Genomic DNA, 65,214 nt, shown 5'->3' with positions numbered 1-65,214 from the left:
GCTAAATCTACTCTGCCTGTGCTCTATAAATGGAACAAAGCGGATGAACGCACATCTGTTTCCAACACGATTTACTATTTTAAGCCTACTGTTGAGACTGCTCAGAAAAAAAGATTCCTTTCAAAATATTACTGTTCATTGACAATGCACCTGGTTACTCATCCAAGAGCTCTGATAGAGATGTACAATTGGATTAAAGTTGTTTTCATGCCTGCTAAAACAACATTCATTCTGCAGCCCATGGATCAAGGAATAATTTTGACTTTCAAGACCTACTATTTAAGAAATACATTTTTTAAGGCTATAGCTGCCATTGATAGTGATTCCTCTGATGGATCTGGGCAAAGTAAATAAAAAATCTTCTGGAAAAGATTCACCATTCTAGATGCCAATAAGAACATTTGTGATTCTTGGGAAGATGTCAAAATATCAACATTAACAGGAGTTTGGAACAAGTAGAATCCAACCCTCATGGATGACTTTGAGGTGTTCAAGAAGACTTCAGTGGAGGAAATAACTACAGATGTGGTGGAAACAGAATTAGGAGAGGAGCCTCAAGACATGAGTGAATTGCTGCAATCTCATGACAAAACTTTAACAGATGAGGATTTGCTTCTTAAGATCAAAGAACGTGATTTCTTGAGATAGAATCTACTACTGGTGAAGATGCTGTGAAGATTGTTGAAATGACAATAAAGGATGTAGAATATTACATAAACTTAGTTGATGAAGCAGCGGACTTCAATGTCGTCGTATCTTAAGAATTTTCCACAGCCACCCTGGCAGGTTTGGCTGAGCAGTTAGAATGTTGACCCACGGACCAGAGTTCCAGGTTCGATTCCAGCCAAGGGGACATACCTCGGTTGCGGTTAGTCCCCCTCCCTGGTTGGGGTTGTGCAGGTGGCAACCAATTGATGTGTCTCTTTCACATCGATGTTTCCCTCTCTCTCTCTTCCTCTCTTTCTCCCTCCCGCTCTACCTGGAGATAAATGTAAAAATATCCTGGGGTGCCCGTCTGGTGTGACACAGTGGTTGAGCGTCGACCCATGCACCAAGAGGTTGCCGGTTTGATTCCTGGTCAGGGCACATGCCCAGGTTGTGGGCCCAATCCCCAGTAGGGGCATGCAGGAGGCGGCCAACTGATGTTCTCTCTCATTGATGTTTCTCTCTCTCTCCCTCTCCCTTCCTCTCTCTCTAAAATCAATAAAGAAAAAAAAATTTTTTTTAATCAAAAAAAAAGAATTTTCCACAGCCACCCCAACCTTCAACTACTACCAACTCAATCAGTCAATAGTCAACAGTATTGAGGAAAGACCCTCCACCAGCAAAAAGATTACAACTCACTCAAAGTTCAGATGACAGGATTTTCAGCAATAAATTATCTTTTACTTACAGTATGTACATTTTTTAAGACATGCTATTACACGTTTAATAAACTACAGGTATAGTATAAGCATAACTTTTAATGGACTGTGAAACCAAAAAATTCACGAGTCACCTTATTGCAATGCTGACTTTTTACTGATGGTCTGGAACCAAACCAGGAATATCTCCAAGTTATGCCTGTAAGTAACAATATTCATATTTGAAAACTTTCAGGCAGAAATGTTTTTGTATTAATCTTCCAAGAGAAAGAGTATTACAAAGGAAAGTACTATAAATTAAAGTTGCTAGTAGCGAGACAAAGGGTAGATCACAGAATAATTTCAATTTAAGTTTTGACCTGAAATTTAGGGAAATGTGACATATCATTTATCTATTGTTGCATAACAAACTACCACCAAATAACAATTATTTTATTTGCTTATGATTTTGTAGGTCAGCAGTTTGGGCTGGGGGCAGTTGGGCAGTAGTGCTCTTTTTGCCTGTGGTCACTAATGAAATTCTGGTTTCCTGGAGCATAGGCTGAGGCTGCTTGGTCTGTGAGATGGCTTGTCTCTGAAATGTGTTCTTATCCTCCAAGAGGTTAACTAGGGCTCCTTTACGTGACAATCTTAGGAATGCAATATGCATCTTTTTTTTTTATCCTCACCCGAGGACATTTTTCCATTTTTTGTTCAGACAGAGAAAGAGGAAGAAAGAGAGAGAGAGAAACATCGAAGTGAAAAGGGACACATCAAGTGGCTGCCATCCGCACGGACAAACTGCAACCGAGGTACATGCCCTTAGCAGGAACTGAACCCGGGTTTCTCTGGACCGCAGGCCGACGTTCTAAACACTGAGCCAAACCAGCCAGGGCGCAATATGCATCTTTTTAAGCTTTTACCTGTTATATTTACTAATGTCTCATTGGCCAAAGCAAATGACATGACCCAAACAGCAGTTAAATAAGAGAAAGGGCCAACATATGAGTTTATTATTATTATTATTATTTTAATACTCACCCAAGGATATGTTTTTATTGATTTTAGAGAGAGAGTACGGGAGAGAAAGAGAGAAACATCAATGTGAGAGAGAAACATCACTCATTTGCCTTTTATATTGCCCTGACTAGGGAGTGAACTACAACCTAGGTATGTGCCCTAACTGGGAATCAAACCTGCAACCTTTTGGTGTATGTGATGATGCTCCATGGACTGACCCACCAGGGACAACGGTTTAAATATAGGATGTGTAATTCATTGGTTTCATTACCTTTACAATCTAGCACAATGTACTTTTTAGAAAAAATATGTTTTTTATTGATTTCAGAGAGGAAGGGAGAGAGAAAAACATCTATGAGAGAGAATCACTGATTGGCTGCCTCCTGCACGCCCCTACTGGGGATTGAGCCTGCAACCTGGGCATGCCCTGACCAGGAATCAAACCAGCAACCTTGGCACATGGGACAATGCTCAACCAACTGAGCCACACTGGCTGAGCTAACACAATGTACTTTGACAGAATACACTAGTTTCTGGTGAATCATCTGGCTGCTCACAAAAATCAACAGCATCTAGTGACTTAACACTCAAATGTTAAAGTTCACATTTCTTATTCCTGGAATGGACAGTTTGATAGTTCTTTATACTCTGCTCCCATCTACCTATGAGATAGAGAAAAGGTAAGGATGAGGCAAGGGAGGCAGTGAACAAGTATCGTGCCAGGTGGGAGTTTGGTAATATCGTTTAACTTTACTGTCTTCTAATATTTTCAAGCTATGAAACATAAAGCAAAAAACAAAATTCTAAACTCACCAAGATTTTGATATCCAGTATTATTGGGAAGCAGATTATAAAGAAAGAAAATACATTGTATTTGCTTATTATCTAATTTCTCCAAAATGCATATGGGCTGAGAAACTTTCTGAACTAATCTACATGCTGTTTCATGACATTTGTCATGAGCAGTAAATATAAGGTGGGCATTGCACAGTTATTAAATATACTTGCATAAATTAGAAAGGATTTTAAATATTCTAAGATTAACACTATGTATTTAATATTATATAAAGCTTTCATACACCACCTAAAAGAAGTCAATGTTTCTGATTTGTTATTTAATAGGAAGGAGAAAATACTTTTGGGGAGTAAAAATTAGTATTAGAAAATCTGAGTCCAGAAAAAGGGTTTGCACAGAGTAGGCCCTTAATATATTTTTTTAAATCCTCATCCGAGGACATTTTTCCATTTATTTTATTTATTTATTTTTATCCTCACCCGAGGACATTTTTCCGTCTTTTGTTCAGATAGAGTGGGAGGGAGAGAGAGAAAGAGAGAAACATCGACGTGAAAGGGACACATCGAGTGGCTGCCTTCCACAAGACCCAACCAGGGCCAGGGACAAACTGCAACCGAGGTACGTGCCCTTGGCGGGAACCGAACCCGGGTCTCTCTGGACCGCAGGCCGATGCTCTACCTCTGAGCCAAACTAGCCAGGGTGGCCCTTAATATTTTTGAATAAATAAATCTGATAATGTTCTATGATAACAAATCAGAATAATTGGGTAGACAAAAACAGTTATAAAAACAATATCCTGTAATTGAACAGGAACTTTAACTTCTGGAAATCATTTTTACAACATATGTTCTTCATTACAACTCTGTAAGAGAGATACGTATTATAATCCCATTTTGCAGATGAGGAAACTGAGATCCAGAGAGGTTAAATGACTTGTCCCAAATCATACAGCTTTGGTATTAGGACCTAAATTAAAAGATTCTCCTTCATTACCCTATCTTTCAAAATACAATAGTTAAAGTAATATAATGTCAAAAAACAACACAAATTCTTTTACACTATACAAATCATGTCCTTATAAAACCAATACAAATAATAATGGCATTCATCTGGCTTTTAAATAGACTGTAAACTTCTGGAAGGTAGTATGTAACTCTGTTCATTCTTTCATTCCGTCCAAAAATATTAGCCAGCTGCTTTGTTAGAAAATAGTATAAAACATGGCCTATGTCCTTGAAGAGCACACATTCTACTTGGGTAGAAGGAGGAAGAAGACAGAGGAGCAAAGCATAAAGCAAAGTAACACACATAATAAAGGCATTACAAAGTGCTATGGTGACAAGAAGAGAGCTATTAATTCTGCTTTGTGGGAGTTAAGGAAAATTCAGTGGTTACCTTGCCTGTGAATCTGTCATTCAGCTTTCTCAATTTCCTATATTTATTATAGCGTTCAGATATTTTGAACTACCCCTTCAGATACTCAAAAATACGAAATTTAACAATTAATTTCAAATTAGTTGATAAACGTTAACCCAGTAAAGCTTCATCCTTCAAAACATGCTTCCTAAATTTAAAAAAAAAACACACACAAGTTTCCATTGGTGTACATTTGCTCATAACATAAAGAAAGCTTAGTATAGATGAAAAAACTTCCAGATAATATGGAAAGGTCTTTTAATACCCCTCTATAGAAACAATCAAGCCTGTATTCTGTTTCAAGAGGTTTATAAAAAAGTGAGAAATAATTTTTAAAAGGGTTTAGGGGATATTATTTACATCTTTTCTGATGGAGGAATCTAGATTCAGTGAATTTGGGGAAGGGCCTCTTTACATCTATGAGTTGATGACCTTATATGACCAGAACTATGAAGAGTCACAAAGCAAATAAAATCTTTGTCCTGAAAGAGCTTATTTACAATCTAGTTCACACATTCATTGATTTGTTCATTCAATACAGACAACTGAGGAGGAGGTGCTCTCTGCAGGAAAAGAAAACCAGAGAAAAGGCAAAACATTACAAATTTATAACTCAGAAAAAGAGCCAAAGTTAAAGTTTGAGATATAATAATCTCGCTTGCTTTTTATTTTTTATCATGGTATTATATACACAGAATTTACTACTTTAACCACTTTTAAGCATATAGTTCAGTGGCATTAAGTATATTCACATTGTTGCACGACTGTCACCACTACACATTCCCAGAACATTTTCATCATCCCCTATGGAAAATGTACCTACTAAACACTAACTCCCTATTCCCTTCTCCCCTCAGCCCCTGTCAATCTCTCTTCTAATTTCTGTTCCCATGCCTTGCCTGTTTTAGGTACTTCATATAAGTGGAATCATTAATATTTGCCCTTTTGTGTATACCTTCTTTCACATAATGACATCAAGGTTCATCCATATTGTAACATATATCATAATTTCATTCCTTTCAAGGCCGAATAAAATTCCATTATTTGTATATACCACATTTTGTTTTCATTCATTTGCTAATGGACATTTGGTGGTTTTTTTCCATCTTTTGGCTACTGAGAATAATGCTGCTATGGCACATGGTTGTACAGGTATCTGTGAGAGACTCTGCTTTCGATTCTTTAGGATATATATCCAGAAGTAAAATTGCTGGGTCACATGGTAATTCTATGTTCAATTTTTTTGAGGAACTGCCAGTTCTTATACAGCAGCCATACTATTTTACATTCCCATCAACAATGAACACGGGTTGCAATCTCTTCACATCTTTGCTAACCCTTGCTAATTTGTTTTTTATTTTTATATTAGCTATCCTAATGTGGGTAAAGTGGTATCTCATGGTTTTAATTAGAATTTCCCTAATGATTAGTGATGTTGAGCATCTTTTTATGTGCTTATTGGCCATTTGTGTATCTTCTCTGGAGAAATGTCTATTCAACTCCTTTGTATAATTAACTTTGACCACAGTTAGACAACTATCCCTGGGAAACAGTGACAGCATTGTTTTATCAAGTTGAATTAAGTGAAATCCTTCCTTTTGGCCTACAAAAAAGAACAAAGAAATGATTCTCTGTATTTGTTGGTAGTAACAACCAAATAAAAAATGCATTGTGAAGAATGCAACTGGAGCCAATTCCTTAGTGAAAGAGTCCCTAGGATATGGCTAACCCTTAGTTCCTTCCTTTGCACTTTCATGTAAATCATACTTATTGAGAGTACCTGCTGTATTAGTTTCCTATTTCTGCTATAGCAAATTACTATAAACCTCGTGGTTTAAAACAACACAGATTTATTATCTTATTGTTCTGGAGGTCAAAAGTCTAAAATTAAGATCTTGGCATGGTCCTCCTTTTGGAGGCTTCAGGAGAGAACCCCTTTCTTCCCATTTGTCAGTTTCCACAGGTGCCTGCTTTCTTTGGTTAATGGTCCCTTACATCTCTGATCTCTTATTTTTAAATTAAAATTTAAATTTGTTCCAGTTTTATTGAGATGTAATCAACAAAACAACATTATATAAGCTTAGGGTGTACAACATAATGATATACGTGTATATTACGAAATGGTCACCATAATAAGTCTAGATAACATCCATCACATCACGTATACATTTTTTTTTCCCCTTGTGATGAGAACTTTTAAGATCTACTCTTAGCAACTTTCAAATGTACACTATGGTCACCATGCTGTACTTACTTACCTCTTGCTTCTATGGCCAGATCTCCTATTACTGTCTTTTGATTACTGAATTTCTTGCCTCTTCCCTTATAAGGACCCTACTGATTACAGTGTGACCACCTGGATAATCAAGTTCATTTCCCCGTCTCAACATCCTTAATCACATAAGAAAGTCCCTTTTGCCATGTACATTAGCATATTCACAGGTTCTGGGGATTAGGAGGTGGACATCTTTGGGGCCATTATTCTACCACACCTACTATGTGCCTGTGAATTCAAAATCGAAAAATTATAGCATCAATGTATCCTACAGAGATCATTTTTCTCTTAGATTGAACTACCCACCTCGTTTACCAATAGTAAGGAGGCTTTCTAACGTGTTACCAGCCCCTGCACCAGAGAAATAGTGAATTGCAATTTGCTAATATAAACAATCACAAAGACACAGCAGCCCCATTTTTATTACTACTGTTACTGTTTTGGTAAGGAAACACAAGAAAATTAAAGCAGTTTCTCCCATTAGATTAGCCACCACTACTAGGCTCACCAGCACTGCGTTCATAGCGCGGGTAGGGGCAATAAGACCAGGAGAGAGCACTGGGCAACTAAGGACCTGGACGACTCTGGTGAACGACGACCTCTTCCACGTGTTCCTTCCCATTGGAGAGCGGCGGGACCGGCCTCCCGCGCCCGACCCCAGCGGGCGGAGAAGGTGGAGCCTCTCTAGGCCGCAGGGGCCTCCTCGGTCGAAGACGCCCACCGCGCAGCGTGAGAGTTCGGCCCCGCCCCATTCCCGCCCCATTCCCGCCCCATTCCCGCGACACTGGTGGCTCCGCCCCTCCAAGCTCCTTTCCCTCCTTCCGCTCGCTCCGCCTCCGGAAGCCGAGCGTGCCGCTGGGAGCCGCTGGCTGCGGAGCGCGCCGGCGCGTGCGCACGAGCTCTGAACGCCGTGGGCGGCGGGGGAGGCCGCCTTCATCCACGGCCCCCAGGTGAGCCGCGCGTGAGCGACCCCTTCTTCCGGCGCCCGCCAGCTTCCTCTCCGTTCGGGATCCGTTTCCCCTCCGGAGCCGGGGCCGCGGCGAGCGCTCAGGGTCGGTATAAGGAAGAGCGCGGGAGGGAAGGAGGCGCCCTGCCAGCCCTCGGGCGGCGGGTGTAACCACAACGGAGGCGTCTGAGCCGCGGGGCCGCCCGCATCCCCAGCCTCGATGAGCACGGCCTGTCTGCATGGCGCGTTCGGGGTGGCGTGGGGGTTGGGACCAGGGCCGGACTCAGGTCACCAGCGCTCCCCTCCGCGGACTTGAACCTGAACCCTGAACTCTGAGGCGTGAGGGGCTGTCCGTTATCTTCCGCCACCTCGCGGGGTGGGGAGCGGGTGGTGGACGGACCCTCAGTTCCTGAAACACATGTTTACTTGCTTACTTTGGGCCTAGCTTTTCGTGTACACAATCGGTTACCTTTGGATCATATTATGTATCTGACTATAGAAACCTAATGTCACAGTAACAAAATGACAGTTCGAAAAATGCCAATTCTGAGTTGCGTGTTTTCCTGCTGAGCCTTGAAGGCGTTAGTGTTTCTACTGCTGACTCTGCAGGAGTTGCATGAGGGTGGGTGTCCCAGACGGCGTCGCGAATCCCTGTCTTCACCGAGCACCACACAAGGGTTTTTAAGGTCTAATGAACTATCCTCTCAGTTTTACCCTGTCCCAATATGTTGTTACTATTTTAAGTCCGTATTTTTATTATTCTCCAATATAAATGGAAAGAAACCTCACTAACTTTGAAGTAAATATTATCAAGAGGGTTGCTCAGTGGATGAGATTGTTGGATAACTTTTCCATAAATTAAATCATCTGAGCGTTTAAATCCTTAAAATAACGGTATCTGTTGGATATTATCAACCCACATTTAAACCTGAAAAGTTTCCCAGGCACTGGCTCTGCACCCCCACTCCTGAACTGAGGCCACTTAGGGAGGCAGATGCTTACAACTGTTGGGGTCTACATGAACCCTGTAAATGCAGATAAGGGGAGTGTGGTGGGGGAGGAGGGGAGGGTGAAAGAGGATTGTGGGAAACTATCAAGGAAACTAGCTCAGGGTAAAGAGGTGACTTTTTTGCTTACATAGCTATCAAAGAGCAGAACCACTGCTCAATCTTCAGTCTCCTAACTCCAAACTCCTTCATCCGATAACCATTCTTTGAATACTGTTTGTCAGATCCTACTTTAGGCACTAAGAATAGTATAAAGATGAGCTAGCTATCAGGAGTTTCCAGTCTGGTAAGGAGACAGCAAGTCAGGAACTGTTAGCTATGAAGATCAAGGATTTCAAAGAAGTAGCTAATCATGTGACTTTTGGATTTAGACCTAGTTCATATAGTTTTAGTGTTGGGAAAGAACTATCCTTCTAATGTATGACTTCCCTCTACAGCATCCTAGCAAGTGGACATTTAGTCTTTTCTCCACCATTATCTAGTGATCATGGCTCCTAATCTTAGACAGTAGTCCAGTCCATTTTTGAGCAATCCTGTCATTAAACTCCATCTGTTGATGCAAGTTCTACCTCTAGAACTACAAGTAACAGCTCTAAAATCTTAGCGGCACTGCTACTAAGACTAGTGAGATTGAAAAAATAATATAGTTTTTTTTTTAGGTAGAAGAAAAAAAAATTTTATTTCTTTTTGTTACAGATGTTTCTCTTTTCCCCCATTGACACCCTCCTCTCGATCCCACCCACCTCAAATAATATTTTTTAAAGGCTATGACATTATAATGATGTTTTCCATTTAATTCCATCTATGTAAAGTATTAAAATATTTTTAAATCAATAAGTCAACTGGTAATTTAAGGTCTATAACCAAACCAATGGTCCCTGCACCATGCTAGAGGCAACTACTTTGAATATTTTTATCCATTTCTTCCAATATATAATTCCACATATCTAAATAATATGCTTTCATTTTTCCATGTTAGATAGCCTGTCTACAATAAAATCTCTTATACTGGATTCCCTTTAACACAGTAAGACATATATGTATACGCTTCCTTTGTCACCTCCCATATGCGGTTATGTCAGTTTGTGGTTAAATTTTTAGAGGTTTGCCTTCGAGGTACCTGTACAGCCTATGTGTGTGCCGAGGCAGCTCTTACTTTCCATAGAGGCCATCACCTTTCTGCGGCTGCTTCAGTAACTGCAGTGGAGTAGAATAGGGCAAAGACAGGTACTGAAACAGAGAAGTTTGTCCATCTTCGTTGACTGCTTTCACGAAAATAATGTTTGGGCTGACTTAACTAATCTTACGAAGTTTTAACACCATCGTTTCTTATTCTGCACTCTAACTGTACTTAATTTATAGAAGACAGATTTTCCTTAGAATTCACTTAAGTGTCCATGTTTGTGATATGCCTGCCTTGATGATATATTTTGATTTATCTTGTGAAGTGAGCGATTAGACCTATTTTTTGAATTATTGACTTTGGAATTGCTCCTGTAGCCCCATTATCAATTCACTGGTCATTGTCTTTTGGTGGGTTTTTGGGGTCATGTTTCTCTTGATATGTTACCTAAAATTCTCAGTTTGGAAGAACTATGAATTACTGTATAAAAATTAAAAGTATTTTAAAATTACTCTTTTGTTTGATGGTTACATTTTCCTTTTCAGATATATTTGTGCCATTATGGATCGGTTTGATGATATATCAGAAGGTGAAGTGGACCATTCTTTCTTTGACAGTGACTTTGAAGAAGCAGATAAAAGTGAAAATAACTCATTTTTTGACAAGCAAAATGATAACCCTAAAGAGAAAATAGACAAAGATATGGTAAATGTAAACTCGAAATTTGGAATGCAAAGAAAAGAAAATGATCTTATTGAGAAAGAAAAAGATCTTACTGAGAAAGAAAATGATCTTACTGAAAAAGAAAATGAAAAAGAAGAGAAAATTCCTCCAGAAGAACACTGTATAGAAAATGGTAATACACAAACCACAAATTCTTTATCATTAACCACTTCTTCGAGATCAAAAAAACCGTGTGATGCTACAACAGGACATAAAATACACTTGACCATTCCAAATAGAATTCCCAAAATTGTAAAAGAAAGTGAAGATGACTACTATACAGATGGAGAGGAAAGCAGTGATGATGGGAAAAAACATGCCAGGTCCAAGTCAGCTAAACCATCTAGTAACAAAAAAGGCATAAGTAAAAAGTATTCCAAAAGTAGTTCCTTTTCCTCTTTGTCCTCATCTTCAAGTTCAGATGCAGATAGTTCAGATGCAGAATCTGATAATTGTACACCTGATTCATCCCCTTCATTAAAGAAACATCTCTCTGATATAAACCACTTGTCACCAAAACAGAAATATAAACTAGGAATAAAATCAGCAGGAACACAGCCTTCAAGTACTAAACCAAAAGTCAATGACTACACTGAAGAATCTGAAGATACTGTGACAGATGTCACTCCTTTATCAACCCCAGACATCAGCCCTGTCCAGTCTTTTGAACTGGGTGCATCAAACGATCAAAAAGTTAAAGTTAAAAGGCAAGAAAACGTGAGTCAAGAAGTGTATGGAAATGTTGAGGATTTAAAAAATAATTTGAAATCGGCCAAAAAAGGGAAAGAAAAACATGGGTTCGATCTAACCTCGAAATCTTCAGTGTTAGATTCCAATTTAGACCACAGATACAAACAAAAAGCCTTACATGACACAATGGATCTGAATAATCTCTTGAAAGGTAATTTTTCTTTTTATTGAGCTTAAATATTAAATGCTATGAATTGGCATTGATTTTTCTAGTTGATATGTTTTGTTTGGGATAATTGATATTATCATAACTTTACTAAATATTCCATTTTACCATAAAATATCAGATATATCATTATTTATATCATTGCAAAGCTAATCAACTAGGCCTAGAAAAGTGCTTCACACTAATTTTTTTTTTAGTGTCATACAAACTCAAAATGCCTAGAGGGATCAAATGGATAAGATAATTGAAGGAAGTGGAGCCAGATTTTCCCACTTTTGATAGAGACGCTGGCATTAGATCTATTTCACTTTCATCTTTAAGAAAGGTAACAGCACTGAGGTTAAAATAACCTGACCAGTTGTCTTCATACTAGGGAAAGTGGCAAGAATACTGGCAAATGAAAGAATTCAGAGTAAACCGTAGGGTACTATTCAGATTTTAAGTTAAAGGTGAAAGAGCATTGTTTGAAAGTAATTACCTAGTTGATGAAATAGCATAATTCAAGTTTTAGTGGCTTTTAAATATATTTTTAAATTAGAATAATCTTGATAGCTGTATCAATTTTTTTATTATCTACATTTCATTTGAAAGGAACAATACATTCCAGGTGAAATAAACATAGCTTCAGACTTCCTTTGGGCTTGTTAATGTAACTAAAAATATTAGGCTTGCAGGTTAGGTTTTAGGTCTGTTGAAGATAACATTTGTAAGTTATAAATAGGATTCTCTTTGTTTGAAATGTTAGTTGAAAGACCAAATCTTTAGCTTCATGTTTTACATAATGGTGGAAATGTAAGGGCATAAATAAATCACTTATTTAATCAAATATCTCAGTCAGATTGATAAAGTATATTTTGGAACAGTTTTCACTTGTGAATGTTCCCTCTTTTGTAGGTTTGCTTTTTTCCTTTGCTCTGATTGTCCCTATTTAGTGTGTCTGGAACATCAGACTCTCCACATTGGCATCAGCACCTAGTGGCTAAGCCTCCACTATGTATCTTTCCTGATAAAGGTTCATTCAATCTCTTAAAACTTTCAAGATTGAAACATTTTGTTCTTGCCCCTCTGCTTATTTCGCTAACAACCAGAGTGATCTTTTAAAAAAGTAAGCCAGTTCCCCCTGGTTAGTTTGCTCAGCGTTAGCGTGTTGGCCTGTGGACCAAAGAGTTGCGGGTTCTATTCTGGTCAAGAGCACTGGACTGCAGTCCACTCCCCAGCCCTGGTCAGGGTAGTGCGGGAGGCAGCCAGTCAATGTGTCTCTCACGTCAGTGTGTCGTCGTACCCCCGCCCCGGTATCTGAAGATAAAAGGAAAAAATATCCTCGAGTGAGGATTAAAAAAATAAATGAAAAATAAACCAATTCTATTTTCTTAACTCTTCAGTGGGCTTACTCTTGTTCTTGTTAATCCCAACCCAAGGATATTTTTTTCCCTTTTTTTTTTTTTTCCTTAACAGAATGGAAGGGAGGGGGTTTGGGAGGGAGAGAGAGAGAAACATCTACTGGTTGCCTGCCACACACACCCTGACCAGGGCCAGAAAGCGAACCCACGACCCAGGTATGTGCCCTTGAATGGGATTCGAACCCACAACACTTCAGTTCACGGGCTGACACTCTAACCACTTAGCAAAACCCTCCGGGGCTGGTGTTAACTCTTATATTAAAAATAAAATCCAGCCCTGGCCAGTGTGGTTTAGTTGGTTGGAATGTCATCCTGTGCACCTGAAGGTCACTGGTTCGATCCCAGTCAGGGCACGTACCTAGGCTGTGGGTTCGTTTCTCAGAACACTTTGTTCTTAAGGGTCATTTGCACTTACTGTTGCTCTTTTCTTTGCATAGGCTGCATTTTTTTTTTGTTTCAGGTCTCAGCTTATATATTACTTCCTCAGACTTTTTCTTAAAATTCTATCTAGAGTAGCTGCACACCCTTGACCCTTGCTTCTCGGTCCCAAAAGCCTGTTTCCTTCTATCAGAATACTTATTAGACCCTGAAAATAGTGTAGTTTGTTTGCTTTTCTCTCCCATTGGAGTGTAAACAGCAGGGGCAGGATCTTGTTCCTTACTAGAATCCCTAAATCTAGCAAGTATTGGCACATAATAGACAACATTTGCCAACTGAAGGAACTATAAGGAAGCTTCTGTTGTTGCACAGCTCTCATGGTTAGGAAATGTATTTTGTGTTTCACTGAAACTTGACTTTTTATCAATTATTCATTAGTCTAAGATTTGCCATCTCAAATACATAGAATAAGTCTGTGCCTCCTGCATTATAACCTTTAGTATATTTGATAAATAACCTTCTCTGGAAAAACTAATTCTTTAAAAAAAATTTTTTTTTTCCTTTATTGATTTTAGAGAGAGAAGAAATGAGAAGGAGAAAGAGACAGAAACATCGACGAGAGAGAATTGGCCGCCTCCTGCATGCCCCCCACTGGGGATTGGGCCCATAACCTGGGCATGTGTCCTGAATTGAACTGGCGACCTCTTGGTGCATGGGTCAATGCTCAACCACTGAGCCACACTGGCCAGACGGGAAACTAATTCTTTGTCAAGCCATCCAGTATAACAATATTCACTTTAAAATATTCTTATGGCCCTGGCCAGTTTGGCTCAGCGGTTAGAGCATCGGCCTGCGGTCCAGAGAGACCCGGGTTCGGTTCTCGCTAAGTGTAACTCGGTTGCAGTTTGTCCCCGGCCCTGGTTGGTCGTGTGGGTGGCAGCCACTCGATGTGTCCCTTTCACGTCAATTTTCTCTCTCTCTCACTCTCTCTCCCTCCCATTCTGTCTGAACAAAAAATGGAAAAATGTCCTCAAGTGAGGATATAAAAAATAAAATATTCTTAAGGCACTTTCCAGTCTGTAAGATTTTGTATGATTCATCAGGTTCATAACTCATCAAGTTGAGAACTGCATCCCATTTCTTTCAGATTTCCATTTACCATGTTAAAAGTTAAATCAGAAATTTAAATCATATTAATTAGATCATTAAAAATAGTAGTAATAGCCCCGACCGGTTTGGCTCGGCAGTTAGAACGTTGGCCTGCAGACCAAAGAGTCACAGGTTTGATTCCAGTCAAGGGAACGTACCTTGGTTGTGATTCATCCCTGGCCCTTATCGGGGTTGTGTGGGAGGCAACCAGTCGATGTTTCTCTCTCCCTCCCACTCTATTTGAAGATAAATGGAAAAATATCCTTGGGTGAGGATTAAAAAAAAAATAGTAGTGATAAACCCATTATGAATTAATATAAGTAACATGTTTTATGAAACACAACTGTATTTCCAAAATACTGTGATTTTTGCTAATTGCTAATGTGTGCAGAAGATCACTGGATTCTCATATCAGCTACTACATACGACCATTGTAATTTATTGTTTTGGTCAAAGTATATTAAGAAAATATGGTTGCGCCCTGGCCAGTTTGGCTCAGCGGTTAGAGCGTTGGCCTGCGGTCCGGAGAGACCCGGGTTCGGTTCCCGCTAAGGGCACGTACTTCGGTTGCAGTTTGTCCCCGGCCCTGGTTGGTCGTGCGGGTGGCAGCCACTTGATGTGTCCCTTCACGTCGATGTTTCTCTCTCTCTCTCCCTTCCTCTCTCTCCCTCCCACTCTATCTGTACAAAAAATGGAAAAATATCCTCGGGTGAGGATAAAAAAAAAAAGAAAATATGGTTGCACACAGATATATGATTGGAAAATAGAGGAGTACTTTAATAGCCTTTTCAGTTAAGATTAGATATTCTTTGCTACCACACCAATATTCCAAAAGTAGTAGTTTCTTAAATGTTAGCTGCAGTGTGAAATTTGAAATTAACATTAGTTTGTAGTTTATTACATTAAGAATTTATTAGTCTGTCTTACATTTTTAATGATTTTGTAACATGGTAGATGGGTTATTTAGAAAATACTTGTTCACTGAGCTACAAATGTTGACATATTTCATAATACACTACACAGAAATCATAAGTGTTAATATCACTACCAGTCTAATTAGAAAGCCCTTGGGAAGCTGTAAAACTCAAATTTACCAAAAATTAAATTTTTGCTAGAATGCTCAGATTTTTCTTTTTATTGCCAACAAATACTGCCAGTTCTTTTCCTTAAAGTGACAGGGCTGTTTTTTAAAGTTATTTTCAATGCAAAAACTGTGGGGTGGTCCAGATTAAGCCATAATAATTCATCTGATGAGGTAATGCAGACTGCTCACTAATACTTTTTTTTGTGTTAATAATCTGCATCTTAATATATTTGCCTTTTATTGTTGTTTGTTTTTTGTTAATCCTCAGCAGAGGATATTTTTTCCATTGATTTTTTTTAGAGAGTGGAAGGGAGGGGAGGGAGAGAGAGAGAGAGAGAGAGAAACATCAATGTGAGAGAGATACATTGATTGGTTGCCTCCCACACGCACTTCAAATGGGGGGCTGAGGGCTGAACTTGCAACCCAGGTATGTGCCCTTGACCAGGAATCCAACCTGAGACCCTTCAGTCCACAATCTGACACTCTATTACTTAGCAATGCCTGCCAGAGCTATTTGCCCTTTTTATATGTTGAATTTCTACTGCCACATTGTTCTTAATAATTTCTACTGTAATTTATATGTGTTTAATAGTAGCAGTCTAACATTTGGCATTCTAAAGTATCTTATAAAACTTTCTTATGACATTGAGTAAAAAAATTAAGAACATGAATATTGAAAAGAAAATGTTATAGCCCTGGCCGGTTTGGCTCAGCGGTTGGAGTGTCGGCCTGCGGTCCTGAGAGACCCGGGTTTGGTTCCCGCTATGGGCGCGTACCTCGGTTGCAGTTTGTCCCCGGCCCTGGTTGGTCGTGTGGGTGGCAGCCACTCGATGTGTCCCTTCACGTCGATGTTTCTCTCTCTCTCTTCCTCTCTCTCCCTCCCGCTCTATCTGAACAAAAAATGGAAAAATGTCCTCGGGTGAGGATAAAAAAAAAAAAAAAAGAAAATGTTATAGAAGATAAAAATGTATATGACTTAAATGTTTTGTTTCTTCTTTAAAAGATGATCTTGTCTAAATCATAATTTTCATTTTAAGGGTGTGCTGATCTATTTTTTATTTTTAAAAGTACTATTTGAGCCCTGGCCGGTTTGGCTCAGCGGTTAGAGCATTGGCCTGCGGTCCGGAGAGACCCGGGTTCGGTTCCCGCTAAGGGCACATACCTCGGTTGCAGTTTGTTCCCAGCCCTGGTCGGTCGTGCGGGTGGCAGCCACTCGATGTGTTCCTTTCGCGTCGATGTTTCTCTCTCTCTCTCTGTTCCTCTCTCTCCTTCCTACTCTACCTGAACAAAAAATGGAAAAATGTCCTCGGGTGAGGATTAAAAAAAAAAAAAGTACTATTTGATTCCACAAATTATAAGCACCACTTACTCTCCAAGTGAGAGTGAGAAGACACAGGTAACTTATTTTGGGATGAAAACACTTGACTGTGGAATTTTCAGGTTTAAAAAAAGCATCTAATGGAAAATGGTCTGTAATTTCTGAAGTTTTTGTTCAGGACAATCAATGATTATTTGTATTGATTAGGATGACTTCGGATGCAAGAAACAGAAATTCCTAATGAAACAATGTTTCTCACATATTATGAAGTCCATGATAGACAAGGCTTGAGGGTTGACTGAATCAGTGGCTCAAAAATGTCATCAGGGACTCAGATTTTACCACTTTGTTCCCCCAGCCCTGGTGTTGGCCTCTAGGAGATACCTGTATCACTTTTTAGTATTCATATCCAGACATGACAGTGTCCAGAGAAAGGGAAACTGTCTCTTCCTCTGGTTCTCTTAGTACATAGGGAACTTTTTTATTATTATTAATTTATTTTTGTTACAGATGTTTCTCCATTTTTTCCCATTGACACCTTCCTCCCCATCCTCCACCCCACCTCGTCCCCAGCTTTGTTGTCCATGTCCATCGCTTATGCGTACATGCATATAAGTTCTGTGGTTTATCTCCCCCCACCACTCCCGCTTCTGAGGATTGTCAGTTTGTACCCTACTTCCACGTCTCTGGGTCTGCCCTGTTACTCAGACTGTTATGTTCATTATACAGTGATACCTCGGTTCTCGAACGCCTCAGATTTCGACCAAATCGGTATTCGACCAGGAGATTCGAGAAACTTTTGTCTTGGAATCCGAACAAATATTTGGAACTCGAACTTCCGAGATGAGCCGAGTTGAGCCGAGTGGCGTTCATTCGGCCCAGCGCGCCTTGCTTGCGTCATCAGTGTGAGTGCAGAGAGAGAGTCACGCTTTGTGGAGAGAGTCACGCTTTACACTGAATTTAACCCTTAGACATACTGTACACTTTTATTTCTTGTTGAGACTTATGTTTTTCTACATATTATATACAAATTAGGCCAGTAAATAGGCATTTTCTGGGGCTTGGAACGAATTAATCCAGTTTCCATTATTTCCTATTGGGTTTCATTGCTTCGGTTCTCGAACAATTTGGTTCTCGACCGTCCTCCTGGAACGAATTATGTTCGAGAACTGAGGTATCACTGTATTCCACAAATAAGTGAGATCATGTGATATTTGTCTTTATCTGCTTGGCTTGATTCACTTAGGATATTACTCTCCAGATCCCTCCATGTCATCTCAAAGGATAACAGATTGTTCTTTCTTACAGCTGCATAGTACTCCATTGTGTATATATAACACAGCTTTTTTATCCATTTGTCTGCTGATGGACACTTGGGCTGTTTCCAGATCTTAGCTATTGTCAGTGGTGCTGCTATGAACGTGGAGGTACATATATTCTTCCTGATTGGTGTTTCAGGCTTCTTAGAGTATATTTCTAGAAGTGGGATCACTGGGTCAAATGGCAATTCAATTTTTAATGTTTTGAGGTAACACCATATTGTTTTCTGTAGTGGCTGCACCAATCTGCATTCCCACCAGCAGTGTACTAGAGTCCCCTTTTCTCCACACCCTCACCAACACTTGTTGTTTGATGATTTGTTGATGATGGCCATTCTGACAGGTGTGAGGTGATACCTTGTTGTTTTAATTTGCATCTCTCTGATTAGTGATGTTGAGCATTTCCTCATATGTCTCTTGGCCCTTTGTGTGTCCTGTTTGGAGAGGTCTCTATTTAGGTACTCCGCCCATTTTTTACTTGGGTTCTTTGTCTTCCTTTTGTTGAGTTGTATGAGTACTCTATATATTTTGGAAATTAACCCCTTATCTGATGTATCATTGGCAGTGATGCTCTCCCATATGTGGATTCCCTTTCCATTTTGATGGTTGTTTCTTTTGCTGTGCAGAAGCTTTTGTTGTTGTTTTTTAATCCTCACCCGAGGACATTTTCCCTTTTTTTTTTTTTTTTGTTCAGATAGAGTGGGAGGGGGAGAGAGAGAGAGAAACATCGACGTGAAAGGTACACATCGAGTGGCTGCCACCCGCATGTCCCAACCAGGGCCAGGGACAAACTGCAACCGAGGTACATGCCCTTAGCGGGAATCGAACCCGGGTCTCTGTGGACCGCAGGCTGATGCTCTAATCGCTGAACCAAATCGGCCAGGGCTGTGCAGAAGCTTTTTAGTTTGATGTAGTCCCATGTGTTCGTTTTTTCCTTTGTTTCTGTTGCCTTAGGTGATGTATCAGTGAAAATTCTGCTGCGTATGACGTCTGAAATTTTGCTGCCTACATTTTCTTCTAGGATTTTTATGTATTCACGAATCACATTTAAGTCTTTTATCCATTTTGAGTTTCTTGTGTATAGTGTAAGTTGTTGGTCTAGTTTCATTTTTTTGCATGTAGCTGTCCAATTTTCCCAACACCATTTACTAAAGAGGTTGTCTTTACTCCATTGTATGCTCTTGCCACCTTTGTCAAATATTAATTGAGCATAATGTCCTTGATCTATTTCTGGGTTCGCTGTTCTGTTTCACTGATCTATATGCCTGTTCTTGTGCCAGTACCACACTGTTTTGATTACAGTAGCTTTGAGTACAACCTGATATCTGGTATTGTGATCCCACCTATTCTGTCCTTCTTTTTCAAGATTGATGTGGCTATTCGAGGTCTTTTTTGGTTCTCTATGAACTTTTGCAGTGTTTGTTCTAGTTGTGTGAAATATGTCATTGGTATTTTGATGGGGATTTCTTCTAATCCATGAACAAGGTATGTGCTTCCACTTTTTTTTATATCTTTCTCTGTTTTCTTTCAATGTCCTATATTTTCTGCAAATAGGTCCTTTACTTTTTTGGTTAAGTTTATTCCGTATCTTAATTTTTTTGCCACAGTGGTAAATGAGATTTTTTTTTTTTATCCTCACCCAAGGACATTTTTCTATTTCTCGTTCAGACACAGTGGGAGGGAGAGAGAGAGAGAGAGAGAGAAGATATTGACGTGAAAGGGACACATCGAGTGGCTGCCTCCTGCACAACCCAACCCAGGCTGGGGACAAACTGCAACTGAGGTACGTGCCTTTAGCGGAAACTGAACCCAGGTCTCTCTGGACCACAGGCCGACGCTCTAACCACTGAGCCAAACCGGCCAGGGCCTTATTTCTGTTCTTAAGGGAAATGGTTTTAGTTTTTGCCCAATGAGTATGATGTTGCCTGTAGGTCTTTCATATAAGGCCTTTATTAAGTCGACATATGATCCCTCTGTTTCCACATTGCTGAGCATTTTTATCAGAAATGGGTGCTGAATTTTGTCGAATGCATTTTCAGCGTCTGTTGATATGATTATGTGATTTTTATCTTTCATGTTCTTTTTTTTGTTTTTAATCCTCACCCGAGGACATTTTTCCATCTTTTGTACAGATAGAGTGGGAGGGAGAGAGAGGAAGAGAGAGAGAGAGAGAAACATCGACGTGAAAGGGACACATCGAGTGGCTGCCACCCGCACGACCAACCAGGGCCGGGGACAAACTGCAACCGAAGTACGTGCCCTTAGCGGGAACTGAACCCAGGTCTCTCCGGACCGAAGGCCGATGCTCTAACCGTTGAGCCAAACTGTCCAGGGCTCTTTCATGTTCTTTATGTGATGTATCACATTGATTGATTTCTGGATATTGTACCAGCTTTGTGTCCCTGGGATGAATCCCACTTTGTCATGGTGAATAATTTTTTTGATGTATTGCTGGATCCAATTTGCTAGTATTTTGATAAAGATTTTGGCATCTACGTTCATTAGGGATATTGGCCTGTAGTTTTCTTTCTTTGAGTATCTTTTTCTGGTTTTGGAATTAGAATTATGCTGGCCTCATAAAACGAGTTTGGAAGTCTTCTTATTTTTCCTCACTCGAGGACATTTTTCCTTATTTTGTTCAGATGGAGTGGGAGGGAGAGAGAGAGAAACATCAATATAAAAGGAACACATCGAGTGGTTGCCACCCGCACGACCCAACCAGGGCTGGGGACAAACTGCAACCGAGGTACGTGCCCTTAGCAGGAACTGAACCCGCGTCTCTCTGGACCGCAGGCCAGTGCTATAACCACTGAGCAAAACTGGCCAGGGCAAGGAAGTCTTCCTTCTTGAATATTCTGGAATAGTTTGAGGAGAATGGGTGTTAGTTCTTCTTCAAATGTTTGGTAAAACTCCCAGTGAAGCCGTCTGGGCCTGGGTTTTTGTTTACTGGGAGAGTCTTGATTACATCATCAATTTATTTAGTTATTGGTCTGTTCAAGTTTTCTCTCTCTTCCTGGTTCAGTTTTGGGAGATAATGTGTTTCTAGAAATTTGTCCATTTCGCTTAGATTGTCAAATTTGTTGCCATATAATTGTTCATAGTATTTGTTAACGATCTTTTGTATTTCTGTGGTGTCAGTTGTTACTTCTCTTTCATTCCTGATTTTGTGTATTTGGCTTCTCTGTTTCTTGGTGAGTCTAGCTAAGTCCATTGGTGAGTCCATCAATCTTGTTTATCTTTTCGAAAAACCAGCTCTTTGTTTCATTGATCCTTTGAATTGTTTTTTTTTGTCTCTATGTCATTTATTTCTGCTCTGATATTTACTATTTTTTTCCTTCTACTTGCTCTGGGTTTTTTTTGTTTGTTTGTTTGTTTGCTTTCTAGTTCTTTAAGTCGTGAGATTAGATAGTCCATTAGAAATTTTTCTTGTTTCTTGAGGTAGTGTTATGAACTTCCCTCTCAGAACTGCTTTTGCTGCATCCCATAGATTTTTGTGTTGTTGTGTGTTCATTTTCATTGGTTTCCAGGAAGTTTTTAATTTCTTCCTTGACCTCCTCGGTAACCTATTCATTGTTTAATAACATGCTATTTAGCCTCCATGTGTTTAAATGTCTTTGCATTGATTTGTAGTTTCATGCCATTGTGATCTGAGAAGATGCTTGATATGATTTCAATCTTGAACTTGTAGAGATTTTGTTTGTGTCCTAACATGTGGTCTGTCTTTGAGAATGTCCAATGTGTACTTGAGAAGAATGTGAATTTTGCAGTTTTGAGGTGTAATTCTCTGTAGATATCTATTAAATCCATTTGATTTAGTGCTTCAATTACAGTCTCTGTTTTCTTGTTAATTTTTTGTCTGGAGGATCTATCCAGTGATGTCAGTGGGGTATTGAAGTCCCCTGCATAGATTGTATTACTGTTGCTTTCTCCTTTGAAGTCCTCCAGAAGATTTTTAATATATTTTGGTGCTCCCATATTGGGTGCATATATGTTTATCAAGGTTATATCTTCCTGTGGGATAGATCTTTTCAATATTATGTAGTGACCTTCTTTGTCTCTAGTTATGGCCTTCATGTTTTTAAAAATACATTTTATCAGATATGAGTATTGCTACCCCAGCTTTTTTTTCCCTTTTGGTTTGCTTGGAAGATTTTTTTCTCTCTTCATTTTCAACCTATGTGAGTTTTTTGTTGTGAGGTGGGTCTCTTGTAAACAACATATATTTGAGTCATGCTTTGTTATCCAGTCAGCTACTCTGTGTCTTTATCGGAGCATTTAATCCATTTACATTTAAGGTGATTATTGATGTGTACTTATTTATTGCCATTTTTGTTTAGTGTGGTTATATTTTTCTTCCTATTTCTTCTATTAATTACAGCAGTCCTTTTAATATTTCTTGCAGTGCTGGTTTGGTGCTAATATATCCCCTTAGCCTTTTTTTTTTTTTTTTTTTTTTTGTCTCGGAAGCTCTTTATTTGACTTTCTATTTTGAATGATAGCCTTGCTGGATAGAATAGTCTTGGATTCAGATCCTTGTTTTTCATGACCGTGATTATATCATGCCATTCCCTTCTGGCCTGTAGTGTTTCTGTCGAGAAGTCAGATGATAGCCTTATGGGGGTTTCTTTGTAGGCAACCTGTTGCTTATCTCTTGCTGCCTTTAGGGTTCTCTCTTTGTCTTTAATTTTTGGCATTTTAATTATTATGTGTCTTGGTGTAGGCCTATTTGGGTTCTTCTTACTTGGGGCTCACTGTGCTTCTTGAACTTGAATGCCTTCTTCCTTCACCAAATTAGGGAAGTTTTCTGTCACTATTTCTTTAAATATATTCTCTAACCCTTTTTCATTTTCTTCTTCGGGGACTTCTATGATGCAAATATTATAACGTTTCTAGTTGTTCCGCAGTTGTCTTAATCTGTCTTTCTGTTTTTTAATTGTTTTTTCCTTTTGCTTTTTGGATTGGTTTATTTTTTTCTGCCCTTCCTTCTAATTCACTGATCCAGTTCTCAGCTTCCTCTACTCTGCTGTTTAGTCTTTCCAATGTGTTCTTTATTTCTGCTATATCATTCTTCATTTCTTCTTGGTGGTTTTTCATTTCCAGTTGGTTGATTTTCAATGTTTCTATATCTTTACTCATAGTGGTGATGTCCTTACTCATGCTGTTGAGGTTCCTCAAGATCATGGCTCTGAACTCTATCTCTGATAACTTGCTTAACTGCATTTCATTTATCTCATCTTTGGTAGAGGTCTCTTGTTCTTTCCTTTGGGATTTGTTTGTTTATTTCACCATTTTGGCTATCTCAGTGGGTTTTGAAGCCTGCCAAATTTTCCCTGTGGTTGTTGGTGTTCTGCTGTTTGTGGCTCCCTCTACTGGGTTTGGATGAGCATGGGAGGACCCACGTTAAACTCGACTGCCAAGTCTTACTTTCCTGGGTAGATTTGCAAGCCCAGGAAAGGTTCTGTTATCCTCTGCCTTTTTGCCTGGAGACTATTAGTCTCGGTTACTTGAAGAGCCTTGGGTTCTCAGGTAAATGAAAAACTCCCTCAGGTGTTCAGCATAAGAGTATTTCCCGAGAGTGGGGCAGATGCTGGTTGTTACTCAGCTTCAATTTGCGTTTCTCTGGCCCAGCTGGGTGGAGTTGAATTTCCGAGGGGGGTGGGTGCTGCTTCTCCCCAGAGTTCCAGGAAGGAGCAAGATGGCCACCGTCCTACATGGCCACAACTCAGCAAAAACTCCAAATCCACAGTGTCCCCACACAGTTTCAGTCCAGTCTGCCCTCCCTCTGTCAGAGCCCCAGATGAGTAGCTGTGGGTAATTCAGTGCTGTCCCGGCTCTGCACTGTGGAGCCGCTTTTAACCCCAAAGGCGCTGCTCCCAGCTAAGACCACTGCAGTCCGTGGGCTCCCAGCCCCCCTCTCATGCCTCCACAGACCTACCAGGCTCGATTCAATGTCCCTGGTTATATGGGCCTCGCAGCCGCTTTTCTATTGCTTTTTCCTGACGATTTGTCTTTATTTTAGTTATAATTCCAGTTTAGTCCAGGGAGATCGTCTGTGAGGCTTCCATTCACTCTGCCACCATTTTTGGAATCCCATAGGGAAGTTTTTAAAGAAGCACTTTCAACTGACCCCCGCGAATGTTGTTTTGTCCAGCATTGGATTACACTCCATAGAGTTAGGGGTGGGAATCAGGAGAGGTCAGCTTCCCATGAAGGACATGGCTTCATGGGAAAGGGATAGATGTCTTCAAAAAAAAAAAAAAAATAGGGATCTGTTAAGAAGGAGGAAAGTAGAAATGTCTGCTAATTAGGCAGCCAACTTTATCCACTAGTCCAGAGCTTCTCAACTTAATATGTATACAGGTCACTTGAGGATCCTGTTAAAATACCCATTCTGGTTCAGTAAATCTAGAAGAACCCAAGGAGCAACATTTCTAGCCAGCACACTGGTTATACCAATACTGCTGTTCCAAGGACCACACTGAATACCAAGACACTAAAAAATTATTTGGTTCCATGGAAAATAAATACAGGTATCTCACTATTATTGTCTATTCCTGAAATTTAGTTGAATATGGATGGCCTTTTTTTTTTTTAAGAAAAGGAGGGAGGGGGATAGAGAAATATTGATGTGGGAAGGTCACATTGATCGGTTGCTTCCTGCATTTGCCATGAACGGGATCAAACCTGCAACCTACACATGTGCCTTGACTGGGAATCAAACCAGAGACTTTCTGGTGCACGGAACGACACCCAACCAACTGAGCGACACCAGCCACGCTGGTGCTTGGCTTTTATTTATGTATTTTTTTTCATATGTTTTTATTGATTATTTTTTTAGAGAGGAAGGGAGAGAAAGATAGAAACACCCATGTGATAGAAACATCGATCAGCTGCCTACTCCACACCCCCGACTGGGGATCGAGCCTACAACCTGAGCATGTGCCCAGACTGGGAATCGAACCCGGACCTTTCAGTCCATGGGACAACACTCAATGCACTGAGCCACACCTGCTGGGCTGGTGCTTGGCTTTTAAAGGCACAGGAATAAAGGTGGCATCCGCCCGTTGGTACCTCTGTTACTGGAATCCATAATATGACAATCCACCAACGATTCTATATAATAATGAAGTTATTTCAAACACTAATGATGGCTTTCAGCATACTGCATAATGTTTTTCTTTAGTTCTTCTAAATTATTTATTCTCAGTTTACCCAGTGAAACTTCAAATCTAAGAATATTTTTGTAAGTTTTCTTTATTTTCCTACATGTAACTAAACCATGGACATGTGAGATGGAGTTGTGTGCATGACTGTGCTTTTTCTGCACAAATTTCTCAGTATACTTTATCACTTTCAACTACTACTATATGGGCTTTTCTAGGCCTCTTTGTGTAACCTGATTTCTTCACAGCCTTTTCCACTTCCTTGGAAGATAAATTAACATAATGTAAGGAAGATGATAGTGATAATGCATAACGCATTTTAAAAATTATGAACATGAGATGTGTTCTTATCAGAACAGCTGAGGTAGGAATACAGCATATTCTACATCATCTCAATTTAAACATTTTCACTAGCTAAGTACAAGATACATTAAAGCAGTTTATTGATTCAGATAGTGAATTATGAGTAAAAAATTTTGCAAGCCATTGCAGCAAACATTGGGCCACAGTTTAGATAGTGAGGGATGCCTCTGGCTAACAATGTTAATGTTATTTATTGGTTTAAAATAAGTTTTGTTAACAATTTTGTTAAGTTTAAAATTTGATCTATGAAGTAATAAGCAAATGAAACAAAGGTTAGTTAATAAAAGAATGTAAAATCAGATATCCCAGTTGTAGGCTATGGAATATAAAATTTAGATATTGAATTTAGATATTTATGTGGTGAAGTGAAGAAAATTCTGGAAATGGAATAAAATTTTTAGGCTTCTGCCTGTTATCCACCTGACCCTAGACAAGCAATTTCTTCATTTGTAGGATGAGGTGATAATATAGGCTGCTAAGGCCCATTCTAAATTCAGATATGTGGGGTTCTTTGAAAATAGTAGAAGGGAAGGTCAGTATAGGTATTATTAGGTATCTAACATTAAAGTAGACCTTGAAAATTTATTAGAATTTCTAAATATTTAGCCTCTTAGCTCAGCTGGGTGGCTGATTTGGGAGACTTCCCACCCCTATACTAAGCCTGCCTTTGTTATGTAAATAGCAAAAATGGGTATAGTTGTAATTTGTTCTTTGACCTTGAGCTGTAAACCCCTGCATAAGCAGAGAGCATTAAATAGTAGAGTAGTAACAGAAGTTTAGGCATTGGGTTATGGCATGAATCTCTCATATTTGGAGAGTAGTGAAGAAGTTGACATGACTAGATTTGAAGATGTGTTTCAAATATTTTGACTAGGTAAAATTGGGTCAGTTTAGGAAGAATCTGTAAGGCAAAATAGAGACAATTTAGAGATGCTCCACCTCAAATTTTACTGTATAGATTCTGTATGAAATAATTAGATATATCATTAGACAGTGTGTCCTGAGAAGAAAAAATAATATAAGAGAAAGAAATGGGATTAAGAAAGCATTGATAAAGAAACTGGTTAAACTTACTGCTAAACTGATACCAACATAGGAAGGAATGAAGCAAAGTACCTTATTAAAGGGGAAGATATAGACCCTGTAATATCCCATAAAGAAAAGGATTGCCCATAGAGTAGTCCCACCTTATTCTCAGGGAATACATTCCAAGGTGTCCTGTGGATGCCTGAAACTGGGGATTGTAGCGAACCCTATCTGTATTATGTTTTTTCTATATATACATACTTCTGATAAAGTTTAATTTATAAGCTAGGCATAGTAAGAGATTAACAACAATAACTAATAATAAAATAGAACGTATAACAATATACTCTGACTAAAAGTAATATGAATGCCTTGAGGGATATTTTTAAGTAAAACAAGGGTTACTTGAACCCAAGCCCGCAATACTGCCACAGCTGATGTGATAACCCAGACAGCTAATAAGTGACTAAAGGGTGGGTAGTGGATAGCGTGGATATACTAGACAAAGGGATGATTTATATCCCAGGTGGGACAGCGCGAGATGTCATCATGTTACTCAGAATAGCATGCAATTGAAAATTTATGAATAGTTTTTTTCTGGAATTTTTAATTTAATATTTTTGAACCACAGTTGACTACAGGTAACTAAAACTGCAGAAGGCAAAACTGGGCGGAGGTTCTGTACTGAGATTAGCTACTAGCACGTGCTCCCTGGCAGCATGTTTTAGCCCTTTACTGGCAGGCTGCAGCGAACAGGATTTAGGTAGGTGAGCAGGAAATTTCAGAGGCACCGGACTCAAATGAAGAACATAATACTTGAAGCAGAGTTCAAAGTGCAGAGGCAAGGTCAAAACTATTTTCACTAATAAAACTGATGTGATTTGCTTTTTATGCTCTTCTGTCATAAGTGTATAGTGAAATTTAGCACTAAAAGGGACAAAAGTTTTATATTAATAAACTGACCAAATAAATCCAAAAGATTTAAGAGCCATTGATTTAAAATGTATGATAAAAGCAAAACAGCACTGGCTGGTGTGACTCAGTTGTAGCCTCATCCCGTACACCAAAAGGTGGCGGGTTGGATTCCTGGTCAGGGCATATACCCAGGTTGTCGGGTTTGACTCTGGATCTGGGCAACAGACCAATGTTTCTTTCTCCTTCTCCCTGTACCTCCCTCCCTCCCTCGCCCTCTTCCTACTTCTCTCTAAAATAAAATTTAAAAATAAACAGAACTGGATGATGAAATTGACAAAACCATAATCACTATGACAGATTGATAGAGCAATTAGACACTCCCCGCCCCCCACCCAAAGAAAACAAACAGCAAAAAACTTTAGCTGCCTGCTTGTACATTGCACTTGGTCCACAGGTATTTTGTTTGTCTATCATACATTTTGAAGTGATGGCATATCAGTGGCTATTCCTACATAATTAGTTACCCCAACGCTTAGAGTCACAAGAACTTAGAGTTCTTCACTCACATGTCAGGTGTGGGTGTGGGATGACATGAGCAGGACTGGGCAGAGAGCCCTCGTGTGCCCTCTGTGTGTGGCCTGGCTTTTTCACAGATGGCGGCATCAGGGTGGTTACACTTCTCACAGGGTGTCAGGTCTCCCAAGTTCAGTGTTCCATGAAACATGGCGGAAACCTCATTGCCTTTTATGACAGCCTCAGAAGTCACATATCTTCATTTGTTCCATATTCTATTGGTGTAAATGGTTATAAACCTTCCCAGGTTTGAGAGGAAGAGCTCAGACCCTCCCTTTTAATAAGAATGTCATATAGCCCTGGCCAGTTTGGCTTAACGGTTAGAGTGTTGTCAGCCCACAGACCGAAGGGTTTTGGGTTCAATTCCCAGTCTAGGGCACATACCTGGGTTGCAGGTTCGATCCCCAGCCCTGACAGGCTATGCAGGAGGCAACCAATTGATGTGTCTCCCTCACATCAATGTTTCTCTCCCTCCCTCCTCTTCCACTCAATCTAAAAATCAGTGGAAAAATAGGATAAAAATAATGTCATATAACTAATGGATGTGTTTTAAAACCTCTTCAGTCCATCCTCTGTCCACACAGTAATTTATACATATTCCTTCCAAACACAACAATACATTTCTCCTTTCCAAAGATTCCCCCAATCTCAAGATTCAGGGTCTAAAACAGGTCCAAGTGCAGCAGAGGCTGCTCAGAAATGGCTACCTGCAGCAGTAGGTACCTAGTCAAACAGCCAACGGTGTTCCTGAAATTCTGCCACTTCATCCACTTGATCAGCAATCCCTTCTAGGCTTTCCCAACTCTACTTGTCACCTGGTCTCAGACAGTGTCATCTAATTTAGGTTTTTGTTAACAGTAGTACCCCAATTCCTGGGGGTACCCAAATTTTGTATTAGTTGCTGTTCTGACAAACCACAAAACTTAGATATGTAAAGCAGCAACCTAGGATGACTCCAAGACTAGGATCATAGTGGCCTTCTGTGTGGTTTGATTTCCTCACAGCCTGGCAGCTGAGCTCAGGGCAGTCAAACATCTAGGGTAGCTCAGGGCCCCAAGGACTAGTATTCCAGGGAGTGGGGGTGGGGCTGCATCTCCTTTTTTGCCTAGCTTTGAAAGGCACACTTTGGCTGTATCATATCGGTCCACATAGTTATAAGCCTGCCAGATTCAGAGGAAGGAGACTGGAAGAATGTCACAGAATTTCGCATCTGACAAGTTCACAAAGAAGACGAAGAAATTTAGTAAATTTTATTATTCCTTGAAATGTGACCTGTCAGTTTATAAGTTTGGATTTAAAAAACAAACAGAACTTTTAAAAAGTTAATTTAAAAAACAAATATTGTTTGTTTTTTAATAGGGATGATGAATATGCCTGAGGATGAATTTTTTTTTTTAAGAGCTAATATTATATGAACGTCTTAATGTGGCTTGGATAAAATTTTAAGTGGTAGCATTACACATAAATTCTTTAAATCCTGTCTTTTTTAGCTTAGGTGAAAGTAAAGCTGATATTTCTAGTAAATGGTATTAGATGAATCAAAAAGTGGCTCTGGTGAAGATGGACACTGATATTGAAATACTGTAACAAGTTTGAACAAAACTTTTATTGAAGAAAATTAGGGAAAAGAAATATTTCATAAATACATGAATTTAAATATGTGTATATTTATATAAATGCTTGTATCCCTGGAAGTTTATTCAAGTTAAAAAAAAAAACAATTTTTTTTTTTCTCATCGAGGATATTTTTTTTCCATTTATCTTAGGATGGAGTGGGGAAAGGGGAGAGAGGAGCGAAAGAGAGAGAAATATCAATGTGAAGAGACACATCGATTGGTTGCCTTCCACATGACCCCAACCAGGGCCAGGGACCGAATTGCAACTGAGGTATGTGCCCTTAACCAGAATTAAACCTGTGACTCTTTGGTCTTGCAGGTCAACACTCTAACCGCTGAGCCAAACTGGCCAGGGCAAAAAAAAACTTCATCTTTGCCTGGGCCGGTTTGGCTCAGCAGTTAGAGCGCTGGCCCGTGGACCAGAGAAACCCGGGTTCGGTTCCCACTAGGGGCATGTACCTTGGTTGCAATTTGTCCCTGGCCCCAGTTGGGGTCGTGTGGGTGGCAGCCACTCCATGTGTCTCTCTCACATTGATGTTTCTCTCTCCCTTCCTCTTTTTCTCCTGCTCTTTCTGAAGATAAATGCAAAAGTGTCCTTGGGTGAGGATAAAAAAATTAAATAAAATATTTTCATTGTTTTGTGTATAGCTTTTATTCAGAAAGAACCCAGTAAGCATAAAACGCAGAGCTACTTCTGGATTTTTTTCTACGCAATTGTAGTTTGATGTCATTAACATTGGATTCATCTATACCTGTTTATGAATTAATGTAGTTTTTATTTTATTTTTTTAATTTTTGTTACAGATGTTTCTCCTTTTTTCCCCATTGACACCCTCCTCCCCATACCCCCCACCCCATTCCCAGCTTTGTTGTTTGTGTCCTTTGGTTATGCATACATGCATATAAGTTCTGTGGTTTATCTCTTCCCTCCCCCCACCATCCCCTCTTCTGAGGGTTGTCAGTCTGTACCCTACTTCCACGTCTCTGGGTCTGCCCTAGTCCTCAGACTGTTATGTTCATTATATTCCATAAATAAGTGAGATCATGTGGTATATGTCTTTTTCTGTTTGGCTTGTTTCGCTTAGGATAATACTTTCCAGGTCCCTCCATGTCATCTCAAAGGATAAGAGATCTTTCTTTCTTACAGCTGCATAGTACTCCATTGTGTATATGTACCACAGTTTTTTTATCCACTCATCTGCTGATGGACACTTAGGCTGTTTCCAGATCTTAGCTATTGTAAATAGTGCTGCTATGAACATGGGGGTTCATATATTCTTTCTGATTGGTGTTTCAGGCTTCTTAGAAGTGGGATCACTGGGTCAAATGGCAATTTTTAATGTTTTGAGGTAACACCATAGTGTTTTCCGTAGTGGTTGCAGTTTTTTTTATTTTTAAGAGTTAAAGTATGTACCATCATATTTCTGTGCTACTTTATTCTTCCTTCTGTTGTTCATTTCTGTAGCTTTTCTGGAACTGGAGAAAAAAGGACCACAGAAACATCACTTAGATCAGCCTTCAGCAGCACCTAGAAGAAACTACTCTTTCACAAGAGAGGAGGTGAGACAGATTGATCGGGAAAATCAGAGGCTTTTGAAAGAGCTATCAAGACAGGCTGAAAAACCAGCAAGCAAAAATACAGTTCCCAGAAAATTGATGAGTCAACCCCCTAAGTTATATCACAGTGCTGTCAACAGACAGAGAGAACAGCAAAGGATTGAAAGAGAAAATTTGGTAAGTAACTGAAGTTTTTTAGTCATCAAGGAAATGCATTTATATTTATTTTAAGTCCAACTTACTAGAAACCTCAAAACAGCCCAGTTTTCAAACTTAATTATATAAAAGTAGGTTTAGATGTGTTTGGGAAGAAATACGTGATGAACTATCAGCCTGTAAGGTACAATATGTAGTTTTTCCCCAGAAAACCATATTTTAAGGGAATCTTAAATGAAAATATTGAAAACTCCATTATCTATTTGACTAAATCTGTTAAATCACTACAATAGTACTGAAAAGGATGTCCAAGGGTCAGATATATATATCTTCTGTGAAGTATTCAATCACTAGCTAAATCTGTTTCACTTTATTGTATCCCTGAAAGCTAACACAATTTATATATCACTTATTTTAAAGATTAAAATATTTTCAAAGAGGTCAAATTTGGTGGTTTGCTACTTGAATGTATGAAAGATATTGATTGTTAAAAACAGCCCTGGCCAGTTTGGCTCAGCAGCAGTTAGAGCGTCGGCCTGTGGTTCAGAGAGACCCGGGTTCAGTTCCTGCTAAGGGCACGTATCTCAGTTGCAATTTGTCCCAGGCCCTGGTTGGGTCGTGTGGGAGGCAGCCACTCGATGTGTCCCTTTCACATCGATCTCTCTCTCTATTCCTCCCACTTTGTCTGAAGGAAAAATGTCCTCAGGTGAGGATAAAAAACAAAACATGGTTATACTTTGAAGTTCTAAGGAATATATATGAAAACTGTTGAAAATCTTCACATTAAAAATTTATTCATAGTATATTATTTTCTTTTTAAAAAATTTTTCTACTGATTTTAGAGACGGAGCGAGAGGGAGAGAGAGAGAGAGATAGAAACATCGATGAGAGAGGACATCAATTGGCCACCTCCAGCATGCCCCCCACTGGGGATTTGGCCCATAACCTGGGCATATGCCCTGACCTGGAATCAAACCAGTGACCTCTTGGTGCATGGGTCGACACTCAGCCACTGAGCCACACCAGTCGGGCACATAACATTTTCTTTACAAAATTCAGTTATAGTAATTGCTAATGTTTACTGAGTTCTTACTGAATGCTAGGCATTGTTCTTAGTGTCTTCCAAATATTAGCTTATTGAATCCTGACAATAATTCTCTTCGGTAGGTACTATTTTTATCCACAACTTACAAATGAAATAACTGAGACCTAGAGGGGTTAAATAATGAGCCCAAGGACACAGAGCTAGTAAGTGGCTGAGACAAGGTTCTAAACCCAGGTAGTGTTTTAAACTAAAATTAGATCCTTAATGAGCACATAAATTCAGACCTAAAAGAACTGATAAAACTTCTATTACAACTACTAAGACAGTTTTCAAAATTTAACCTCATGTTTCATCATCAGTACAGATCCATTTATCTGTGTACTTAACCTCAGATTGTAATAATACAGTGAAGTCTTAAATCCTCGAGGGGAGTTAGTTACTCTGCCTGCAGCAAGGAGTAGATAGCAACCAAGCAAGTCGAGTTAGTGGGTAATGAGCTATATGGTAGCTGTCTGCACATCACTGTAGCAATTTCAAGCTACTTCTATACCTTTTAAAAACTTTTCTTGGCTGTTCTTATGCATTTATCCTTCATAATGACATTATTTTTTCATTAAAAAATCTATTATAAATTTTTATTGAAATTGTGTTAAATTTACCTTTTAATTGCAGTGTTGACAGTCTCAAAGTATTACCTTTCTATCTAGAAATATGATGTCTTCGCATTTATTCAAAGGTTTCTTATATTGTACTTTGTAAGGTAGAATAGTTTTTTCAAAACTATTGTAATTTTAAGCTGTTGTGCATGAAATATTTTTAGTACATTTTCTAACTGCTTACTTTTGTAAACATGATTTTTGTACATTTATTTTATAACTCTTCACCTACCAAAAACCCTATTTATGGCCACATTGGCTCTAGTATAATAGTACTTCATTGTGAGCTGATACTATTTTTCTTAATCTTCACTCAAGATACGTTTATTGACTTTTTTTTTAAGAGAGAGAAACATCGATTGGTTGCCTCCCATATGAGGATTGAACCTGCTACCTAGATATGTGCTCTGACCCTCAGCCTTTTGGTGTATGGGATGACACTTCAACCAGTTGAACCACACCATCCAGGGTTGAGCTGATACAGTTTTAAATCTGCTTGCTAGGCTGTTCATAGTCAATATACATGTACACACACATACACTGTTTTAGTTATTTTTGTGTCAGATGTAAGGCACAAGTAGCGTCCATTACTTTAAAATTTTTATGATTTGTATTCCTTCATTTGCTCCATCTCCGGTTATAGAGACCAATTCATATGGCTGACAGGCATGATTACTAAAGCAGTTCTGCTCCAGGGCTCTTATTTTCACTTGTTAGCAATCCAGAGGGTATTTAGACTGAGACGATTCAAGACGAAGTGCTACTGTGCAGACAGGTAGAAAAGGAGAGTGAAGATATGGTATACAATTGAGTCCTGAGCTTCAGCTTTAAAATGTGCTGTTACTCCGTCCTTCTGGTGAATTTTGGTTTCCTCATTCTTTGTTTCACAACCTTTTCCCACCTCTCATTACCAAGGGAAATAGGTCAAAGGAATAATAAAGAAAAAGTAACTATCCAGTAGAGGGCGTGCTTGCTACATAGACTCAGTTATATTAGAACTTTATTATTTCCAAAAAGGGGACTCATTTTTTAATCCATGAACTTTGAAATATTCTTGTTAAGCCATATATTATCTTTATTTGAACATAATATAAATCAATGATTTTAATGAAAGAGCACTAGAATAATCTTAGCAGAGGAGAGGGGATCAGTAAGGTAATTAGTTTATAGTTTCACTTTACCTTCTAATAGAAATGAGATTATTTCATTCTTTTAAATGTATGTCAGCTTGAGAGCTGTGTAAGAAGGAGAGTGGGGGAAGTAATTGAAGCAAGATAAGGGAAGAAGTAAGATTCCTGTGGGAATGTATCAGGATTAGAGGCTAGAGCTCAAATGGAGTTAACTTATTTCCATTTTAAATCTAGAGAACTAAAAAGAAGTAGACCATATCTTTCCACTCAGGAATTTCTGTGTTGAAATAAAAGTATTACATGGATAAATTTAGAAATTCAGACTGTTCTTAAAAACATTAAGCGAAAAATAAAATCTTCCCTTTTTCTTCTGTTCTTTATCTGCTGGTCTAGAGGAGTAATTTTAGAGCTCTTACAATGGGAGAACTATTAAAGGAAGAATGATACATTGTCACAAAGATGAAGATTTATAGCACATTTTATTCCTAGTGTGAGTGTTAGTCTGTTGAATAATCAGTACCTTTGTTCTAAGATCTTGAAATAATTTATAGTTCATTCAGTCTGGCTTTTCTTCTCTGTTTTATTGTCTGTTGTCTCCTCCCATAAAAGAAATAAACCTAATGATAACTAAGTATGACTCCAGCTGTAGAAAATATAGATAATGATTTCCCCTGACTATAGGACACTTGTTACTTTCTAATGTCCTTCAAGGTCTTTGCTTTATCACTTTAAAAATAGCAAAGCAACTCTGAAGAAAACTACAGAAGTCATTAACACATTACTTATTCATTCATTTGTTTTCACCTTTCTGCCTTTGAAGACAGGATTTAAGCTAGGTTATTTTTCTTTCCAAAAAGGATGATACTTCCAAGATTTAAAAAAAAAAAAGAAATGTTTAGACAAACCATTTGGGGATTTATTATTAGAATCTGATTCAAGTAGCAGTTCTAAGATTTTGTAAACCATAAATTGGAACATAAGTAACTGTTCATTAAACAAATATTTAATCGTGAGCTATGTAAGATACTGGAAGGAGTATAAAGATATACATAAATAAAATACTGCCCTGTCATGTAATTTATAGCTTAGCTGGAAGATAATATTATTGCATGTCAAACAATGAGAAAATAACACAAAGCAATATTAATAATAGCATTAATATTTAATAAGGTCTTATTATATGGCAGGTACAATTCTGAGCACTTCATATGCATTGGTCTCACTACTCAAAACTGTTTGAGGTTTATTTCATTATTAATATCCCTATTAAGTCATTTGACCAAGGTTACACAATCAATGTCTAAGCCAGGATATTTATTTTTAATATATGTTTTCATTAATTTTTTAGAGAGAGAAGAAGGGGGAGAGAGAGAAAGAAACATCGATGTGAGAGAAAAACATTGATCTGCTGCCTCCTGCATGCCCTGTACCAGAGATCGAGCCCACAACCCTGGCATGTGCCCTGACTGGGAATTGAACCAGGACCTCTCAGTCCATGGGACAACGTTCAAGCCACTGAACCACACCAGCCAGGCTCAAGCCAGGATTTAAATCCAGTACTTTCTGACTAAATAACTTACTTTTTTCTTCTATCACTCTATTAAAAGTATTGCAACATTTTGAACTATTGTTTTTAAGTTTTATGCAGGAGTTGTAAATTGATGACTGGACTGAAATGTATATATACCCTTTTTGTTTTGTTTTGTTAATTCTCACCTGAGGATATTTTTTCCGTTGATTCTTAGAGAGAGTGAAAGGGAGGCGGGGGACAGAGCGGGGGGGGGGGGGGAGATATTGACATGTGAGAGAGAGAGAGAGATTGGTTGCCTCCCGTACATGCCCTAACCAGGGCCAGTGATTGAACCTGCATCCCAGGTATGTGCCCTTGACCTGGAATGGAACCTGAGACCCTTTGGTAGTCAGGCTGACACTAACCACTGAACCAAACTGACCAGGGCTATATATACTTTTGATTTTAGGGTTTATACTGTAATCAGTACTTCATGGTTTTGATACTGTTTGTACAAGCAAGAGCTATTTCTATCTGAACTCATTCTTTTAACTTGCTTAGTCTATTAAGTTATAACACACGGACTGATACATGGTATGGTTCCATGTGATTTGGATAGCTGAGCTAAATCATGTTTGTTTGTTTGTTTGTTTGTTTGTTTGTTTTTGTTTTGTTTAATCCTCACCCAAAGATATGTTTCCACTAATTTCTAGATAGAGTGGACGGGAGGGAGGGGAGGGGTTGGAGTGGGGAGGGAGAGAGAAACAGAGGAACATCCATGTGAGAGAGACATGGATTGGTTGCCTCCTGCACGACCTCAGCTAGAGTTGGGATCAAACCTGCAACCCATGTATGTGCCCTTGTCCAGGAATCAAACCACAACCCTACCGTCCACAGGCTGATGTTCTAACCGCTGAGCCAAACCAACCAGGGTTAAATCATGTTTTTTAATATCCTCAGATTTCTGCATGTAGACTTGATAAGCAACATAGCAGGACTACAGAATGGGTTTACTTTTTGCCTTATTATCAAATTATTTCTAAATTGATTTTGATACTACTTTATATGTCTTACATCTGATGAATTTTCTTAAAAAAGAAAAATATACATCTAACCAAATGAGTAAATTTAGGAAATTAGTTTATCTAGAAAATATTAAGATTTCTACCAGCAAAAAAAAAACAAAATTAGTAAGTAACTGAAAATATCAAGTTTTCTGTTATATTCATTCCACTATTTATAGCTCAGTGGGTAGTAATAGGACAGTTAGATAAAGCAGCTGATGTTTCTCTGCCCAATGCAATACATTGATGATGTGATATATAGGAAGTTGCTTACTCAGCTATAAATGTCTTAGACCTACAATGGTATTATCTTCCCAACTAAGTTATAAATTACATGACAGGGCAGTATTATATATATATATTTTTATAAATTTTTTTCTTTATTGATTTTAGAGAGAGAGAAACATTGATGACAGAGAACATTGATTGGCCACCGCCTGCATGCCACCTACTGGGGATTGGGCCCACAACCTGACTGGGAATTGAACCAGCAACCTCTTGGTGCATGGGTCAACGCTCAACCACTGAGCCACACTGGCCAGGCTATATATATTTTTATATTCCTTCCAGTATCTTACAAAGCTCATAGCAGCTATAAACTGTAGATAGAGAAGATACAATTTTAGGAGGTTTTGCCACCTAAATTATATAGCTTCTCTGTCTACAAAGAGAGAAAAACAGTGTTATGATGGAAAAGACCATAGACTTTACAGATAGAACCATGTTTAAATCATAACTCTCAGCTCAGCAGAGAGAACCACTAACACTATGTAGGTAACGTTTCTGAGAAGTTGCTTCTCTTGTAGTGTTTGAAGGCTAAAAACTGGGGAAGCCTGGCCAGTGTGGCTCAGTGGTTGAGTATTGACCCATGCACTAAGAGGTTGCCAGTTCGATTCTTGGTCAGGGCACATGCCCAGGTTGGGGGCATACAGGAGGTGGCCAATCGATGTTCTCTCTCATCAGTGTTTCTATCTCTCTCTTCCTTTCCTTCCTTCTCTCTCTCAAATCAATAAAGAAAAAAATTTTTAAAAAAACAAACAGGAAGGGCATTTTACGCAAAAAAAAAAAAAAGTTGGCAGGCTTTGTTCTTTCATTTGGTTTGTTTACTTCTTCATGTGTTCTGCATCTCTGCCATCTGTCTCCAATAAGTTTATGGTCATTTTTGGTCTCTTAGCATTTTTATTTTCATTATGTCATTTCTTTGAGAAAGTCAGCTTTTAAATTTTTTTTTTCATTGATTTATTTTTGTTACAAATGTTTCTCCTTTTTCTCCCATTGACACCCTCCTCCCGAGAAAGTCAGCTTTTTATGTATTTCAACTTACAGCACCTTTTTAAAGATTGTAACCTGATATAAAAGCAAGATGTGCCTGTAATCAGTTGTTAAAATCATAGTGGTTTTGGTTAGCTATAGGATAGGTCAAGCCCTTAGATTTTCCTGAAAGTATATTATTTGAAATATTTTTTCACATAGTATTTCAACAGTTATTTAAAGTCTTTTTTATTTCATAAATTTCAGGTTCTAAAAACAGTTTTTCTTTTGGAAAAATATAGCTATTTATCTAACATTGACTTTCAAATTGATTGTCTTTAAATGAAGGCTTTATTGAAGAGGCTTGAAGCTGTGAAACCAACAGTTGGCATGAAACGCTCAGAACAACTGATGGACTATCATCGCAATATGGGTTATCTCAGCTCATCACCATCCTTAAGACGAGTGAGGTCAACTCTTGGCCAATACAGCCCATTAAGTAAGCATATTCAAAATTATTTTGTACTTGTTTGTGTCTCTTACCTCTTTTTAAATACAACTAATGCTCTTATGATAAAGTTTTATTTTGCTTTTTAATTTTATTGACTGATTTTAGAGAGAGAGAGAGACACTGATTTGTTTTTCCACTTATTTATGCATTCATTGGTTGATTTTTGTATGTGCCCTGGCCAGCGATCAAACCTGTAACCTTGGCGTATTAACAGTGTTCTAACCAACTGAGCTATCTGGCCAGGGCATGATAGAGTTTTTAAATGCTGCTCCTGGAATGCATTTTATGATTTTTCATTGGCATGCTTTGTTTTATTTATGTTAGTTCATTTCAGGCTTCATTTAAAGCAGGTAATGGCAGCATAGGGAGGAAACAAGGAGAAAAAAACAATTGAAAATATCAGTAGTTTTCTTAGATAATGGAAGAGATAATGGTAACTTCAATACATTTGTTAAAGGAAGAAAAGAGTAGTGCTGTTTAAAAGTTGCTGAAACATTTCCCTTAGCCAGTTAAGAATTATTGGTAATATATTCAGCCTTTGTAAGTGCCTTATCTTCCTTACTGAGTAAAACAAAAATTAGCAATCTGCAAAGTTACCAGATATAATCCTCCTTAATGCTTTTTATGTGATCAGTCACACATCTGACCAGTGGTGTGTCGCAGAGAATGTAGCCAGAGTGACTACGGTGCTAGGTTCTGCAATACACAGGCGGGCCAGACATCTTCCTGTACAGAAATCTGTGCTGTTATTCATGTATGCATTCTAAACTAGAAAAAGCAAAAGCTAGTACTAAAATAAAATTGGAACCCTTCCCATGACACAACTTCTAGTGCCCATGTGAGACTTAAACTAGTCAAATGACTAGTAATTCCATTCATTCATTTTCCAAGCATCACTTCCTTGGTATAGTGACTAAGATGAGGGTCTGTTCCAATAACTCATGCTTAGTATTTAGGTCCTGAATGTGGTCAATTTTTTTGTATAAATAATTATATGAAAGTATTTTTTCACTTGTAACATTTAAAAAAAATTTTTTTAAACATTTATTTCCACCCCAAATCTGTTGAATCAAAATTCCTTAGGGTAGAGTCTGGGCATGTTTGTTATTATATTTTTTAAGTTCCACAGGGAACTCAGAAGTGCATTTCTTGTTGAAAATTATATTAGACTATTAAAAACACATGAGCCCTGGCTGGGTAGCTTAATTAGTTGGAGTGTTGTCCTGTATGCCAAAAGGTTGCAGGTTCGATTCCCAGCCAGTGCACATACTTAGGTTTCTGGTTTGATCCCCCAGTTGGGGCACGTACTGGAGGCAACCTATCAATGTTTCTCTCTCACACTGATGTTTCTGTCTCTCTCTCTCTCTCTCTCGCTCACTCTCTAAAATCAAACATATCCTTGGGTAAGGATTATTTAAAAAAAAAAACAAAAAACACAAAAAAACGTGAGATAGGAAAGAAAAATTTAGTCTGCACTTAAAATTGGGAAAGGAAGCATGAGATGATTTATATATATATGTCATTTAAATAATTCAAATCATTTCTTATTTTTTGTGTATTTTCAGGAGGAGCATCCAGGACATCTAGTGCTACCAGTGGTCTCAGTTGTAAGAGTGAGGGAGCAGTTTTTGACACATCCAGTGGCCTGTCGCTAAGACCTAAGCCCCCTAATGTTCGTACAGCTTGGTTATAAAAAAACTTACTTTAAACGTTGTTCATCTGATTCTTATTGAAGTGCTTTTATATATTACTATAATTCTCTGTGTAAACATCTATTAATTACTGTTTTAAGCATTTTAAGTTGTACAAACAGTAAGGTGTAATTTATTGTACTTCAATGCAAAATTGTTTTTGAGAAAGACAATTTAATGTAAAGTCGGTGTTTTCTATAAGGATGTATTTATGAGATGTATATGTATTTAATAGAGAAATGCATGTATATTTTCTCAGCATAGAGATTGATTCCACTGTCATGCTGACACAACAGTTATGATAGTATTACTGCACATTGGTTCTGAGATGGTAACTATATACATCTCATTTTATTGTATTTTCATTTCTTACAAGCTTTAAACCATGAGGATTACTCCTAAATTTGACTAGCTTTGTTTTCTGTTTGCTTCAGCGTTTAGGTGGTATGACCCATAACTTGATCGTAACACTTTCTTATTAATGAAACAAATCTTGAAACTTGTTTTCATTAGTGGAGCTAATTTATTAGGGCAATGTTTATGATTTTCTAGTGGTATTTACTACCTCTGCGTAAGTGTGCAGAGTTAGATTGTAAAATGTCATCGACCGTTTCAAACCATTTCAAACTGAGTATTAGAAAGGTCCACTTAGAAGCTCCTCTTTCATGGTTTTATACATTCAGGTAAAGTACTATTAATGATTCTGAGAAATGAGGTAGGCCTTAGAGCTACAGGCTACTTGCATTATGAATAGCTTATCCAAGGACCGGATCATCAAAGGAAAAACAAGTATTTTTTGAATCAGCAAAATAGCGCTACCAGTTTGACGATCCAAGAAGCAGATTCTGAGTTGTGTCAGAACAGTGTTTTAAGTAATACTGTTAACAAGCTGTGTTATATTTAGTATTTATTGTATTACGACAGAAGATAAACAAGAAAGAAATGTATGTCTCACAGCTTGAAAAATTCCAGCTAGTGTTTTTAAGGGCTGAAAAAGAAAGCTAAAATATAAATGATAGAGGGGAGAGAAAAATCACATTTGTGGAGGCTACTTTAAATGTCTGCTAATTTTCTTGTTTTGTTTCAATCTGTAGGCTCTTACAGTATATCTCAGTGTCTACTGTTCTAGTTTATCACTGGTTTTCATTACTAGCCTTTTTAGTATATCCTTAGAATGTTTGGAAAGTTTCCATATTAAATGCCAAACCTTTCTTTTTTAATATTAATTTTTGATCTTTAGCCACAATAAGAATATTTGTATTTTTCTGGGTTAACTCAAGCTCTGTAGTATATATGCAGAAAGCCAAACTTCATTTTACTAAACGTCAATTCAGAATTTTTTGGTGTTAGTTTGTGTTAGATTCTGTTTAGGGCAGGGCATGGTGAAGTGAGGGGACAATAAGGCTAAATTATTGCATGTGAACACAGCCTGACTGTGAGATTGTTCTGCTTCTTTCTTTGGGCTATAATGTTCATTCATTGTTATTTGATGCTCTGTGAACAGGTTTTTGCATCATTTTGTGTTAGCTATACTAATGCAAGATTTTATTTTTTAACTTATTGTACCTTTAATGTTTGTACAACACCCTGTCTTTAATGAGAGAGAAGCTAACACTGAATTTAAAATTCAGCATTTAAACATCTGTCCAGTAGTGATTAGCCAATATTTTTACATTGATTTTTAAGTTGTTAGGGAAAAAATATATGTCAAACCTTTTATCCATAATGGCATTAGTCTCTGAGAACATTTTATATTGTCTTTGCCATATGTCAGGTACACACATAATTTCATAGATAAAGCTGTACTTTGATTTTAGATACTAAATTAATGTCTGTAGTTTTTACTGCTTTAACAAGGGAGGTATATCTACGTATTACCAACAACAGGGATTCAACTTGAAGTAAAAGTCAGGAAGAAGAACAACATTTGTTTTTCCAAAGCAGAATTTACAATTCTGCTGTCACGATTACTTCTATATGATAAGTGTAAACAGAAAACTAAGAATTGAAAAATGTGATAATTCTCTCAAGGTACTTTGAAGTTATGGTTTAAGGGGCATTTTTATGAGGGGCTCCTAATTATACTGGTGATTTTCAAGAACATAAAAAGTGAAAAATCATCTAGCACTACTTTATATTTGGCTCACTTGTACTTTTCTGTATATACTTTAAAGACTTACTTCTGAAACTGAAATTATACTAATCCAAGGTCTAAATTATTAGGCAAGATTCTTATTGAGGGTTATTTGCATATCTGTCAAATGGTAAATGAATATTGCCTCCTTTTCAATAAGATTCTGTGAAAGATTTTAAACTATTAAAATTATTTCCTATGGGATTGCTATTATCTTGGCTTCCCCTTCTTCCCTTTTTCACTCTCCATAAAAAGCTGTTTTCTTAGCTACTACTCCAAATAAAATTTTCTGGCTTGCTTATAAATATGGTGTAATGCAGTTGTTTTCAACCCATTAACCTAAATGTCCAGAATGGGTATGTAGACAACTTTAAAAAGAGGTCATTGTGATGGTAATGATTGTGTGCATCTCATCTTTAAACTCAAGTACTGCACACTGTGAGAAGTATTATGACCAATATAATGTTAGAGATACAAGTTTAATTTATTACATTTTGATCATTAAATTCATAAAATGTTTAATGTCTTAAATGCCAAAGTCTTTACCTATAAATGATTGTATACCATCCTAGAAAATGTGCTTAATGCTAATGACTATTTTATTTCCATGAATAAAGATTAGTAAGAAACTGAAAGATCAATATCCTTTTAAAATTTTTCAGTCCATGTGTTTTGGTCAAGGAGAACTAGCTTGGCATAGTGAAGAAAGAAAGAAAAGTAAAGATCACTGAGTTTGGTCCTATGTCTCTCTCAATTGCACGGTCTTGTTCCCATTTGAAAAATTAGAATAACAACTTTCACATGCCTCACAAAAGTGAGAATGAAGTTGGAAGGAGGTTATTAGGTACTTAACAGAGTTTTTAAAGAGTTTGCTTAAAATTCCATTCTTGATCATCATCTTGTTAAACCACATTATCTAATTTGTTCTGTAAAATTGTTACAATGCTATAATGGACACTGTGTTATAGATTGAAGGGTTATCTTTTAAAACTACCTATCTATATCAACATTCCATATGTATTATGAGTGATGAGAAATATATATATTTCAAAACTTGCTGTTCAGCCCTGGTCCACGTGGCTTAGTTGTTTGAGTATCCTCCCATGCACCAAAAGGTTGCCGATTTGATTCCTGGTCAGGGCACATGCCCAGGTTTTAGGCTCGATCCCCCGTAGATGGCAAGCAAGAGGCAGCTGATCAGTGTTTCTCTCTCCCCTCTCCCTTCCTCTCTAAAATCAATAAAAACATATTTCATAAACTTGTTGTTCAGATACCAGTTTAGGAACTTTTTTGATGAGGGTTTAATAATGACAAGGCTGCTGGAATAAATTACTAAATATTTCCTGCAGTCGTATATTTGAGTGCTCAACTACAAAGTTAAAGGATGCTAATAGCAAATAAGATTACATTGTAGCAGATTATATTTGATTTTAAAATTCTGGGTTTTTTTAATCTACTAAAGTAACATGTCATTATTTTACTGTAATGAGAGACAGGGTTTTTTTCCTATGAACCTAATTTTACATGGCTATTATAAGATAGTAAAAATGTGGATAGTCACCAAAAATAATTAAAAACTATGGTTCTAAATGCATAGTATGTATATTACAATGATAGCCTTCCTAAAAACCATATCATTTACTTCATATATTGGGGTTAGAGCTGACATCCAAGTTTGGAGTATGCCTGCCCTGTTTTCTTTCTCTCTGAGAATCTTTATATTTCATGAAGACAATACCCAGAATTATAAGTAAGTATATCTGCTTCCCATGTATTTATATATTCTAACTAGAAAATCCTAGTTCTATCATTAATTTGAGAAGTTTTAATTTTAAGTTAAATTTTAGAGAATATGAGAGGGACGTGGTTTTTTAGGTGAATATCCACAAGAAAATGACGTGTTATAGATTTTGTTGTTTAACTGTTAACAGAAATACAGAAAAGGGCACCAAACATAAATATACAACTCATATGTTGTCACAAAACTAACACCTGGGTCACTAGTAGACTATTCTGGCAAGAGGACTCACAAGATCCCTGCGGCTCCCTCCCAGTCACTACTGTCTTCGTTTGCCAAAAGGTAACTGCCGTCTTAACACCATAGTGTGGTTTTGCCTATATTTTTGAATGTCACGTGAATGGAATTATAATATATTCTTTTATGTCTGGCTACTTTTGCTTAACATATTTATGTTGTGAGATTTTCCCATGTTGTCTCAGGTAGCTGGAATTTGTTCTCATTTCTGTATACTAGTCTGACTATCCTATGACTTATTTATCCAGTCTGTGGTTCATGGGCATTTGAGGTGGTTTCCAGGTTCCGACTATTACAAATAATGACACAAAGATTTTTGTAGGTGTGTCCTAGTTACCTGTGCATGCCTTTTAACTGGACATATTCTTAGGAATGGAGTTGCTGGGTCATAGAATCTATATATTTAGGAGATAATGCCAGAGCTTTCCAACGTGAGTATCAGTTTACTCTCCCACCGAAGTGTATTAGTTCCTGATGCTCCATGTCCTCACTGATACCTAGTGTCAGTCATTTTTAAGTCTAACCATTTGGGTGGATATGTAATGGTATATTGTGATTTTAATTTCACTTTTATAACTAATCTAATAGAACACTTTTTCATCTGTATTGGACATTGGGATATCTTTTGTGACGTACCTTTTCAAGGTGTTTTTGGCCTATTTTTCTATTGGATGAGTGTCTTTTTCTTGTAAATTTGTAAGAGCAGTTATTTGTTCTGTTTACAATATAATCCCAGTGTGAGTTATGGTACAAATATTCTCTTCTAGTCTGGTTTGCCTTTTCACTATGAATGGTGTCTCTGAAAAGAAATTCTTAATTTTATTTAGTCCACCTTATTGATCTTTTATGATCAGTACTTTTTTAAAATGTTAGATTTCATGAAATTTTCATTTACCTGAGGGCATAGAGATATTCTGCTATATTCTAGAAATTTGGCCTTTCATACTTAGATTTGCAGTTTACTTGACACCATTGATTGTCTCTTTTTCACTAATTTTGTTACCTTAGTTATTTACTTCCAGCTTGTTTCTTTGGGTTTAATTTGCTGTTTTCTAATTTTTTGAAATGGATGGTTAATTCACTTAGTTTTCAGCCTTCTAACAGATGCATTGAAGGCTATAAATGTTTTTAGCATAGTTTTAGCTGTTTCTTACAAGTTTTGATATCATGGTATTTTTATTTTCATTAAGTTCAAAATATTGTTGGATTTCCATTGTGATTTCCACTTTTAAAGTAATGGGTCCGTCCTGGCCAGTTTGGCTCAGCAGTTAGAGTGTCGGCCCGTGGACCAAAAAGAGTCTTGGGTTCAATTCTGGCCAAGGGCACGTACCTCGGTGCAGATGTACCTGGCCCTGGTTGGGATCATGCAGGTGGCAGCCAATCGATGTGTCTCACATCGATGTTTCTCTCTCTTCCACTCTCCCTCCCGCTGTATCTGAAAATAAATGTAAAATTATCCTCGGGTGAGGATTAAAAAAGAAATAATAAAATTAAAATAAAATAATGGGTTCTTTTAGATATTTTCAATTGGATGTTTTAACATTGTATTTATGGTTTTGGTTTATATGAAAAGTTGTAGGAAAAACTTGAAGCTCTAGATCAAGCACAGCAAGTGCCCCTGGGCCAAATTCGGTAGCTCAGTGCCTGTTTATGTGGCTTTTTTAAATCGGTTTTTAAGATCAGAGTATTTTGTGACATGCAGATACTGTATGGAATTCGCCTTTCTGGGTCCATGCATAAAGTTTTGTGGAACACAGCCACACTCGTTCATTTGTCTTGTGTAGGAGCTCTGTTGTAGCAAAAACCATCTGGCCAACCAAACCTAAAATATCACTGCCTCATCCTTCAGAGAGAAAGTTTATTGACCCCTGCTCTGGATACTTCTTCCAGACAGACTTTTGCTTCTGGCAGACCGCAGGGGTGCTCGCAGTCCAGTTGATGAATTGAGATGATCTGAAGGTTGACATCAGTGACTGCAAAGCCAAACTAGTCCCCGTTCACTCTCACTGCTGGGGTGTTAACCTTTGGGGTCCCAATCCAAAACAGGTCTACCAGGGCTCCCCTCCTTGGTAGGCCGAGGACTGGCTTTTGTCCCTCTTTCCCTAAGAGGCTTTCCGACTCTCCAGTCCCTCGGCAGCCGACTTTTCCACTATTTGCAGGCACCTGGCAGGGATGAGTATCAGATGGGAAACATATCAGACTCACTTCTGGGTTATCTCCTTCCTGCCAAGATCTCGGCCCCATCCTTTTCCATGCCTTGTTAGCTCCCCAGTGCCTTCATGCAGATTTTTATTTTAAATAGTTTGAACCCTTTTTCTAGTTGTCAGAGGGTGCACCTGTTTTGGATTGGGACCCCAAAGGTTTGCATCACCTGGTCTGCCAATGTGGAAATCCTTTATAAACACTTTGTTTTTAAAAGATAATTCTCAGATCTTAACAGTGAATTAAGTGTGTTAATCTTGAACCTGAATTTGTTTGGGCAGCCATCAAATGAAGCAGTCCCATCTTCTCTAAGAGATATCTACTAGTTAGGATAGATGTGACCTTGGATATGGTAAAGCACAGACCTTAGTTGTTATGGCAAAACAAGGCAGCCAATTTTTTACTGGGGGTGCAGGACTGAGTAGGTGGAAGAGCTTGGGAAGGAAGGTAAGGATAAGAAGGTACAGAGGCACTGTACCCCTCAAACCTCCAGTCGAGAAACAAAAGACATATCCACCCTTCAGGCTTTGCCTAGGATCGAGGAACTTGCGGGCTCCTAATCATTCAACAAGCTAGAACTATATGAATTGTTTGGTCTTCTGGACCAAAGTGCCTCGTTTCCCACTCAAAATTGTCATTTTCCTCTTGCTCAAATTTATGAGTCAAATCCAAACCTGACTTTTCCCGCTAGGTCTTGCTGAATTGTTACAGAAAAGAAGTGCCAGCAGCCTTCTGTGCCCGTGTCTGACACTGGCAGATGCATTCTAGAGCCGTGGCTGGAAATCTCGTTCTTTCCTTCGAGGCCACCTTCTGCCACTCCCCACATTTCAACTCCCCGCTTCTACTCAACCAAGATACATTATATTACACATTATAGTGTCTAACAATACCATTTCACTCCTTGCTCCGCCCCATTTAGGCTTCTTTCAGGATGGGTTCTGGTCTTTCCAGATCTTTCACAGAACCTAATCATCATTAAATACTAGCATGCTAAATGATTTTCAGTGAACAGTGTCCCTTGTCATAAAATTCTGTCTCACAGTTCTCTAATGGCACTAATACAAAACACTTCCCAGTTGTGCTAAACCCCTGAAACTATGATTCAAAGCTTTTAGTGGAAGCTCAGATCCCTGCAGACCGAGTAGAAGTCCACCTCTTTTGAGCCCATAGCAGCGTGGTATGAGGAAGGGGAGCGCATAACCTGTTCAAGTTTGGAAGCCAGAACTGTACGCATTAGGTATGTGTATGATACATAGTATAAAGTTGACATTTAGAAGCTGGGCCACTGATTTATAAATGAGTCATGCTAGAAAATAAGCATTTATCGTCTTACTTTTTAATGACTTGGCAGTTAATAAGAATTCGGTAGAGAATGTGCATTAAGTGGTCTTTATTGGTTTCACATTCAGTCATTTTCTTTATTATCAGTTCTTCAGTTAATTATACAAGTATGATGGGTTATTTTATATTTTCTGTGGGAATTCAAATGTAAAATAAATACAAAATACATTCGTGGTTCAATGAACACTCAGTGAAGCTTTTTCTCCCCCTTTTCTGAGGTATCCCTTTCCATCTGGTGTTACCCCAGATCTTTCTCTTTACTTCCCCTAGAAAAGTCTATTAAACCACACACTGGGTCCGGAACCAATGAACTTGTTTTAATTGCATTAGACGAATTTTTTGATCTCGTCATATAACACCAACACAAAAGCGCCGCCCATGCCTCTCAGCACGTTGGACCAGGCACCTTTGAAGAAAGCCTTGCCTCCTTCATCCTTGGCGATCTTCCTCCAGCAGTCCAGCGTCCCAGTGTACATGATGTCCGCTGTGGAGACAATGTTGGAGAGGGCTCGTACTTCTGGAGGAAAGACACTTTTCCTCCGAAAGGACATCTGAACCCAGCGTGACCAACCTTATACGTTATACGTCAGTCACTTGAGTCCTAAGTCCCAGCTCTATGCTTATTCAACCAGACAGCCCCTTTCCTGCATAACGGTTAGGCGGGCTCTCTTGTCATTCCTACTTTAACTCAAGGCGAGAACTATGGCCAGTAACCAGCCAATTCACAGACCATCAAACTGTAAACGGAGGGGGCAGGGGAAACAGAAGTGTTAAACTGGGTAAGTGCCCTTTTTATGAATGAGAAAACAGGCCTGCTCTCCGATTATACTAGCCCAAGATTACACAGTTTAACAAGCCACTAAACTATTAGGCTGAACCAAATGAAACTAGCATGACTATTTTTACTTTAAAAATGGCAATTTCATGTTTCAACCTATGAGGGCCAAAACTTTTTCTATCACAAAAGACTGCTTATGGCCAATTCTCATCCACCTAAATCAACCCTTCCTGCTTGTAGTAACTAGATAAGAGAAGACTCATGTTTACAATTTTCTTATAATTTTCTTTTCTTCTTTTTGGTGGTATGTGCCCTTAGCGGGAACCGAACCCGAGACTCTGGTCTGCAGGCCAATGCTCAACCGCTGAGCCAAACTGGCTAGGGCAAGACTCATGTTTAAATAACCAGCTAAGAACTTCAATTCTTTCCCCTCATTTCTGCACCTGCGCTCTAAGGCAACAATTTTCAATCTTTTTCACCTCATGACACATAAATTACTAAAATTCTGTCACACCAAAAATATATTTATTGCTAATCTGACTAGAAAAATAGGTATAATTTTGATTCATTCACACTGGATGGCTATTGTGTTGGGTGTTGTCATTTTTTTGATTTGACAATCTAAGGGAAAAGAGTTCAGTGCCTTGACTAAACAGTCAGGCGTCGCTGCTCTAAGAGAAAGGGCCTGAGGCCTCTATCCTGCTAGATACCTAGTTAAGTTCACCTCTAACTATCCCATTTTTTATGTTCTTATCTCTATGATAACAAAATTCTCAAGAGAAATAGCTGAGAATCTTTCCTAAGTTCTCATCACATAATTTTAACAATTAGAATAGTAATGACTAAAAACAGTACCAAATAGTGTTCTCCTCGGGCAGAAAAATATGATTTAGACTAGGTGCCAGGCTTACCCCCTTTCCGGCCAGACTGCATCATCATCCTACGGCGGACAGTGTCAAAGGGGTAGGACACCAGCCCTGCCACCGCCGTCACGGACTGGGCAATCATCCAGCTGACAAAAATGTGCACATTCTTGGGGTCAGGCAGCATCCCTGTGGGCAGAGCCAAGAAGCCAAATGAAGTGATTCCTCTCAGCGACTCGGCAAAAAACAGGTGGGGATGGGGAAGAGGCTACCGAACCCCAACTCCATGCCTCCCCTTCCAGAAGAACCTGGCTGCCCTTGCTGGGTCTAGGGAAGTCAGAGTTCTGCCCAGGGTACAGGACATGTTGAAGTGGCTCCAAGTTAAACTCAGTAACTGATAGAACCATGGGAAGAGGACACAGGTCTGCCCCTTCTTCCTTTGAATAACTCAAGGCCAGAGTTTGTTTCCATAGAGGACAAGGAGAATCCTCTAGCTCTGTAGCCACACCTCGCTGCCGCCTCATTCAGAAGCCTCAATTTAGCCCAGAGACTAGGAAAAACAAGATTGGTCAATATAAAGCCCTTGGTGCATTACAGATCCCTCAGGTTCCTCTCTGCACACGTCTTCCTCCTCCCCAGACCACACCCCCCACCTCCATGCCACACACCCCCACCCCCAGGCCCTTCTCTCACCCTTGGCAGTATCATAGACTCCAAAGTAGGCAGCTCTGTAGATAATGATGCCCTGGACAGAGACGCTGAAACCCTGGTAGAGACCCCCAAGGCCATCAGACTTGAAGATCTTGGTGAGACAGTCGCCCAGACCACTGAACTCACGCTGGGCGCTACCCTTGCCCACGTCAGCAGCCAACCTGGTCCTAGCAAAGTCCAGCGGGTAGACAAAGCAGAGGGAGGTGGCCCCAGCTGCCCCACCGGAAGCCAGGTTACCAGCAAAGTAGCGCCAGAACTGCTTATGCCGGTCCACGCCCCCCAGGAAGATTTGCTTGTACTTGTCCTTGAAGGCGAAGTTGAGAGCTTGGGTGGGGAAGTAACGGATCACGTTGGCCAGGTTACCTCTCCAGAAGGAGAGAAAGCCCTGCTCCTTGGGGATTCTCACCACGCAATCAATGATCCCTTTGTACTGTTTCTCAGCACTGATCTGTTTGCTGGCATGCTGGACCTGTGGGGGGAGGGGGGACATGGGGGAGGTTGAGTGTTAGGATGAACAGGACAAAGGGAGAAGGAGATGAGGGCAGGAAAAAGAACATTTGCACCTCCTTGAGTTCCTTTTTTTTTTTAAATGTGTGGAGAAATCAAACAAATACTGTAAATGAATGTTAGCTACTTGGATAACGGCAAAAAAAGAACAAAAAACAAAAAACCCAATTTGCCTCAAGTATCAGGGCATTTGAGAGAAAATGTTCTGCCCCAAATAAATGGAAAAGATTATTTTAATTGTGTGAAGAGAGTCGTTTATGTAATGAATTTTCCGTAGGAGTCAGAACTATGCTAGGGGCTTACTGAGACAGAAATGACTCGAGATCCCCACCCCAGCGGGCACCTGCTCTGGTTTTATGATGGGCAGGAGATTAGTCCTCAGTCCTACTCCAGTCTCCCTGGAGACCAGCATCTCTGAGAGGTATGGTTCTAAGAGAAGGAGAATCAATCCACTGGGCAGATTGTCCAAGTAACCAATGGTTGAGGGGTGTGTTACTGTTGTGGGGAATTTGTTGGGATTTTTCTTGTTACGATCATTTTGACTCCCGGGCTGAATAGGCCCAATTCCTCACTGAGAGGCCCATGTCTTTTGGACAAGTGAGAAATACAGGATATATGGGATGATGTGATAATGACATGCCGTTCAGTGACTAGGCTGAGAGGAAAAGATTTGGGGAAAGGATGAGTAAGGAAGGCCATCTCAGTTTATTCCAAAAATTGTTTCTTAATCTCTCAAAACCTGTTTCTTCATCTGTGAAGTTGGAGGAGGAGATGCCTATCTTACAGGGGTTACATAAAGATGAATGAAATATGTGCCAGCACAGTGCATGGGACACACAGCGAGTTCTTCTGTAATCGTTGTTTGAAGGTTTTTATTCTAAAAGGTGGGTGCAGGTGAAAAGGGGCAAGAGACATTGAAAATCAAAAGGTGAGGCCGACCTAAGAGGCCTGAGTGGCTGCCAGTGCTGTCCCAGGCACAAGATCCGTCTGGCTCTAACCCACTCCGGGTGGGTATCCATATATAGACACCCGGCCGCTGGGCGCCACCCGACACCAGGAATCTGCCACTGACGCCGGACCTGTCCGCGCAAGGGGCACCTTCCCCCTGGCGCAGGCCGGCCGCCGGGCCTGTGTCCTGGCGCAGATTTGCGGCGGCTCGTCCGCCCGCCCGCGCCCGCCCGCGCCCCGTCGCCGCTGCGCCCAGCCGCGCCCCGCGCACCCTGCCCGGCCGCCCCGCGCGCCGCGCCCGCTCCGTCCCCACCTGCAGCAGCAGTTTGACCCTCTCGATGGGGGCGACCGCGGTCTTGGAGACGGCAGCGGCGATGCCGCCTGCCAGGAAGTCCTTCAAGAAGCTCAAAGCCTGATCACTCATGATGACAGTCGGGCGCACACAGCCTCCGGGAGCCTCGCTCTCGCCTCCGCCCGGCCAGGCACAGCCACCCCGTCTCCGTCCCTGCGCGTCGCGAAGGGGCCGCCTGCCTCGCCCCGCATCCCTCCTTATATCCCCCGCCCGGTCTCTCGCGAGAGGAGGAGGGACCCCGGGGCGGTGCACGCGGTGCCCATTGGCTGGGCAGGTGCTTGGACACCCCCTTGCTGTCCCCCTGCTCTGCAGAGGGCAAAGGGGGCGAAGGCGCTTCCGGGAGGTAGGGGTGGGCTGGGGGCTGTGCCTGCAGCTTGGGACGTTTAAAGGACAAATTCATGTTATCTGTCACGGCGAGCAGAGGGAACACCATGTCTCGGCAGCATGTGGGCCACTGTATTTATAGCACAAGAAGGCTTAGGCTGGGGCCCACTCGGGGACAGACATGGGACCGATGCCTAGAGCAGGCCTTTCTTTAACCTCGGGCCTGAACGGACCGGGTCCTGGCAGGGCGTTTCAGGCTTATTTATCATGGTTCCTCGAACGGTGTCCCTTCCCACAGCTCGCTGCTTGGATCTGGGCCTCTCGGGGTTGTGCGCGCTCACAAATCAGGAAGATCCTCCAAAATAAATACTAACGTCACTTGATGCTGTGATTACCTAATAGAATCTGGCAACCCGCTGCATCCCCTCTTCTCTCCATTCGGCTCAACCATTCATTCTGCTATCAAATATTTATATGCCGGTACTCAGTGGGACCAGGAAAGGCCGAGCGCAGGGGTCCACTAGGTGCACAGCTGTTTTAGCAACGTGTGTGTGTGTGTGTGTGTGTGTGTGTGTGTGTGTGTGTGTGTGTGTGTGGTGTGGTGGTTGCTTTTCTGTTAGGTCAGCCTGTCACCCCATGACACACAGCCTGGACGCTAAGAGCAAGGACCTTATAGGACAATTACAGGACAATTGTTTTTTAAGTATTTTAAGGGCTTAATGTGCCACTCTGCTCCCAACGGAATCTCAGCGCATATCCTGGGCAGAATATTCTCAGGCACCTGGGGGCTTCACGAGGGTCAGCGCTGTTGGCCTTCCCATCAGAGTAGCTGGGTGACCAGGATATTAAGAGAAGGTCGAATCCTTGGCTGTTATTTGCCTCTTTTTAACAGGCACCTGGGCTTGGAAAGATATAAGCTATTTAGTCCTAGGAAATTTATTGCAATCAGTTATATATATATCTCACTGTGAGCTTTGATAGTTTATACAATCATACAGTTTTCAAATACAGCTGTTCCTTCCCCTAGAATGATTGCAATTAATTTTTAAGCCTAAACTCTTTACCCTATTCAATTCTTTTCCCACGTTTGTTAATGTTCTTTTGTACATTGACAAGTTTATTCTTTTTTTCCCTCCACAAGCTTGCAGATGAATGCAGACATCAGGTTAGGTGTTTATTGAGCTGCTGCTGTGTGTCACCCTGGGTCTGGAGGCGTCAGTAGAGCAGAGGTCACTAGTTGGGTGCCAGAACTGCAAAAGATATGCATTTATCTGAGGTTGGGGCAGGCTACAGTTCGGAAATGCAGGTGAGCTGTGTGAAAGTTAGCAAAGTGCAAATATACCAAAGTCGTAGCAGGCAGAAGGTCAGGAGCTCAGGATAAACAGAAAAGCCATTTATACATTCATTCAACGAACACTTGAGCAATTATTGTGTACCAGGAACAAAGTTTGGCCCAGTGAATTCAATACGAGACATAGCTCAGTCCCCAAGAACCGTACACTTCAGCAGTTGACATATTTGTCACTTATGTAACTTTATTTACCACAGCTTCACATGTAGATTTCCATGGATCAACACAATCTACATATTAGTCATTTTTAATTATAATAGTGTATTGTATTCTATCCTGTTAATACAAAGTAATTGCCTAATTCGCTTTCCTTCTGTGTATCAGAGATGTTTCTTATGAACAATAATGCTGCCATATAAAACTTCTGCACAAATTTTACTTTTCCCTTTGTTTTTTTCCCCCGTCCTGTATTTCCAAAATGGACTGGATAGGTTGAACGGTTTAAAAGTTTTGTGGAGCTCCTGCTGTCTATTGAGGCATTGCTCTACATAACTGTGGAGCCCACCAGCAATGCGATAGGACTCTTGTTTCCCATAGATCCTCCTCCAACACTAGCTTTAAAAAAAAAGCATCTTTTAGTTATTTGTACCATTTTATAAGTTCTAATGTGTGCCTCTTTAATTGCTATGAAATGCTCCATATGATTCAATGTAATTTGTCAGGGTTTTCCTTCTATGTAAATGTTTAATGTTCCCTGACCACTTACGGCAGGAAAGCAGAGCCCTTTGTATATTTACAACAGTGTTTTATATATTTGGGGCAATAAATGTGTGTTGAGTATTTCTCATTTTGTTGTTTTTCTTTTAATATTTATTTTATTACATTATTCTAAGTGTTATTTATTTAAATATGAACAGATCTCAGCACATATCCTGGGCAGAACTTTCTCAGGCAGCTGGGGGCTTCTCAAGGGTCAGCGCTCTTGGCCTTCCCATCAGAGTAGCGGGGTGACCGGGATAAGAAGAGAAGGTCCAGTCCTTGGGTGGATTTGCCTCTTTTTAACAGGCCCCTGGGCTTGGAAAGACATAAGCTATCTAGTGTATGATATAATATGATGATATACTTCATGTTTTGATGTAATTGTATCTCTTTTGTAGATATATTTGCCGATTTGCCCTAATAAATAAATAGTCTATTCTAGGTCTCTTGGTAGTTATTTTTTTTAGTCCTCACTGGAGGACATGCTTATTGATTTTAGAGAGGCAGGAAGGGAGAGAGGAGAAAGAGAAACATCAATGTGAGAGAGAAACATCGATTGGTTGCCTCCTGAACACACCCCGCCTGGGGATCAAACCTGCAACTTAGGTATGTGCCCTGAGTGGGAATCGAACCCACATCCTTTTGGTGTATGGGTCAATGTTCCAACCAACTGAGTCACACCAGCCAGGGCAATAGTTGTCTTGCTGCTTGTTTTTAATCTAACACTACATTATATATTGTAAGAAGGTATGATTTAATTTCATATTTCTCTATATCATTCTCGGGTGTCCCAACACTAATTCTTGAGTAGATTTTTTTTTCTTAATTATGTGTCTTATATTACTAATTCTAGTTTGTCATGTTAAATTCTTATAATAGGTTTAATTTATGAAATCACCATACCATGACTTATTTGATCACTGATCGTTTAAAAAGAACAATTCATATGTGTTTCTACAACCACTTCAAAAATAAAAGGTTTTATCTGCTTACATGCCTGGATTTATTTTTACTGTCAAATTGTTCACTTATTTAAACATCACCAGAAGACTTTTTAGCAGACATTTACATTAAATTAAATACATAGTTAATATTTAATTTAGGAAGTTAACATTTAATTCAGGAAGTATTATCTCTGTGATACTTCACTAATTTTTTATATTTTCTAAATGGGAGCTATCATATTTCTCCCTGGCTTCTGTCCAATGATCCTGCCATGTTGGAGGAACTGTAGAATCCCTGACGAGAGGTTATCCATGGAAATCCCTCCACTGACCTCTCCCTCCACTGACTTTCTCAGAAAAGGGAGACCTTGGATGCCCTCAGGAGCATGAGCTGCCTGCGATCATAAGATCCAGGTATCACTTTCACAGGCAGCGAGAGAATGGTGCTCAGCAGAACATGTGTCCACCCGCCAGGCCCAGTACTTTCTGCCAAGGTGAGAATGGACAGGCATGTGGGAGATAAGAGAGGAAACTCTGCTTGCAAATGTGGCTTGATATCCTTGAGACGGGGAGGTGGGATAAGGCTATGTACAAATGAGAGAAGGTACTGAGCTGGTCTTTAGACTTTTAGTGGAAGCTTTTAAAGAATTAATCTCTATCAAATTGGGACTAGAGAATAGGAGCTGCTAATGGGTCAAAGGCCAAGAAAGAAAAACACTCCGGGATTTGTTGATGATGGTGATCATGACATGCTCGTGTGTTGGTGTATATCTAAAACAATTAGGAACTTGAACACACTGTTACTATTTGTTCACATGGTAAGTTTCAGCTACACAAAGAGAGATGAATTATGAAGAAAAAAATTTTTGATCATGTAAGATCACATAGGAATTGCTAAATTTCAATCAAAGATATTTAATGGACTCATTCTGCTCTGCTTTGAGAAAGACGAAAAACAAATGCACTATTTCTCCCCCGCATTCCTCAGCGTAGCTCAGTTAATTAGAACAATACCTCAGTTAACATATTCTTTATAGTGACCTTATTAAAGTGGACATGCACACGCACCATACATACCTTCAGAAATCATAAGTGTTCCTGCAAAATGCCCTAAACACCAGCTCCTATTTACCTAATGTCAAGCAAAATTATGGAACTGCAAAATGTGTGTTTGTAAAAACTTCTTACCCGTTAGTGATCAGTTCCCTTGGGAATCCACTTTCCTCCTACTCTTCTTCATCAAAATAGGAATTATCTGAATCATTCACATCTCATTCAATCATTCATGTTTTCCTTTCCGTCTTTCAACAAGCATTGTGGATGTCTACGCTAGACACCAACACGCTGCAGGGCACTGGAGACACAAATCCAGGAGAGCCAGACTGCTGTGGGAACAGTGTTTCCCGCAAGGCTGTGTCCACACGTCCAAGTAGGGCTCTTACTGTACTTTTAGGTGGATGATTTTCAATGTGTTACCTGTCAGAACTTGTATTTTTCACATTGTATGAACCAAAAAGTTGTGTGAGAAGGATTTTAGGCATCATTATTTAAAGTAGGTGATTTCTCAGGAGCAGAGAAACCTCTAAATCTTTTTATTTTATTTTTTAAGATAATCAGAGGGACTTCTGCCGGAAGACCCTCGTCCCTAGAGAATTGACTCAGCAGCTGCTCCAGGCAAAGAGCCTGGGGACGCTCCAGCAGGGACAGCACACCCCTCCCCCAACCAACACAGGCAGCCCTCCCTCCCCCATTCCTGGAGGGAGATCCACAACTTCTCTCCCACTCTTACCTTCCCATCCCCTCCTTCTTCACCCGGAGCTCCAATAGCATGTCAGCATTCTGCGACACAATTCAACTTATCTTTATGCATGTGTGATACTGCATGTGTGATACTGCATGTGTGATACTGCATGTGTGATAACGCATGTGTGATAATGCATGTGTGATAACGCATGTGTGATGATGCATGTGTGATAATGCCTTCCGACCACAAGCAACCACTTTCACTCTTCTGGTCTCACCGACTTGCATTCTCTATGAATAAAGCCATCGCTCACCTGGAGTTGACTTGATTGGTTTTCAAAGAACATTCTGGACTAGCTTCCCTAGTATTTAGTGTTGCGTACATCCTACCAATCATTTTTAAAACACTTGCTTTATCCCTGTTGTTATTCAAACCAATGTCTAATAAATGTTATCAGAGGGACCATCCTTGCTCATCTGTATTGTTAAAAAAACAATAATTTACAATTTTAATGGATGAGGGTGTTTTTGTATATGCTGCTTTTACCCCATGACCCTTTCCCCATTTAGTCAGCTAGACATGCAATGTCATTACCTCAGGAAAAGGAAGGATTCAGAAGCAGAGAAACTGGTCTATTCGTGGCACTGGAATTTCCAAAGGAAGAGGGAGTTCAAACATCAACAGTAGATTTGGGAGAACACCTGAGGGAAAGCAGCATTTCCTGCCCACCCACTCTTCCAATGATTACACGAAGTTTTCCCAAACCGAGGGAAAGAAAATTGTCAGGGAGAGAGAGCAAGGAGTGAGGTATTAGCAGGGTTCTTTGAGAAAGAGGACCCTGTACTCTCCCCAAGCCCAGGGAGGCAGCAGGAAACCAGGGAGAAACGATCAGATGTTGTTTCAGTACGAAGGTCAGAGGCAGCCTTACAGAGTTCATCAAAGCATGACAACGAGCAGGAGAACAAATTCCAGGCACCGGCAGGTTAGCCTGCTAGTGCGAAGGACACTGCATAGCCCCCACTAGGTTCTCCCGTTCTGTGCGGTGCGTAGCAGCAGAATGACACCCCGTATTCAAGGACTCCAGAGTGAGCTGAGAGGAAGCCAGATCCGAAGAGCCTCATGGTTGGAAATGAAGCAGGTGTCAGGAGTAACCTTGACAGGGCAGTGACTGCAGACCACAGAGACTGCAGGACCTGGCAGCCTGGACAGATGAAGGTGCAGGCCACAAGCCCCTCCCCCCAGCCTTAGCTATAGTAATCCTTGGAATTTAGATGTAGCCCATTAGAAAGCAGCAGAGAAACACGAGGACCCTGTTCCACCACTTGGCAGAATGGAATCAATCTCTCTCTCTCTCTCTCTCTCTCTCTCTCTCTCTCTCTCTCTCAAATTAACTTATTTTTGTTACAGATGTTTCTCCCCCCCCCCCCTCACTGACACTCTCCTCCTGTTCCCACCCCCACCCCAGCATTGTTGTCTTTGTCCATTGGTTATGCATATATGCATAAGTTCTTTGGTTTATCTCTTCCCTCCCCTCTGCCCCCTCCTCTGAAGTTTGTCAGCCTGAACCCTACTCATATGTCTCTGGGTCTATTTTGTTCATCACTTTATTCTGTTCATTATAGTCCACAAATGAGTGAGATCATGTGATACTTGTCTTTCTCTGACTGGCTTATTTCGCTTAGCATAATACTCTCCAGGTCCCTCCATGTCTTCTCAAAGGATAAGAGATTTTTCTTTCTTACAGCTGCATAGTACTCCATGGTGTATATGTACCACAGCCTTTTTATCCACTCATCTACTGATGGACACTTGGGCTGTTTCCAGATCTTAGCAATTGTAAATAGTGCTGCTATGAACATAGGGTACATATATTCTTTCTGATTGGTGTTTCAGGCTTCTTAGGATACATTCCTAGAAGTGGGATCACTGGGTCAAATGGCAGTTCAATTTTTAATTTTTTGAGGAAACACCATATTGTTTTCCATAGTGGCTGCACCAGTCTGCATTCCCACCAGCAGTGTAGTAGAGTCCCCCTTTCTCCACACCCTCACCAGCACTTGTTGTTTGTTGATTTGTTGATGGCGGCCATTCTGACAGGTGTGAGGTGATACCTAATAGTCATTTTAATTTGCATCTCTGATGATTAGTGATGCTGAGCATTTTTTCATATGTCTCTTGGAGAATGGAATCTCTAATTCCAAATTAAGTTGCTTTGTACATTTGAGTTTGTCAACCAATATTCATTCTTGCTATAGTATTTTTTTAGTTTTAAAAGATAATATACTAAAGACTATATCATACAAAGACTATCATAATATACAAAGACTATATCAAAACTATATCATAATTTTGGAAACTCTTTACTATCGCTTGTTCCATCAAGGACATTTCTTTAAGAAGGAGACACAACCCTGGCCAGTTGGTTAGGGCATCGTCTGGATACACCAAGGTTGCAGGTTCTATCTCTGGTCAGGGCACATACAAGAATCAGCCAGTGAATGCATAAATAAATGGAACAACAAATTGATGTTTCTCTCTCTCTCTCTCTAAAATCAATCAAGAAGATAAACACTTAAATGAGAGTGTGCAGAAGGGGAGAGGGACTTCAGGGAAGTTTTCTCTATAAATTTCTATGAAACTCCAGCTTATGCATTTCTCTCTTTTTTTATTTTTAAATTTCTCTTCAGATAGAGCGGGAGGGAGAAAGGGGAGAAGAGAGAGAGAGAACATCGATGCAAGAGAAACACATCGAGTGGTCGCCACCCACACGACTCCAACCGGGGTGGGGACAAACTGCAACCAAGGTAGTGCCCTTAGCGGGAACCAAACCCGGGACTCTCTGGTCCTCTGGCCGATGTTCTAACCACTGAGCCAAACCAGCGAGGGCTTATGCATTTTTCTTAAATGGATGAACTAAATACATACAACAACTGACTCTTTAAACATGATACGGTAAATATAATAGAAATTCAATAAATGTTTGTTGAATAAATAGGGAAATAACATGCTTCATTTTCTACTGCATATTTTTTTCCAATAATGGAGCACCAGGAATCCACCATGATTTTTGTAGTGCATTATAAAAAAAATGTAGGTATCTGAAATTTTATAAGGTAAAATAATAGTAATTATACCAGCAGAAATATGATTGTCTATAACATGCTGTCTGCCATGTAAAATCACAGCCACTTTAATGGTGGATTTATCCGTTCCTCCTTGTAGGTCTGTCAAATTTTTGTTTACATATTTTAGGGCTTTGTTTTTAAAGGGATACAAGCTTTGAATTGCTATACATTCTGGGTGAATTTAACATTTTATCATCAAGTTGTAGTAATTCTTTTGCCTTAAAGCCTTTTCCCCCTAAATGAACAGAGCAACACCTGCTTTCCTTCTGTTTGTATTTCTCTAATTTAACTTTTTATATTCCTTTACTGTCAACCATTCTATATGTTTGAGGTAGGTTCCCTGTAAGCTCTGTATTTTCTTTTTCATTTTTTTATAAATTCTAAATTGACACTCTTATTCTTTTAGCTGGAGAGTTTGGATCCATTTTCATTTCTCACGACCAATAATATTTTCAAAATTTTACTTTGAAATAATTATGGATTCCAAGGAAGTTGCAAAGGAATCATGACACATATTTAAAATTTTTGTTTCTGCTATTTTATTTTATGCTATTTCTCCTCCTTCTGCATGTTTTTGAAAGTCATAATTTACATAACATTTACCATGACTACCCTATGTCAACTATTACATATATTTCTGAAATATGTATTAAAGTGCTAATAACACCGTAATTGTTATTGCTTCAGGTGACTACTATTTTGCCAGGTTCGGAGAGTGTCAAATTTTCTGTTTAGGCACTGAGTGTTTCTGGAGACCATAACACAGGTTAATTGACTGCTTCAGAAAACACAAAAGTCAAATTAATAAGGAAGGACACATCTGTCAAATATGCAGGACTTGAATGGGTAATTGAGCTCTGGAAGATTTGTTTGAATTTTCTAACATCATTCAATGTGGCCACTAGAGGGAGATCACACACAGCTATTCTCAAAATAGTATCCTAAGTCTCTAATTTTTATTAAAAAACAAAAAATTTGAACTGAATCATGTTAAAGAAGTCTCACAATGTTGCAGCAGTTTTTCAATGGATTCCCTTGAGTTTTCCAGGTCACAAACTAAGTCACCTGTGAATTAGAACCACTTAAGTAAAATGATCTCTCCAATTACTGCAGCCCTTGCTTTGTTTCTCTTGTTAATTGCATTGGCCAGCATCATCAGACAAATGTTAGATAATAATGGAGATAACGGACCACCTGTGTTCTTCTTCGCTTTAATTGTAATATTTCTAATGTTTCCTCATGAAATATGATATTGGCTTTTTTGAGGCTATATAGTGTTTTATTGTATAGCTATAACCTTAAAAACTATCCATTTTATTGTATTTTATCAGACAATTTAAAAATTAAGCATGGATTTTTATACAGAAATAAAGAAAATCATAAAATCAGCCATGATGAAAATTGATCAATTGGATTTCTTGAACTTCAGTTAATTACACCATGCATCAATTTGTTAGGGTTGCCATAAAAAAAATTACCATAGACTGGTGATTTAAACATCAAATTATTTTCTCACAGTTCTGGAGTCTAGAAGCCCAAAATCAAGGTGTGGGCAGGTTTGGCTTCTCCTGAACCTCCCTCCTTGGCTTGCAGGTCGCAGCCTTCTCCCAGTGCCCTCCTCCAGTCCGTCCTCTGTGTTCTAATCTCCTCTTCTTATAAGGACACCAATTGTATTGGATTAGGGCCCACCCTTAACGACCTGATTTTAGCTTATTTACCTCTTCAAAGGCCCTGTCTTCAACTACACTCCCACTCAGAGGTACTGGGAGTCAGGGCCTTAATATGAATCTGGGAGGTGGGGGTTGGGCACGATTCAGCACATAACAAACCAGTAAGAGTGAAAAGGCAAATTACTCATCAGAGCAGAAAAAGACACCTAACTCAATTTAAAAATGGGCGAAGGCCCTGGCCTGTGCGGTTCAGTGGTTAGAGCATCCACTGTGCACTGAAGGGTCACAGGCTCCATTCCCAGTCAAGGAGGTGCATGCAAACCCAACTGATGTTTCTCTTGGTCTCTCTCTCTGTCCTTCTCTCTCGCTCTCTCTCCCCTTCCCCCCTCCTTTCCTACCTTGAACTCTCTCTAAAAATCAATGGAAAATAATATCAGGTGAGGATTAATTTAAATAAATAATAATAAAAATGGGTGAAGGCTAGGACAGAAACATAGACTTCACAAAGAGATTATGTGCATAGTTAATAAGCATATGAAAAGGTGTTTAACATTATTACCACGGAAATGCACATTATGTTGACTCATGTGAAATCATTCTTTCTGTAAGCCAATTGTCAGCATTTTCATGATTCAACCTAAAAAAAAAAAGAAAAATCCCACAGTGAGATACCACTACAGGCCCCAGAATGCTAAATTTAAAAAGACAGTTGGCAAATGTTGGCAAGAACGTGGAACAACTGGAATCCTCATGCATCGCTGGTGGGGATGTGAAATGGTACAGCCACTTTGGAAAACTATTTCATGGTACCCACTAAGGCTAACCACGCGACTACCCCACCATCAGTCAACTCCGCTAAGATACACAAGACTGAACATTAACCTGAGTATCCTACAAAAACGTCCTAGGGGAACTCGAATAGAATGGCCTGGTAAGGAGAAGATCTATCCCCGGGAAGTTGTGTGGAGGGGTCCACAATAAGTCCTCAGTATTTACTCTGGGAAAGCGGAGGAGGCTAGGTGGCGGGAAGCGTTTTGATGCAGCACTTGGTGCATGACTCGCTCACGCTGGGCTATTGCTCTGATTTACCCAGATAGGAGCAGGATAATTAGCTTAATATAGAAGGAACAGAGCTATCATTAGATTAACTTCTTTCTTGCATTTATCTTCCCCTGGCAGGCCCAGTTCTGGGGTTCAGAGAACCCCGAAAGTCCTGTGGGTTGGGAGGCGCCCTCTCCCACCCGGGCCGCTAACCCGCTGCAAAGGGCGCGACCAGGTCCTTGCACCGGGAGGGGCAGGATGGCGCTCGCACCTCACTCCCAGGAGCCTCCCTGTAGACTCGGGCCCTGGGTGGCGGGCACACACCGGGTGCGGTGAAGGGGTCCTCTCGCCGCATCTCTCTGCGCCTCTGCAGGGCTCTTCTCAGGTTCTGAGCGGCGCTGCGGGGCTGGGACGCCCGACGCAGTCCCGTTGCCCGTGGCAACCTCCACCAACCGCGAGCGGGGCCCGGTTTGGAGAGCCCAGCGCCTCGCGGCTCCTGCGGGAACAGTAACGGGGACGCCAGGGGACAGCAGACGAGGCTGCGCGGCTGGAGGTGTGGGGGCATCACACAGAGTGTGAACTAGGGGCGGGGAGGGTTCGAGGGGGCTGGAAAGAAGCTGGCTCTGATCAGAGCGCCCGAAATCCTGGGTCCCCCTCAGCTCGCAGCAGCCAGGGGCTGGCGGCAGGAAACCCAAGGGCAGGGCGCACGGACCTCCCGCGGGTCCCCAGCCGCGGCGAGACCCGGCGGGCGGGGAAGGCGGGCGGAGGGAGCGCGCCCCATCCCGCGCCCCATCCCGCGCTCCAGGCTCTCAGCCCGCGCGGGCCCCCTCCGCGGGCGCAGCACCGCGCGCCGCCCTCGCGCACCCACTCCCGCCGCGGCTCCCGGAGCGGCTCAGGGTGCGCGGCGCGTCCGGGGGTCTGACATCCCGGCCGCGACTCCGCGCCGCCACCGTGCGGAAGAGACGGTACCCAGGGAGGCCCCGCAGTGGCCGCAGCGGACCCGGAGGAGCCGGCCCGTAGGTGAGTGGGCGCAGGCGGCGGGGCCGCTCGGGGGCTGCGACCCGCAGGCCGAACTTCTGCCGCTGGGCGCTGGGGGTGGCCCTGCTTCCGGGCAACTCCGAAAATCTGACACCTCGAACTCCAGATCCAGCTCCCTTCCGGCTCCTCGCTCGTCCCAGGGGCTCCTTCACGGCGGTTGCGAGGCTACCACCCGTGGGAAGGACACCCATCTTCCCCAAACTTCATCCAGCGGTTGCTTTGTGCTGAGCAGTCACCAGCCTCTCCGTCCGTTGCCGCGTTTACTCCGAGGCAGGCGGTGGTGCGTGTGGAAAGTAACGTGCTGGAGGCCTTGAGGCCCTGGCCCTGTGGGACCGACCTCTCCACGTCTGGGCGGCCTGTGCTGGGGCGCCTGTTCTCAACCTCCACAGCGGGAAGCTTTAAAAAGCCATTCACACCCCAGTGCGAATTCCGTTCAGTAAAGCAATTTCACTATCTTCTACCTCCCTCCCTTTCTCTTTCTTTCCTTTTTGATCACCAGGCAAGGAAACACAAGTGGCTAAGACCCTGACCCCGCCTTCAAGGAACTTACAGTTTAGGTCAATGTGCTTCCTTTGAGAGGTATCTGCCTTTCAAGCCTTCTGTACTATGAGAAGTGAAAGGCTCCTTAATCTTCCCACTTAGCCTTAAATTAGGGAATTGACCTTCATCTTGGTTACACCGAGGTGTTACTTCTCTGCTTGAAATCCTATTGGACATCTCCCTACTTTTTACAGAATAAAGTCCTAACACCTTCAAAGCTGACTCAACCTCACTTTTCCGCGGTCATATCCCTCGTTAGCGTTCAGTGAACCGGTGAGCTGCCCAGTCTCGTCCTGGTGTCTTGTCTCAAACTGTTCATCTGCTTGAATCTCTCTTCTCCTCCTTAGCCACCCAGTGCAGCTTAATTTTTCCTTCCTAAACTGCCCTTGTTAGAACGCATCTTTCCCTACTCCATTTCCCTATAGCC

The 65,214-nt window shown here is 40.2% G+C and overlaps 2 protein-coding genes across 3 annotated transcripts; one reads left to right on the top strand and one right to left on the bottom strand.

Moving 5' to 3' along the window:
- Positions 1–7,741: 7,741 nt before the first annotated feature.
- On the top strand, positions 7,742–43,244 carry CFAP97 (cilia and flagella associated protein 97). Of its 2 annotated transcripts, none has more exons than XM_036250358.1 (5): positions 7,742–7,800; positions 10,472–11,550; positions 31,335–31,603; positions 38,587–38,737; positions 40,315–43,244. In XM_036250358.1, exons 2-5 carry the CDS (start codon positions 10,488–10,490, stop codon positions 40,440–40,442), a joined length of 1,611 nt encoding a protein of 536 aa, XP_036106251.1. In that variant the 5' UTR covers positions 7,742–7,800; positions 10,472–10,487; the 3' UTR covers positions 40,443–43,244. The 2 variants fall into 2 exon arrangements, with proteins under 2 accessions (XP_036106251.1, XP_036106252.1); XM_036250359.1 differs by having other exon boundaries at positions 7,796–7,902.
- A 4,937-nt stretch (positions 43,245–48,181) lies between these two features.
- SLC25A4 (solute carrier family 25 member 4) lies at positions 48,182–52,476 on the bottom strand. The gene is made up of 4 exons (XM_036249965.1): positions 52,273–52,476; positions 50,487–50,973; positions 49,842–49,982; positions 48,182–48,636 (listed from the first exon to the last, which is right to left on the bottom strand). Exons 1-4 carry the CDS (start codon positions 52,381–52,383, stop codon positions 48,479–48,481), a joined length of 897 nt encoding a protein of 298 aa, XP_036105858.1. The 5' UTR covers positions 52,384–52,476; the 3' UTR covers positions 48,182–48,478.
- Between the last annotated feature and the right edge of the window lie 12,738 nt (positions 52,477–65,214).

Source organism: Molossus molossus, unplaced genomic scaffold (genome assembly GCF_014108415.1).
Source record: "Molossus molossus isolate mMolMol1 unplaced genomic scaffold, mMolMol1.p scaffold_m16_p_9, whole genome shotgun sequence".
Lineage (NCBI taxonomy): Eukaryota > Metazoa > Chordata > Mammalia > Chiroptera > Molossidae > Molossus > Molossus molossus.
The sequence above is the reverse complement of the archived record's forward strand: the minus strand, read 5'-3'. Positions and strand labels throughout refer to the sequence as shown.

Excerpts from the sequence above, each read along its gene's own strand:
- CFAP97 (XM_036250358.1), top strand. The coding sequence starts at position 10,488 with ATGGATCGGTTTGATGATATATCAGAAGGTGAAGTGGACCATTCTTTC. Across the intron at positions 31,604-38,586 it reads GGATTGAAAGAGAAAATTTG|GCTTTATTGAAGAGGCTTGA; the intron begins GTAAGTAACTGA and ends CTTTAAATGAAG. Across the intron at positions 38,738-40,314 it reads TGGCCAATACAGCCCATTAA|GAGGAGCATCCAGGACATCT; the intron begins GTAAGCATATTC and ends GTGTATTTTCAG.
- SLC25A4 (XM_036249965.1), bottom strand. The coding sequence starts at position 52,383 with ATGAGTGATCAGGCTTTGAGCTTCTTGAAGGACTTCCTGGCAGGCGGC. Across the intron at positions 49,983-50,486 it reads AGTCTATGATACTGCCAAGG|GGATGCTGCCTGACCCCAAG; the intron begins GTGAGAGAAGGG and ends CTCTGCCCACAG. Across the intron at positions 48,637-49,841 it reads GCAGTCTGGCCGGAAAGGGG|CGGACATCATGTACACTGGG; the intron begins GTAAGCCTGGCA and ends TTGTCTCCACAG.